Genomic DNA, 65,022 nt, shown 5'->3' with positions numbered 1-65,022 from the left:
TATTGAAGGCAAAAAGTCATTTTACGTCCTAAATTAACCTTAAGTTGACATAATTCTTTCTCGTGTTGCGGTGGAAACCAACAAGTTTTAACAGGGTAGGATATAAAAAAAGATATAAAAATCGTCGCTTTAGCACATTTCTTAACAGTTTTTATATCGTTTGAATTCAACTAAATCAACTCATGTCGCAACAATTTTAAAAAATGCATAAAAAGAAACTGTTTTACCTTGGAGAGGACAGAGATGGTCTCTCGCTGATGATACACATTAAAAAAAACTGTGGAATACAGCTGTTTTTGTTTAAAGAGCTAATACCAGCTTGCAGTAATAAAGTTCTAGAAAAAACTTTTAAGCGTCTTCGTAAAAATCTGCCCTATACCAGCTAAAGCGCTTGAATATTATCAAATAACGGCAAAATTGGACGCGTTTGACATTTCGTCTCTCAATACCAACGCAAAAATTAATTTAATGTGGAAAAAACATGATTTCAAGCTACGTTTGTCGTCACATTTCGTTACCATAGCTACCTACTTGGGCCTTTAATTAACGAAAACACTTCAAAATGCCCTTGAACTCTCTCCTCAGTTGCTCACTCAATGCACTAGAAATGAAGAGGGTTGATGTTGCTGCTTCGGTAAGCGAAGAACCCATATGTAAGGGACACTTCTCGCGGCAACGTGAGTTCCACGCGGGAGGCTTCATTCATGTCAATGACATGTGTCGGAGGGAGAGAGGGGGAAGGAATTGTTTGATGTTTGGGGAGTTACGTAGTTCTAAGGGAAAAGACAGGGGGATCAGTCGTTGACAACAGAATATAAAGGGTGGAGCCCAAGCCTACAGGAGATTCACCACCATTGACTTTGCAAAATAACTGGCGAAAAAGAACTGGCGACAGCTTCTAAATGAGGTAACAGGAGACTTGTAGTAACTTGAAATAAATCTTAGAGTTCCTGGACTTTTTATGATAATTTTGTCTCGGGTGTAAATCGTCTTACAAAGATAAGTTCACTCTATTATGTCATCGTGAAACCTGATTGTATCGTTCAAAGCAGAACGAAAAGAAAGTTGAACAAGAAAGTAGCATGTGTATGATTCGTTGCATTTACCTGATACAGTTTAAAGCGCCGCTGATAATATACTTGTGGCGCAGTTCCCCATGCCGTGAGCGTTGCTTCAGCATTACTTGCAGCTTTTTTTTTTGCCGTTTTTGCCGAGTTAGTTTCAGCGAAGGATTTTAGGCTATGTAAGAAGCAATAGCTTCGAATCGTCGCTGGATGGATCCTTATTGGTCATTCGCTGTGATTATCCTGTACAAGAATACAAGGAATCAGGACACATAGAAGTTTTTGTGTCGCATTTATTTTGCCAAGCGCAGCTGGCCCTTACAGCATGAAAGAAGAATGCAACAAATGCGGAAAAACTGTTAATCCTGTTAATTCAGGCTCATCTCTGAAAGATAAATGGGTCATGAACCTTTCCTCCAAGGAATTATCCGCGCTGGAACGGAGTGGTTTAGAGAAGGGTCTAAAGTTTGCTATTGCTCCTCGCAAAATACCGACCGCCGAAATTGTCGCCGCTGTTGAGGAGAGTATCTCTCAACTCGACGACGATCGTAGGCATTTGGTAAGAGCAGAAGTAAGTAGCGTACTCAGGCGTGCTAAACCTCCCCCCAAAAACATTCAAAAGGATGTTTTCAATGCGCTTATAACTCTCAAAAAGGATCCGGACAGGCTCGTATTATCTGCTGACAAGGGTAATTGTGTTGTGGTTATGGACAAACAGCAATATCACGACAAAGCTTTGTCTCTGCTCAATGACAAGAGTACGTATGCTGTCTTAAACTCTGATCCAACCAGTAAAACTCAAAGAAAGTTAAACAAAATGTTGCTTGATTTGAAAAAAGTTGGCAGAATTAGTGACTCTACGTACAAAATGTTATACAGTAGTGACGGCTTATGTCCACGTTTTTATGGCTTACCTAAAATTCATAAACCGGGAATTCCTTTGAGACCCATTGTCTCTTTTGTTAATTCTCCGACTTATGCAATTTCTGGTTATCTTGCGAGAATTTTGTCGCCTGTTGTTGGGAATACTGATTACACTGTCAAAAATTCCTGCGAATTTACGGATTTCATAAGAGATAAAACTCTTGACGCTTGTGAAGAATTAGTATCTTTCGACGTTGTTTCGCTCTTCACTAAAATCCCAGTTGATCTTGCCGTTAAGGTTGCGGAGGAAAGACTCAGAGAAGATGCTTCCCTAGGACAAAGAACTTCTTTGCCTGTGGAGGATATTATTCATCTGCTGTCTTTTTGCCTCAAAACCACGCAATTTACATATAACGGCACATACTATCAACAAGTTTTTGGTACAGCTATGGGTTCGCCTGTTTCTGCTGTCATTGCTAACATGGTAATGGAAGACGTGGAACAAAGGGCCTTAGCCACTTCACCGGTTAAACCCTTTTTCTGGAAACGATATGTCGATGATGTTATTTCTGCGGTATCCGGAAATGAAGCGGAGCGCCTCTTGTCGCATTTGAATTCAGTAGAGCCGTCGATCCAATTCACCCTTGAACGTGAAAAGGATAGACATTTGCCCTTTCTTGATTTAAATGTGTCTAGAGGGGTTCAGGGTAATTTAGAGACAAGTGTCTATCGTAAACCCACCCACACCGACAAATACCTCGCTTTCGATTCTCACCATCCTATTTGCCATAAAAAGTCTGTAGCCAAAACTTTACTTAGGAGGGCTGATTGTCTACCATCATCACTCGATTCGAAGGCTGAGGAGAGGAAATACGTTTCCAATGTCCTAAAGGCAAATGGCTATACAAAAACTTTTCTCCGTAACTGCCAAAAACCAGTTACAAATAGTAACGCTCTTGATGAAAGGGAACCAGCGACTGGTTTTGCTGTTATTCCTTACATACAGGGTGTTACTGAACCCATCAAGAGAATTTTGAATAGCCACAACGTTAAAGTTGCTCAAAAACCTTTTCAGACTTTGGGGCATATTTTCGCCAAACCTAAGGATCCTGTCACGAAAGAACAACGAACCGACGCCATTTATTCTATTCCTTGCAATGACTGTGATAACGAATACATCGGACAGACCAAACGCCAGTTTGGTACACGGTTAAAAGAGCACCAAAAAGCGGTTTTTCTTTGCAAAAAGGAAAATTCAGCTTTATCGGAGCATACTTGCCTAACCAACCATACAATTGGGTGGGATAATTCTAAAATTATCACTACTAATCGGCGTTACCACCAGCGCCTTTGTTTGGAGGCTTGGCACATTAACTCCGCCCACGCTCCTTTAAATCGTGACGATGGCGGTCTGCTTCCTGACGCCTATTTACACCTCGTCAGAAAAAAGGCCGCTAATTAGTGATCATATAAAAGGACCTCTTGTTGCAGCGTTTAGATCACCCCTGATGAAGGCACTAGACAGGAGTGTCGAAACGTTGGGTCTATGAATTGTAACTTCTTCGGTTACATTCATTAAATCTGCAAACCAGTGTAGCTTCAAACTATGTCTGATTGTCCACCTGGTTGCCGTGTGAACTTTAATATATTTTAAATGCGGAGGAATTGTAACTAGCAATTGAATCCGGAATGGGGAGTCGAAACTATGAAAGGTGCTCAGGTAATTCAAGCCAGTCTACCTTCAAAATGTTTCCAATTTTACAAGTGAAAACCTCAGTTAAAGTCTCAGAAAAAAACTACTACTACACCAGATCTTGCACCATTTCAGTTAGGCGTCGTTGTTTTCGTTGTTGGCTTGGCATTTGAAGCTAAAAATCTTCCAGAAAACAGCCTTATACTCTCTTCTGAACCTCTTATCTGTGGCACAATATATAAAGGGGTTTATGGGGCTACTCAAGTAAAGCAAAAAGCTATATGTTAAGTAAGCTGGTCGTGGTAGTGTGGGCTCTCTGTGCGCCATGTCGGTGTTGTCGATGATGAAAATAGGAAGCCAACAGCATGCAAAGCCGACTACAACTGCAACCAAACGCTTCGTCACTTTGGTTTCCTCCACTTTCATCCGAAGGAGTTCTGGATTATTTACTAATGAGAAAACACCAAAAGGGTATTAGTTACTACTTCGAAACGTCTCGGTAGATAAACGCATTTGACGGATGATGAGTGTCAAATAATGTCGTTAGTCCTTTGTTTCTGATTTTACCAGCAACAACCTCAGACAAAATCTTAGAAAAATCCATTTCCTACCACAACTTCTCTGGCTATTTCAGTTAAGCGTTACCGTTCTCGCTGTTGTCTCGGCATTTAAAGGTAAAAATCTTCCTCAAAACAACCTTGTACTCTCGTCTGAACCTCTTATCTGCGGCGCAATATATGAATGGGTTTATGGTGCTACTCAGATAAATTATGAGGCTGTTAGTTAAGTACACTTGTCGTGGTAGCGTGGGTTCTCCACGTGCCATGTCGATGTTATCAACGACAAAAACAGGAAGCCAACAGCATGCAAAGCCGACCACAACTGCTACCAAACGCTTCGTCACTTGGGCTTCTTCCACATTCACCCGAAGAAGTTCCGGGTTATTTTCCAATGAGAAAACACGATTTGATCTCGACACGGCGCGGAACACTTTGACATAGCAGATCGTGATGATAATCAAGGGTGTTGTGATAAAACAGCAAAGGATTGAGGCAGAGTAAACAATGTTACTTTCAAATTTGAACAGACACATTGCTTTTCCAGGGTGGAATTCAATGCTGTCATTTTTGAAGACTAATATGGGCACAGATCCAACCAGAGCTAAACACCAAACGATGAAAATATACATCAAGGCTCTTTGCTTCTTAAACAGCGAGGGATACTTTTCCCGATTAACAACACAGAAATATCGGCTGACTGCAATTGCTGCCATAGTTCCAAGACTACACTTCCCAAACGCAAAGATATCAAATGCTTGAAAGCGGCAGACCGTTTCATCAAAGATCCACCTGCCGTGGAAAAGACTTGCAACTGTAAAAGGCATACATATAGTAGACATCAGAATATCGCTCACAGCCAGTGCTATTACGAATATGTTGGGAATCGTGCGTAGTCTGTGGTTATGGTACACGGCGCAAAGAATGAGGAGATTTCTAAGGATGGCCACAACATTGGTAACAGCAAACAAAACTGTTTCAGTCCAAACTAACGCCTCCTCTCTTGTGGTAAGCTCAAGGGAAAGTTTACTTGTCATCACTGCTTTTGGTCAATAAGCTTAGCGAAAGGATAAAAAAAAAACTATACTGTTGTGAAGTCTTCGTTGACAACTTTTTGAATCATTAATCGCTAAAACCTTCTAAGGTGCGCGAGTGATTTTGTCTGCTGGGATGAAAACAGATGCCATTCTCTCATAAATCTCATCTTTATACCCATTGCAATAAATAAATATTGAGCAATATTTAACATTGAACTATGTAATTATGTCAACGTAGTTGTCATTTACCGTGGGAGGTTGTAAGGCGAAAAACATATCGATTTTATGTTACTGCGAGAACATCCGCGTATTGTTTGTCGTTAATGTTCAAAGAGGTTTGTTTTAATTGTTCCCACTTGTTTAACTTTACATAAGTGCTAGAGAGTCGCTTTTGATGTTTGGTTTATCCTTTCTGAGTGAAAGAAAGGCTGTTCATTCTATTTAGCCATTTCTTGTTTCTAAACATCAGCATTTACAGGTTCCTAGTTAGTAAACAAACGCTATCCGATGATTCCGTCGTCCACAAAAGTGAGAAATATAATAGAGAGCTTCAACAACTTTCATTTCCTTAAACAAAATTACTGAAAAAAAGAAGACGAATTACGAATATCAAAAGGAAACTTTGTAATCCACAATGCAACTTTTGGTTAAAATTCGTTTTTTGGCATAGTAGAGGGGAAGTATTTTCTTTTGACGGGCATACAAGATCGCGGAAGTAGAGTGTCAGTAAAAATTAAAGTTGTAATTAGAACTACCCCACGTTTCTGCTCGAAACCTTTAGAAGGTTAATTAAAAACCGTGGGGATGTTGTCTGAACATCTTCTTTCTAAATATTTAAGCCAAAATGTCATTTTACGTCCTAAATTAACCTTTAGTTGACATAATTCCTTCTCGTGTTGCGGTGGAAACCAACAAGTTTTAACAGGGTTGGCCGAAGATATAAAAATCGTCGCTTTAGCACCTTGCTTAACCGTATTGATATCGTTTGACTTCAACTAATTTAACTCAGTCACAACCACTTTAAAAAATTGCATTAAAAAAAAAAACTGTTTGACCTTGGAGAGGACAGAGATGTTCTCTCGCTGATGATACACATAAAAAACTGTGGAATACAGCTGTTTTTGTGTAAATAGCTAATACCAGCTTGCAGTCATAAAGTTCTGGAAAAAATCTTTTAAGCGTCTTCGTGAAAAATCTGCCCTATACCAGCTAAAGCTAAAGATGAGGGCGCATTTGCAGGAAATAACAGCCTAGATCCTAACTTTGGATCTGGTTGAAAATGTTGGAAACCAATTTTATATCTCGGCAAACTCTTCAATATCATTGAAATCACTACCTGAAACAAAGAATTGACACCATCTTGACTTTTAGTTTTGATAAAAGAAAAACATTTTAGGTTATTTTTTCAATGACAACCGTGTGAATATGATGATCAAATGGCCTGGTCATCAGCAAAGTCGAGGTCCTCGTATGCAGAGAATAATGTCTATCGGATGCCTCTGGTCTGATCTTCAGTTGTTCGCTGCAGCACCCAAACAATTGCAATCTTGAAGAAGAGTGCTGACACCACACACCCTTACCTCACTCCAATTGTCATCCTAAAGCTGAGTGTTCTAACCCCTGTTCGTGGAGTTGTCGTAAACGCTCTTATTGAGAAGAAATAGACAAGTACACAGTTACGATACAAGAAAACCAATTGCTATCGACCACATAACTCTCGTACTAGGATAATGGCAATAAAACGTGACAGATTGCCTAGTTGCATATTGAGTTAGGTTTTTCAATCTCCATCACATACAACATTTTTCTTCCAATAAATCACTAGGTCACATTTGAAGAAAAGACATCGTTTCTCAATATTTAACATGGAAATCAGTGTAACAGTACAGTTAAAAGGGAGAATCTAAGCAGTCTATCAAAAAAGGAAAAAATTACTTTTAAACTATATAAAATAATAAACATAAACACTTGAAATAAGCTGGAAATGTTTCTAGGTTTTTGATCAAATGCATCGTAAATACGGGAGCACATTAAATTAATACCTATGTTAGCCTGACACGAAAGCTTGTGCAAAACACGTTCATGATTGTGTGCATGACACGCAGACGAAACTGAAAGTGTTCCGATCATCAACGCCTGCACAAAATCAAATCCATGACTTAAATATTCCTTTTAATTCTCCCGAATTACTTATTTTATCCAAGGTAAATGCCGGGTATTGCCTGCGAATTTTTGCGAAGTCGACTGCTGTAACTTGTTCAAACAAGCTCAGCTTAATTAGCTCTTAAGTAACACGAAGCGGCAATACAATTTATACACCCAAGAAAAAGTAAAAGTTAGCGATCCTCGTTAGTAAACCGCAGGGACGTCTTTCATTGTCGGAAATCAGAGAAATTAGGACACATTAAGAGCATTTGAGGGAGAAAATATTGACTGAGAAATTCGAAATAAAAGTATTTACCTTATTACTTTTTTTATATTTTTTAGTATTTACTGCGTCGGTGATGGCCATGGTATCGATAAAACACAGCGTTAAAGATACACATCCCATTGAGTAAGCATTGAAAAACCTATTGTTGTATAAATTGTTCCACTAAACTAGAGCAGTAAATGCAACTATGTTCCCCAGCCGAAATGCGTGCACCTTTCAAACTCAATTTGTTTGTTTTCTATAACGTTCAACGACGTTCACCTAAAATGGATCTATATTTCAAGTGTGTTTTTTTCTTTTTCTTTTTCATGTCAATAGGTCACCATTGTATCTCTGGAGCCCAAACTTTTTTGCAGGAAAAATTCGTCCCCAGATATAACATTCAAACATTCATATATATCATTTGAAAAATGAGAAGAAAAAAATAGCACATCCGATCCTGAGGAACTGAGAACAATTATTTATAAGTTTACAAAATAGGATCAGTGGCTGTTTATATTTACTGACATTATTTTTACTGTGTAAATCACCTCTGAGCTAACCAGGTTCAGAATAATTTTCATATTTGTAAGAAAGAGGGCTAGTCATCGTAAAAATAAAAAATGAGTTTTCCTAATGCAAAACACTGAAATATGACGCGTAAACTTCGCAACTGCGACCGATGTTTATGAATTGTTGATGACTATTGTTGTCTAAAGAATTTGCAGACTTATCATAACGTGTTTAATGTCCTTTAAAGGTGCCACCTGTTGTTTGTCTATTTCCTATTGTATAAAGAGTTAAGTTACGTCTTAACTAGTGCAGTATTTGAACAAGTCGCTAAGAACCGAGTTCTGGTTTAAAAGAAGAACCCGAGGAATGAAAACAATCAATAATTTAATAGACAATGAAAACGTTTTCTCGGGCCTTTTAGAGAGCAAACGCCAGAACGCAAACGCAAAAGCACCAGCGCTGTTGCGTGTTTAGCCCGTATTCTTGCCAATCGTGTCATTATTTTGTGCAAAAGTGACTTTAAAATGCAAACACACGCGCACCATCTTCGTGATAACACAGTTCTGTTGAAGATGAGGATGGAGATTCACAACGCTGTTGCTGTGTCTTGTCACTGTCTTGATTTCTTTGTATAACTGGCAAAATAGGAGTAAAATTTATTTTCCAAAGTAAACGTGAATCGAATTTCAATTATTCAGAATTGATAACGATGATCATGAATGATTTTGTTTCAGACTTTTTAAGTCCAACCCAAGAGTTCAAGACATATTTCCCGCCTTTAAGAGTTTGAAACTTGAAGCCGTAATCAACTCTCGATCTCTGTATGTTCACGTCAGACGAGTCATGACTGCGCTGGAAAATGCTGTATTTTCTTTGAACGACGCAGAGGTTTTCATCGAATATTTAATGAACTTGGGAGAAAGACATAAACCATGGCTCGTGAGGCTGGAGCATTTCGATATATGTATTCTATTATGCCGATCAAGGCTACTTAGGGGTACATATAGCGCTGTATTGTGATGTAAATTACAGTAGCGGGAAGTGTGGTGCTATCTAGGGGTACATATTATTGCTTATGATCCATCAAATAATTTTGCTCGTGCGCGATTGGTCTGAACGCAGTAAGTGACTGAATATCCCCTGGCTAAAACTAAGTGATATCCGAGATTATCACCTAAACGATATTCCCCAATTTGCAGACCTTACGTCCACCACGATAAGTCTTCGTCTCAAAATTAATCCAATTCATTGTAATTAGGCATTATCAACTGAATCGATAACGTAAATTGCCCACCGCAAAGAGTTTAAAAGCTCATGTTTCGAGCGTTTGCCCTTTGCAACCGCTCTGACGAAGGGATAACGCTCGAAACGTCAGTTTTTAAACTCTTTGCAGTGGCCAATTTACGTTATCAACTCACTTGATAATACTAAATTACCATGTTATACTCTCCCACCGACGCAGCATCACAGTTTTTTTAGAAACTTAACCTTTTCTTAATTCAATTCAGTAAGCTGTTCATTAACATTTTTCATGAGCGTCGCAAAATATTTGAAGGATAAAAAACACAATAGCGTCTATTTTGCGCGAAAATATGTACGGATATTTGTCCTTGGATATTATCTGTTCCTCGAAGCTCACAGTTTCCGCATCTTGGAGCAGAAAATTCGAGAAAATGACTGCGGCAAATATTCGCACTTATTTTGGCGCCAAATTGGAGCAATTGTTTATATAGCGCTGTATGGTGATTTAAAATTCAGTAGAGGGAAGCATAGTGCTATCTAGGGGTACATATTGTTGTGAAGCGTTGTCTAGTTACTGCATTTTACGGATTTACAGTGCTACTCAGGGGTATAATGTTGTATTGTGCTGTATGATGATAAAACTTGCAGTAGAGGGATGTATAGGGACGGGGAAAAGGGGCATATAGGAGTGCGTATTCGAACAGACATGGAGTTTAATAATCGACAGAACGTGTTTGTTCATGATGAATCTCTCAAGTTGTCATCGGCTATCTCTCTAAGCATTATTGTAACTTATCCTTTCTCAATTATTGTTTTGTCAAAACTCTTCCTCATCCGTCTGCATCCGAGATGGCGGCTACCGACTCAGTTGAGTCTGCCTGCCGCCATCTTGGATTCGCATTGTAGGTGGACCCTGGGCGAGAGTTTGACCCATTCCCAATCACATGATAGAAGAAGCCTTAATTTGGACATTGAGGGACTCGTTTCCGACTAAATGCACTGATTATGTCGCCGAGTCTTGGAGGGAGCTGTTTCGCTTTATAACTGCTATTATGATGAGGGGACTGAGGAGAGCAAGCACTGGCACCCTGTGGACTAGGAATCAATCGAATGGAAAACTGAGATTTTACCAGAGATGACTTTAAGAGGACACCGTCCCAAAGTGGACATAATACGCACGATAACAACTACTATGGGGGAGTAACGAGGTATATGAGTTGTAAGAAGCCTGACGTTGCGCAAAGATTGAGACGAGTGAAAACTGAAACAGACATGAAAAAGATGGGAATAAAGGAAAATTGCGATGAAAAAAAAAAAAAAAAAAGGAAGGATGCGCAAATGTGAAAAGGTGTAAAAACTTGTGTGAAGAAAAAGATAAAAAAAGGCGCAGATATGTAACAGTATGAACACGTCCGTCGGCGTTCAAAACCGTGTGGCAATACGGAGAACGATAGACAGTGGAAGAGACACAATCGAAGAGATGACGCGCTTTTGTTAAGTGGGCGGGGGCTTGAAACATGGAATGTTAGTACACTGTTAGCTGTACACATTATCAACTTGGTGCACGGATCAAAACAAGTATTGAAGTCCCCATAGGATCTGCTTTCTCTACATCTTACGTGCATCCTAAGAATATGAAGACAGACAATGTAAATCAACGCAGTTTTTGTATTTTATACACTGTATATTTCTCTTACACAAAGAAGTAAAAAAATAAGCACAATAGAAACTGCATTAAATTGTTCAAGGCATTAAGTAAAATATGCGCTAAACGGAGACGCTAAAATGAACCCATTTACTCCCAAGACTGATCATAATTTAAATTCTCCTCACGGTATTAATAAACCGACAAACATGGAGTCAATAACAATTAGAGAAAATCCAAACTGGAGGATAATCTTTTACTAGAAACATAATGTTACATCGAATTCTCGGAACAAGCGGCAGCAAAGAGAAACACATTCTTATCAGTTGGGAGAATTTTTCTTCAGAACTTGGGAGTTCATGAGTTAATTAATGTAAACTAAGATAAATGAACAATTATCTTCAACTTAAAAAAAAAATGGCATCAAAACACTTCACACGAAATACACTGACATTATGCAAACCATGTTTAGTTGAAACTGTCCTAGCATGTCTTTAAAATCCTAGTTACATTATATTCAACCACGCATATTATCAGACATCCTCAAATCATGCTGAGGTAAATTTAAAGCGATGAAAAAATTTCAAGAGGTGATTTTCAACAATTAGAAGTTTTATCCTGAAGCCCTGAACGTTTTCAACTACGCACTAGGTTTGCAGTAATTAATGAGCCTTTTCACCAAAATAATTCCCATTGAGGACTACATGGCTTACGTTAACTGCTTCTCTCATTTATGAGCGTAAATATTGTCATACTAGAAACAACAAATTCCATGTCACATACAATAAAAGTCACACCTATGGAAACTTTAGTTATAGTGAACTCTGCGTCCCTCTTTCCTAGTTTAGATTACATGGACAATTTTTAGCCTCTCCGTCGTCGTTCTTTAAAACGAACGGAGAAGTGTTTGGTAAAACGGACAAAAATTGGCCAGACTCGTTTGATTGAAAACAGGGTTGTAGCCAGCTTTTTGACTAAATGTAAGCCTCTTCCCTCACAAATTTCAGTTTTTGTTTCAACATTTGCAAGAGTCATATTATCTTTTAGTAAAAGTCAAGCGGGCAGAAAACAATTGTAGGCCGGGCCTACGGGACTAGAGGCTGGCTACACCCCTAAAAGTAGGTCTAATGTCTCTAACATATGGTTAGTAAATTTAATAACATCATCTCTGATGTTTACTTCTTCAAATTAAGCTTAGAATGGCAATCTTGGCACTGACAGAACTAGATCGCATTAAAATGGATTGAGTTGAAAATGGTAATCAATTTTTTTGTAAAGATGAAGGTAAATTGTAACAAAGTAATTTATGATGTAGAAAACGGTCTAAGATCAATTCACATATTCAATTCACATACATATTTAATCAAAGTTTTGGAAATAAAAATTCGCCAACTTTTGCAAATGACGAATTGTTTCTTTGCTTATCAAAAGCTTAGAGCATAGGTAATTAAAATCCGGTGGAAAAGCCCTGGTTGGGTAAAAGAAATAACCTTTAAATTATTTTCCATACAAGTGATTGTAATACAGGAACAGAGCTGAGTGACATGTTGGTGGAAATGGAAACCTCGTTCATAACAGAGGCCTTGTTGCATTTCGTTCTCTTCGCAAGCATTTAAATTTGTTAAAGTAAGAAAAAATGACAATTCCACTGATCAAAATATAATGAAATAGACTGGTTTATTTCTTCACCATAGTAAAGTTGCACATCTCAAGTTCCATTTAACAAAAAAGTAAAAAGTAAAGAAAAATAGCCAAAAATTGTTTAAAATAGAGAAACATTTAAACCTTCCAAGTTCCTACTTCATTCTTTTGAGATGAAAAATAAAATTTTCTCATTTATTTGATTTTCTATTCAAATTTTCTCTTTCATATGCCATCAGGTCAAACGTGAGGTCATCTCCAATCAGCAAAAAGGGCGCCCAGTATTTGATGTCGTGGAACTCATCTGATTCTCTGAGGCTTTTCATGGCCAGGTTCAGTGACTTGCTTGTAGATTTACGTTCTGCAAGGTGTTGATAAAAGCATTTCATGAACTCGAGAGTAGCCTCGTCATCAATCGCCCACAGGGACACCACAACAGACCGAGCACCAGCCCCCATAAAAGCGCGCGCAATGCCAACCACACCTTCAGCCTTGATCTCGCCCCGACCACTGTGGCAGCAACTGAGCACAACAAGTTTAGCGCGAAGTTGAACATTCAACACATCTCGAATCGTTAAAATGTAATCCTCTTTCTTGGTAGGCACAGAAGATATTCGGTCTGGGTCAGGTGTAAGAGCAATTTCGCCAGTTTCCATACATCCGTGTGCCGCAAAGTGAACTAAGGAAACGGAACTGAGTCTTTTCAACACCTCACGTTTCGTGGCTTTTCTGCCAGTGATTGGCGTGATATTCAGAATTTCTCCGATCATTTCTACTTCTTCTTTAGCACACGGAAGCTGCTCGAGGACTTTCTCTCCCTCGCTGTTAGTAACCTCGGATACCCACGGATCTCCTACAAGTAACGCATCACTGCTTTTGTGATCATCATCTGGGCAATCGGCAATGAGTCTAAGACTTGCTAACGATGGAGCGACTCGGATTGTGAACGATTCACACAGGTATTTAGAATTACCATCCTTCAATGCAGCGTAAGGAGCGATCCACAGGGGTCCATCAGGAATAATGAGAAGCTCATCCCCTTGAATCAAGTCAGCCACCGGCTTCATAACGATATCATACAAACTGCTCAAGCATCCGTCTTGTTGGAAGTGAGGTTGAGGGTTGGCTTCTTTGGTTTTCTCATCCACTTTTGAACGGCCCTCCCTCAAAGCATCTAAAGATCGATCCTCGCATCTCACATTAGAACGAACACCAAGTTGTGTATAGACACCGAGTATGAACGACTCAAAGGACTGGCTAGATCCACTATTCTCTGAAACAAAACCTTTGAGTTTACTTTGTCTTAACTGAACTTGTTTTCCTTCGGACACAACCCAAAGATTGACGTTAGCTTCGTCCACTGCCTGAAAGACAGTGTTTGATGGAACGTTTTTTAAAACTGCGCAATCTTCATCTTCTCCCTTATGGTGACTTGTTCCACCACGAAAACTGGATTCCATGAGGTCGGTTAGAGCTTGAGCTCGTCCTTTCTCAGCAACAAATAAGGCTTCATCTACATTACCTTGTTCTACGAGAACTCTCCACAAACCCGTATACGCCATTTGATGCTGATTTCGAAAATTAACTTTCCACTCATCTTTAGATTTTAGAAGTACTCTCAAGGAATTGAATAAGCTTATGCTAGCTTGGTAATGTTCAACGGCTTTTGGCAGTCCACCTTGCAACTCAGAAACGCATCCTAATGAACAGTAGGCCATTGCCTCCAAGGATTTGTCTCCTACTTCTTTAGCTATTTTAAGATCTAGGTTGTGGTACTCTATGGCTTTTTTGAAATCACCCAGACGGTGATAATCATTGCCAAGATTGCCATAAGCACAACCCTCCCCATGCTTGTCTCCTACTTCTTTAGCTATTTTAAGATCTAGGTTGTGGTACTCTATGGCTTTTTTGAAATCACCCAGACTAGAATAAGCATTGCCAAGATTGCCATAAGCTTGACCCTCCCCATGCCTGTCTCCTACTTCTTTAGCTATTTTAAGATGTAGGTTGTGGTACTCTATGGCTTTTTTGAAATCACCCAGACGGTGATAATCATTGCCAAGATTGCCATAAGCACGACCCTCCCCATGCTTGTCTCCTACTTCTTTACCTATTTTAAGATCTAGGTTGTGGTACTCTATGGCTTTTTTGAAATCACCCAGACCAGAATAAGCATTGCCAAGATTGCCATAAGCAAGACCCTCCCCATGCTTGTCTCCTACCTCTTTAGCTATTTTAAGATGTAGGTTGTGGTACTCTATGCCTTTTTTGAAATCACCCAGACGGCGATAAGCATTGCCAAGATTGCCATAAGCTTGACCCTCCCCATGCTTGTCTCCTACTTCTTTAGCTATTTTAAGATGTAGGTTGTGGTACTCTATGGCTTTTTTGAAATCACCCAGACGTTGATAAGCATTGCCAAGATTGCCATAAGCACGACCCTCCCCATGCTTGTCTCCTACTTCTTTAGCTATTTTAAGATGTAGGTTGTGGTACTCTATGGCTTTTTTGAAATCACCCAGACGTTGATAATCATTGCCAAGATTGCCATAAGCACGACCCTCCCCATGCTTGTCTCCTACTTCTTTAGCTATTTTAAGATCTAGGTTGTGATACTCTATGGCTTTTTTGAAATCACCCAGACGGTGATAAGCATTGCCAAGATTGCCATAAGTAAGACCCTCCCCATGCTTGTCTCCTACCTCTTTAGCTATTTTAAGATGTAGGTTGTGGTACTCTATGCCTTTTTTGAAATCACCCAGACGGCAATAAGCATTGCCAAGATTGCCATAAGCACGACCCTCCCCATGCTTGTCTCCTACTTCTTTAGCTATTTTAAGATCTAGGTTGTGATACTCTATGGCTTTTTTGAAATCACCCAGACTTTGATAAGCATTGCCAAGATTGCCATAAGCACCACCTTCCCCACGCTTGTCTCCTACTTCTTTAGCTATTTTAAGATGTAGGATGTGGTACTCTATGGCTTTTTTGAAATCACCCAGACTAGAATAAGCATTGCCAAGATTGCCATAAGCACCACCCTCCCAATGCTTGTCTCCTACTTCTTTAGCTATTTTAAGAAGTAGGTTGTGGTACTCTATGGCTTTTTTGAAATCACCCAGACGGTAATAAGCATTGCCAAGATTGCCATAAGCACGACCCTCCCCATGCTTGTCTCCTACTTCTTTAGGTATTTTAAGATCTAGGTTGTGATACTCTATGGCTTTTTTGAAATCACCCAGACTTTGATAAGTATTGCCAAGATTGCCATAAGCACCACCTTCCCCATGCTTGTCTCCTACTTCTTTAGCTATTTTAAGATGTAGGATGTGGTACTCTATGGCTTTTTTGAAATCACCCAGACTAGAATAAGCATTGCCAAGATGGCCATAAGCACGACCCTCCCCATGCTTGTCTCCTACTTCTTTAGCTATTTTAAGATGTAGGTTGTGGTACTCTATGGCTTTTTTGAAATCACCCAGACTTTGATAAGCATTGCCAAGATTGCCATAAGCACCACCCTCCCCATGCTTGTCTCCTACTTCTTTAGCTATTTTAAGATGTAGGTTGTGGTACTCTATGGCTTTTTTGAAATCACCCAGAATGTCATAAGCATTGCCAAGATTGCCATAAGCACGACCCTCCCCATGCTTGTCTCCTACTTCTTTAGCTATTTTAAGATGTAGGTTGTGGTACTCTTTGGCTTTTTTGAAATCACCCAGACGGTGATAAGCATTGCCAAGACTGCCATAAGCGTTACCCTCCCCAAGCTTGTCTCCTACTTCTTTAGCTTTTTTAAGATATAGGTTTAGGTACTCTATGGCTTCTTCTCCCCAATTATAGAAGTCTATGACTTTCTTGATTTCACCTGAACTTGCACTAACGTGGTCATGACTAATAGGATCTTTTTCCTCCATGGACTTATCTCCCACTTCTCTGAAAGACTGAGGTCTTAATGACAACAAGATCCTATTGTTTTTGTCAATCTTGTTTTATGTTAAGGGTTAAATGTGGAAAAACAAAAAAGATTATGTTCCTGATCATATTGATATGTAATAGTCCATTTTAACATTTGCGTGTTTGGTTCCCAAGCCTCTGAACAAGAGGGATGATAAAGGCTGAACTTGTTATGATAAAAACATTGCTGCTTTTTAAATGCAAACTACTTTGTTATTATCGTTTCTAGATACTGGTCTCTATCATAACAAGGTCACCTTCAGCCTCACTCCAAATAAAAGGCTTGGCAACTAAGTACACGACTATAAAATGGCCCATTAGGAGGGCTTTGCATGAAAGGTAGATGATTTATCAACATTCAGTCTTAAAGTCAGTTATGAAGTAAATCTACACTTCAAAAAATATTTTTTCTGTCTACAGCCTCAAAATTTAAAGTGAAATATCTAGATTTAATCCTTAGTTTCCAAAAACTGAGCAGCACTTGCTCAATTTTTAAATTAATATAGCTTTAACATCAGACAAATGTTTTACAGCAGTGGAAGAAATGAGTCTGCAACACAAACACATATCTTTAAAATTTTTATTTGTCCATAGGAAAGCAGAACGAAAGTTTCCGAGTCTCTAAGTAGTGGAAAAAAGGTCGAAGGCAAGAAAATCTGCATAAAATATGTAAACATTACCGAGCTTTTTGTTCTGGCTTGCTTTAGAGAGATCATCTACCCAAGTACTATGTATAAATTAGATGAATATTAGTCTTCTAACCCTTTAACCCCCGTGAGTGACCAAAAGAGAATTTCTCCTTACAATAGCAATACAATATCAATCAGATAAGTGTTGAGAGTAAAAAAAAATATATCAATTTGAAAATAGTCAGTTGATGCAATACTGAATTCTCTGTACTAACATTACAAGAATTGTATGGTTGACAGTAAGGATAATTACTAATTTGGTCTGGGAAATTAAAGGGTTATTTAAACTAATGTACCAGTTATTGGCATGGATAGAAGAACTAAATCAAATTGACTAAAAGGAGTAATTTCATTAATAAGTCATGAGGTCATAACTTCTCCTATGTTTTTAATCACACACACTTAAAGTATATGAACTGATAAGTTCCCATCATAATTAATACCCTTCTTTGTATTTTCTCCCTTAAAACATCAAATTATAGAAACTTTTTTTTAATACCCACGGTTAAAAATGAAAGATTCCTTCAAAGGATACAGCTAGTCCCTTATCACACCAAGTGATTGCTCCTTCAAATCTCTTCAATTCAACACAAGCAGTGGCTCCTGTAGGCAACAACACAAAGAAGCATACTATTACTGTAGCTCAATTCTGAGAAAAGAACCTGAAACCATTGAAATCATTACAGACCAGAAGAAAAAAAAAGACAAAACAAAACAAAACAAAAAAAACTAAATGGAAAAGAATAAACAGGCCCTATTAGGTTTCAGTTAGATTTATTTAGCTTTACAGACAACTGAAACTTCTAAGAACACTTAAATTGGGATCAACAACTCCCACAAAAACACTAAGAGTTAGGTGCTGATCCTTCTTTCTAAAACAACTAGATAGTGACTTAAGAGCGTGTCCACGAGAGCACCGGACAGTCGTGCTACATGCCATCTCACCGATTTCAATGAAACTTTGTCAGTTTAAAGGCTCTACCCCAAAACTAAAAAAAACAGACTGGTTTCTGTTTTGGTTTTTTCCGTGGGGAGATAGACCACCTCCCGGTTTTTCTTGGTTTTCACCAATGAAATCGCTTCAAATAGGTAAAATGTATGAAGCTCTCATTGCGATGGTATTTAACCAATTACTTTGAGGATTTGCACACATATTTTTACATCCTTAGTTAATGACCGCCGCGAGTATCAGTCAGTTCGATTGACGGCTTGTCAATCAACAGAGGCAAATATACGACAGTGTTTTTATACTTTTCGATTCATCTAAATATTTGACAACTTTGAGGTCAAATATCTCCCGTTGCCAGAAAGCTACAACACTAATCTTAATTACCCTTTATAACCCATCATTTCATCTCTGAAAATCATCAAAAACATTTTTGGGCACTACCGTATTTTTGTCTTGGATACCTTTTAAAATCTGCGACTTTGACAAGTTTCTCTTAACTACACCTGTCACGCACTTCTTGCTCCAGGTGGTCACTTGACAAAATAAACCTATATTTTTTAGCTCTTTATACAAGATGATTGATCAAGAAAGGTGACAAATGTGAAAAACGTTCGAGATTTTTGGTAGGAATGGAAAATTTCACGTTTAGAGAGATGCATGTTGACGAAAAATCAATGGGAAAATCGTTGCGTTTCTTTCTTCAGTCGTTTATTACTTTGAAGATTTGCTAAAATCAGGACATAGGGCTCTTGTACAGAAAAAAACATTCTTAGCCTATACTTTGATCGTCTATTATCATTATCGCACAGTTTAAAATAAGGAAACTGTAACAGTAGAGGAGATTTTAAAGTCACATGCCGCCTGCTTGATGACGTACAAGTTCCCGAGTGTAACAACTTCGGCTTTTCCATACCGCGAATGACGGGAAACTCTGCCCCCCTTATTTGATAGGAAATATCAATAGCCCCATAAATTCATTAACTACGCCATGTTTCCAGAAAATAAGACTGGAAAATGTTTTTTCCACTTTCCGCCATCAAGAAATTCCACGTATAGAAATAGTATTTTCATGAGAAGTAAAAATTGTTCATCTTTTCTTTTCAAGAAGACACTTCTAGAAAGTTCTTAATCCTTCTGTTATCTTATTTTCCTGTTTTTTGACTGCAAATATCATTTGCATTTGCTATTATTTTCGCTGATTGTCATGGCCTTTTCTGCGAGCACGTGCGAGCTAGTTCATATACAGGACTCTTTCGAGTTTCTCTGGGTGGTGTCGGGCTTAGGTGTGTGAAGGTCTGTCTCGAAAGATATCTGCACGCTGCAACACGGGTTCCCATGTTTTCTCTTTTTTCTTCATTTGGATTTTCTTTCTCTTGCTTGCATTATCACACATTTATGTTTTTTTATTCCCTCAGCGCGTTCCCTCAGATTTGGAAGTAGGCCATGAAAAGTCAATATTGACCAGAACTGAAATCCTTTTCTATCACTATTTGTTTCAGACAACCCCCGTCATTTGTGACTTTATTTCTCAAGAAAATGTGTTTTTATTTGCTATTTATTTCCATTAGAACATGAAACTAGGTCCTGATAAGTTTTTTTTGTCTCGTGACTCCCAAAAACTGTGTTTGCGACAACATCAATTGAGAAATCAAAGGCAATTACGCCTGAGAAATTCGCTTGTAGCCTTCTACCCGCAGAAGGCAACTCTATATAATGAAACGTTCTAAGACCTCTATAAACTAGAGACATTGCGTGATGTTGAGGGGTGAAATATTTACCCTAAATCTGTGACCCTCAAACGGATCAGGTACTCGTACATGTAACGTCCGGAAAATGTCACGCATGTATAACACCTTAGGCGCACCTGGCGAATTCTATCCATTGGCTTCAATAGCAAAGAGACAACTTATTTACTATTTGTATATGAGAAAGCTTATTTACCCTACTTGAAAAATCCTTGATGAAGTCTACTATTGTCAGACGAAACGCGTGGGAGATAAATACAAGTTTTTACTTTCTCAGTTCGTGCAGCGATGCTCACTAGTTTGTTCCGTCAAAAACGCTTTTAATGTGAAATCACGTCAACCTCGACAGAAAAATTAAGCTCATCCTGTCATAATCAATGGTTTGATACCGTAAGTACCAGTTTAGGTACATCATTGGGCTTTGATCACAATGATAAAAAAATGTGCGTTTCCTCACGCGTGCCACGTTTATTCTTTGGAAAATTATTTTACTGGAGGGCGATGTCGCTTACCTTGGCGCGTCTTGACTCTGGCCGACGAAAATTATCGAGGTGAACTCCATGAAATTCTAGTCAAATGTTTTAAAAACTTTGTTTACCCTTGATTTGCACGCAGAAAAAAAAGGCAAATTCCGAAAGGTATTTCAAAACATTTTAATCATTAGTCAATTTATGAACTGTTTTATAGCAGCCCGAGGAAAAAGCCCGCGTATCGGTCAGATGAATTCCAATTTTTTCAACAAGGAGTTGGTAAGTTCATTTTTCCAAGTAAATTTAAGTGGGGGTCATTTTTTTGTGACAGCCGATTAAAGATAGACATCTCTGAAACGTCTCTGAAACTCTTTTTAAAAAGAGTTCAACTAACTGTAGGACCAAATGTTATTTTTCTCGCGCTGGACAGGGACGGCAACAGCTCATACCTCTAAATTCGTGGGTATACAGCTTAAAAAAAACATTTGAGAGACGTCGGTGTACCCCAAACATGCGTTTCGTCCGAGATGGAGCTTATTCTAGCGCGTATTAGCTTATTTGGAGATTACGAAGGCCGCGATTTCACGATGTACCTCAAATATCGTGCACAACTTGGTGTGAGATTCAGACCTTCGGGTTCGTAAATGCCAGTATCCTCCTCATAAAAATCGGAGACATAAAGTGGGAGAGAGATGAATCTGCAGATGGCAGAAGAAATCAAAGCTGGTGGCGAGTCTTCCTGGTGGCGGCAAGGTGACTGTACACCTAAATAGAACGCCTACTGTAGCTGCTATCTTAGAGTCGGCAATGAATAAGGAAGAAGGGCAAGAAGAGCGCTTATCTGAACATCAGTTTTCCTAGCTGGTGATTTGTGGCTGAGATGAACTTTATATCATATGATTGCTAGGGATACGCAGGTACTGTAGAGGAGCTTTCATAGATAGAGGTGGGCGATCCTCCCTCTGACTTAAGAACTGCGACAAGTTTATAGCGCAGACCAACTGGCACGGTTTGAAGCACCTCAGGGTCTCACTAGGCTCATCACATTAGAAACCTTCCGCAAACTAATCGTAGAACCGGGTGGTTATCAGCAACGTGCACAGATTTCTGAACGCGGGTCATCGCGAGAACTATACCCAATCCGTCATAGACAGAACAAGAAAGCGAGATATTCTTGCTAAAAGAAAGATGTATCAAGACGTTTCAGTCATTGGCTGCCATCCAAATGTATCCTGACAAAGACAAACACCGTGAAGCCGACAAAAAATTCCGCCTAGGATAAGATCAAGAGGAAATGGACTAAGACCGGCTTGCCATTCTATAGGGGATGGCTACGTTCAAGGTCGGACCTCAGGTAAAAATTCTGACGAACAATCCTTAACTAGCCAAGTGGACTTTGGATGGGCTCTTTGGAAAATACAAAAAACAGCCACCTTTTCTCAGAAAGCAGAGAATCATCTCCTAGACGTGTGCTGGGCAAGGGAGGAAACTAGTAAGGCAACCGCCTCTAATGTGATTTGCCAAATATCGAGAGAGTTTTTAGAGACGACACCAGCCAGAAATGTTGTCTAAGACTGACCGGTTGATACAGCAGCAAATCACTCGATACTTCAGCCGGTTATCTGCCGTAACAAAAATTGGTTTATTGATGAGGTCCCCCTCTGTAAATATGAATGAGGACGGAGAGGCCGATGCCAATGATCTAGCTGACCGAACAAGGCAGAAGATAAGGAGGGACCTTGCAAAATTTAGACGAAGACTGCAGGAGAGGGTACAGCTGCTATTAAGCTAAAAAAAAAAAGACATTTGCATCTCACTTTTCTTTCATATTTATTGTCTTTGCTCACCAAAACAACTGTCTTAGGATTTCATCAAGGGAGATTTGCATGAAGCCTACTCGTCAAATTACTGCTGGCTCATTCTTTTTTTAAAATTTTACAAGTCACGCAATTAAACCTGGCAACACTCGATCTAGAGAGATGTGGATTTATATGTAGCAATAGAATGCTTGAAAAAAATGTGCAGATATTTTACAATCGAAGCAGGCAAATAATCATAGAGAGCTGCAGATTATTCTGAAATTGTTATTTAGCAGACAGCATGAACAACGCGCTTGAATAATTCCTACGGAGAGTCTTCGGGTCACATAACAGATGTTAGCTTAGCGGAGTTTTGCATGGAAATGTTCGATGGCGGTAAGTGACAACGACAACTCTATTGAATTTTATTTTTGGAATAGAAGCACAGTTTTTAGTCATACACAGTTTTGTGCCATACAAAAGCCGTATCTGCTGATTTTTAGCAAATCTTCAAAGTAATAAACGACTGAAGAAAGAAACGCTTCGATTTTCCAATTGATTTTTCGTCTACATGCATCTCTCTAAACGTGAAATTTTCCATTCCTACAAAATTCTCGAAAGTTTTTCACATTTTTCACCTTTCTTGATCAATCATCTTGTATAAAGAGCTAAAAAATGTAGGTTTATTTTGTCAAGTGACCGCCTAGAGCAAGAAGTGCGTGACAGGTGTAGTTGAGAGAAAATTGTCAAAGTCGCAGATTTTAAAAGGTATCCAAGACAAAAATACGGTAGTGCTCAAAGATTTTTTTGATGATTTTCAGAGATGAAATGATGGGTTATAAAGGGTAATTAAGATTAGTGTTATAGCTTTCTGGCAACGGGAGATATTTGACCTCAAAGTTGTCAAATATTTAGATGAATCGAAAAGTCTAAAAACACAGTCGTATATTTGCCTCTGTTGATTGACAAGCCGTCGATCAAACTGACTGATGCTCGCAGCAGGCATTAACTAAGGATGTAAAAATATGTGTGCAAATCCTCAAAGTAATTGGTTAAATACCATCGCAATGAGAGCTTCATACATTTTACCTATTTGAAGCGATTTTCTTGGTGAAAACTAAGGAAAAACCGAGGGGGTGGTCTATCCCCCCAGAAAAAAACCAAAACAGAAACCACTTTGTCTTTTTGAGTTTTGGGGTAGACCCTTTAAACTGGCAAAGTTTCATTGAAATCGGTGAGATGGCATGTAGCACGACTGTCCGGTGCTCTCGTGGACACGCTCTTAACATATTTGACACCTGTGACTCATTGAACTTAAGGAACTAAAATATTCATGCTGAAATTTTGCTTTGCATTCCGCATTGAGTTCTTCATCCCGTTCAAAATAATATTCTCATCATGATTAATGGAAGTAATGGCGTAGCAGTCAAGAGCTGGATTCAAATGTACATCAGGGTGGTCTTGACCTCTTAATTAAAGTCAATTGAGACAAGATTGAACTCCATTTAACCTCATTTAACCTTAGAGTGTTGAGTTCTTTTTTTTATTACTATTATTATAGTACAGCTAACATATCTAACCTCTCACAATTGCCTTAAGGAAAGTTGGATTTAACTCAATGGCTGCTTCTGCATCCCTTAGTGAATCCTGGTGATTTCCTGTTATTGAAATAAATATCTCTGATTAACCATACATGTTGCAAACCAACTACCATTACTATAATTTTGGGAATAACTTGTGATGCTCGTTGATATCTGGGGTAAGAGGTTACTTCTTTGAATATTTGAGAGGCCAAGATAAGATGTAAATTTTTTCCGGGCATGCATTCAAAATCATCACCTTTTTCAGAAAACTACTACTGACAACTCAATAGCTTCAACATAGAAAAAAAAATGCATATTAAAGCTCTCATCATCTTACCAAGTTTAGAATGTGCAATTGCCCTGTTGTTGTGCAGTTTGGCCTTCAGTTCTTTGTCATTGCAGTTCATTTTAATTCCTTTGGTGTAAAAATGAATAGCATTGATGCAATCTCCTTTCTTGAAGGCTTCATTACCCTCATTCCTATAAACATCAGCTGTGGCTGCAAAGAAAAAATAAAATAATTCGAAAAAAAATTAAAAAATGATTGTCAAAGTCTGTGGTCGTAGTTAATAATTATTCGTGTATAGTCAGAGCTGCCAAGATCTGGAGATTTAAAATCTGCAGATTTTCAATAGTTATGATGATACTAACAATGTAGGTGACAACATGGGTAAGAATAATGATGAGAATTATAAGCGTCACTCAATTCGAGGCAAACCCCTGGAGATTCCTAAAATTCCTATTCCCTGGGCAAAATTAATAAAATGTTCAAATGCCCCACACAATCTTATGTAAAAGGCGAAATAATTAGCAATTTCACTTTCAACTAATTGATCAAGCTTTAAAAACTAATTGACCAAACCTTAAAACCTAGACCTTAAAGCCTTATTTCTTCTGAGCCATTTGTTAGTGAAAGTACACTATCTAACTTAAACACCTCCATATTCAATCATAATTAACACTTGTACTCTACTGGAAATTAGATGTGAACAGTTTTTATTCAAATTCCCTAACGCCAGTCAGGCAGGGTTAAAACCCCCTCCCCCCCCCCACCCTCTTTGGCTTGGATGAAGATCAAATGCCTGTGGGTTGCTCGAGGAGAACGGAGGGAATGTTGAAGGTTTCAAAGTGATTATGTTTCATTAAAATAGAAAGATGATGGTGATGATGATGGTGATGATGATGATGGTACCTATGATGCAAACTTACACAATGGATGTTATATGATGATCAAATAGTCTTAACTTATTATAACTTTGTGTTATTGCTTTGAACTGTTAGAAAAGAAAATAACAAAAGTTTCTGTGTTATAGATCTTCTCAATGAACAGCATATTGTAATCATAGAAGAGAGTCATGACTGGCCAAATATCCTTTAAAGTGGTCATACACTGTAAATGTCCTTTTCCACATCTGCTTGCATTCTTGAAACTGATCGAAGAGAAATTGTTCTAACAATAACTGAAGCCGAAGTTGAACCTAGCTCACCTCGTAAAGTGTCCTCGTCAAAATCTGGTGCATTTTCTTTGTCAGGTAAGTCTTCATTTTCACATGGAACTTTAATTGAACTTCTTCCTGTAGCCATAGCAACTGTAAGAAGACTGATGCTTCTTAAAAAGTTGTTCTTTTAAGTCATCCTGGCCTGAAAGAAAGGTGATTGAAAATGGTTTAAACATCAGCTCAACACATTACCCAGTTGCAAAATAAATATTTTTTCCCTTCTGAGAATGGGAGGGATACATAGACACAAAATCAGAAGCCAATTAAGAGCTAATGTCAACATGCATCAGACAAACAGCGGCAAGTCGCCCAAATTCGTTTTCTATCCTACTTTCATATTTTGTAGCCCAATATGTCCTAATAATTGTGGTGCAGTTTTTTTTGAAAATATATTTTAGTTTTTGAGAAATGATTTTTTTCGTTCGACCGCTCAAATATGCAAATTTTCACTCTGATATATTACCCGAGTTGTGTGACCTCATGTAACGAATTTACTTGACTTCCGGTATTTCTATCGGCATAATCCTTTGTTTTAACATCTAAACTTAATACCCTGACATTATTGAGGCTGGCAAAAAAATATTTATTTTTTGGTGAATATTTTTGTCCGACATACTTTTTCTATGTCGAAAAGTAGCATCAAAACAAAGACAGTTTTAACAATGACCAATATGAGAGAATCTACTGAGCTTCTAGCTTTTAAAAGACAAAAGGATGGTTATAAAGTTACTGTAAAAATGTTCTTGTGTAATTGTGTTGTTCTATCGTGAGACGAACTCAAAGTCCGGCAAAATTTATTTGCTAGCGACTATGAAATATACATGGTGTGCCGACTTGTCGCCACCTTTTATTAGCATATCGAGGCATAAATCACTACAATTTGTAAAAAAATCTAACATAACACTCTTACCTAGTTTATTTATGATTTTAAAAGACCAATAAGCTGTTTCGGTCATTATATTACGCTTGGGTATTACTTTTTGCCGAGAGCCCAGGTTTTACGTTGTGTTTTCCCCTATTCCAGTTATATCAGAAGCTAGTCACGCAATAATTGATACCAACACAAATGAATATTTACCCTGTGTGAAGATTTTTGTTTATGTTAAATTGACAATATTACAATATGTTACTTTTGTGGTCAGTAATCGTTGTTTCAGTGGCAGCGTAGCAGTTCAAAGCGGGTTGTTGCTTCAACGCTATTGAAATTTATAGTGTTCTGGCAGGAAAGCAAAGCATGATGCTCTGGGAATAAAAACTCTTTGGGGCCTTTTACATGATATCGGAATGAGTTTTGTTCATAAACGAGTTCATCCCGGTTGCCACATGATACCAGAGTAAAATTATTCGAAACGAGTCATTTCTGAATGAGTTTATTGAGGTTTTCATTCCAGAACGAAACACTTATTCTGGACGACCTGTTGTACCTGTGTAAAGTAAACGCGGTACGACGCTCATATCTGTATGAATCCTCTATAGGAGCGAGGAAAGCATAGAACAGGGACGTAAATACTTGTTTTTATAATCTAAATTATCTTGCATGTAAACGCGGCATGAAATTAATTTCATTCGGAAATGAAACCCATTTTGGAAAACGTAAAAGGTACCTTATTGACGGACCATTAGATTTTTGATGCGGGGGGGGGGGGGGGGGGGGGGGTCTTTTGCCAATTGCACTATTTGTTTTCTTCCATTGAGCCCGTGCTCGATTTTTTCAGGGGTTACTGCCCAACACCCCAATACCCCCCATAAAAAATCTAATGGTACGTCCCTAAGATGCTATCAGGTCCTACAACTTTTCATGTGATAAAAGAATTTGGATATATATGTATTACTCGCGTTGTTGTTGTTGGTTTTTTTTACATTACCGAGCGAATTTCAAGTGATAATTTCAGGAAGTAAGAAGCAACAACAAAAGGATTCCTATCAAAGTGAGGTGCCATTTTCAGTCATACCTGGTCGGACACCTTGAAAACAAAGGATGACACGCAAGCAGTTTACTGCAAATTTGACATGAAAATAATTCTGATGCCTCTTTGAAAAGAGAAAAAGGCTTGAACAGTAGACATCGTAAGATCTTTGGCTATGTTACAAAAAAATACTTAATGCACTAGAAGTGCACACATCGAGTTCTTTATGCACTTGAATATTCTGTTTAACAAATGCAGACGTAGAGTTATTTTAATCCCTACCAAATTATGCACAAAAAAGTACAGCCGTCCTACCTCGAAGCAGGACAGATTTTTTCCGCATAAAAATCTGACAGATCAGCGCCTAAAGTTTTCATAAGTAAATAACCAGTTTACGTGAATTTTACGAGGTGAGACTGACAGCTCGTAGTTGGCAAATCACATCTTTTGTTTTTAGGTGCTGACAGGGTTGGTGGGGCAGGTGGGGGAGGAGGCGATCGGAAATAGGCGAGGATGCTTGTCGTACCTTTCAGGGGTCAAAATCAGTGATCTGGTACCTTTTACGGTGTCTCAAACTTAAGTGGACTGCCAGAGACTTAGCTGGTACCTTTAAGGGTGTTTTTTGCTCAATAAAATACCTGAAATAAGCATTTAATAAGCACTAGGACGATTTTAATGATCTGACTTGAGCCTCTTGAGCACATCGATAAAGAAGTTCTTATTTTTGAGATTTTTCAATTTTTTTGTGTTTAAATTGGTACTTTATAGGGGTAGATATCAGTTGTTGCCACTCCCACACGGACTCAGGTACCTTTTATAATGTTATAAGGGTCGTTTTCGAAATTCCCAGCGCGCATCCTCGCCCTCTTATATATAGGGGTTCCCCGGGGGGTGCTGATACGCGCATCACACTTGAAATTTAGCAAGGACAAATTTTGATGTGATTTTCGGTGGAGAGAAAAAGTTTTGTCAGCGTCTTGTAGGTACTACGGAAAGGCCCTTTACCACTGTGTGCTTAATTACGCGTCCCGCCAGATGGCAGGAAGCCTACAAAGTGCTCAGACATTAGTATAGAAAACTCCGCCTCTGTCTGGATTTTTTAAAATTATTTTGAAACTCCGCCTCTGTCTGGATGTTTGAAAATTTCAAGATTTACAAAAGACAGTCCTAATTGACTGAGGTAAATTGGGCAAAAATCATCATCTGTATGTTGCAAGTTCATATAATTTGTAACAGCAGCAATTGAAGTTATTTAAACCAGATGCTGTAGGTAGTTAGGTAAAGTCTGTATTTAAGAGTAGCCCATCCAGGCCCTAAGCTTATAATCCTGGATTCCTCACATGAAGCGACTAGGTATTAATCAAGAACATCTTGGTTAACAAAAAATTGTGTTTTTACTCCGATCTTGTTGAGGCTGGATTGCATAAAATTTGTGACATGGTGAAGTCAAATAGGTATTTTTATACGTTGTCTGACTTAGAGTCTAAGAATATCCAACCCAGGAACTTCCTCTCCTGGCATGGGTTAATAGACGCTATTCCTGTCAATTGGAAGAAAGAGCTAAAATCTAAGGCGATACCACACACTCCCCCTTTCGACCCTCAGGATTATAACTTGGTTTTAAATTCTGCTAAAGTGTCTTTATCAGAAATGGACACCAAAACGTTTTACGAAGCGCATATGTCTGATTTGCGTGAAACCCCCACAGCACAGTTGAGATATAACGAAATGCTTCATGATTCTGAGCTCGTGTGGAATAAGATTTACAGTTTGCCTTTCCAGGTCGCGTTAGATACATATACGAGAGATTTTCAGTACAAAATCTTAAAAAGAATATTATTTACTAACTCTAAACTATTTAAGCTTAAACTGGTTGAGTCACCTTCATGCTCATTCTGTAATAAGAACAAGGAAACCCTTGAACATCTTTTTGTTTTTTGTGAACACTCTAGAGCCCTCTGGAAAGAAATCTCTAGTTGGTTACATGAATGCGGTATTGAAACGCTTCCTGATCTAACAGATCAAATTTATATTATGTTTGGCTTATTTGATGTCGATAACCACTTCATGCTTTTAAATCACATCATGTTAATAGCGAAGCAGACCATCTTTCTCTGCAGACAGAAATCTATTACACCAAGCTTTATTATCTTCCTCGCGCACCTTAAAAAAATTTTCAGAATAGAAGAATACCTAGCTAAAGAAAAGAAAAAACTAAACCTAGACTTAATGAAATGAGAAAAACTTTTACAATCACTCAGTTGAAATAACTTTACCTTGGGTAGCCTTGTATTAATATTTTTGTTAATTTATTTATTTACTGACCTTATACAATTTTATTTACTTTATACTGCTGTAATTTTTTTTTTTTTTTTTTTTAATGTAAAATGGAAAAACACAATAAAATATATAAAAAAAAAACTAGGTATTATTACTCCTCCCTAGACATGATGACAGTCCACCCCATGGTTACCCCCCCTCCCTCTTCCCTCCTGTCATTTCATCAGGTTCCCCTGACTAAGTTCTGGTACCCATTTATACTCCTGGGTGGAGTATAAATGGAGTGCACAAGAACACAACACATTGACTGGAACCCAGACCTCTTGACCCTGAGTCCAGCACAGGCCAGGTTACAAATGCAGACCTCTCGACCCTGACTCCACCTCACTAATCATAAGGCCACCATGTCTCCACAAGAGGAGAGAGTTTATGGTGAATCCCTTCTAATAAGAAACAACTTTTACAAAACCAAAGTAAGATTTTCTTATCTGATATTTAAATGGGGATTACTGGTCAAAACTTACAAAATATGTAAGTTTTTTATTCAATTTCCTTCAATTGAACCGACATCCATATTTGTGAAGCTGGCAGTTAGTTCAACTGGACACTTATGACAAGAAAAACAATGAAATATATACACCAATGCTTGCTGATGTATGTTGATATGGATTTCAATTTGGTACAGGTGCTGATGTTTGTGGTTTACCAGAATATGTATATTAAACTAATTGTTTTTGCAATTATTTCATGTTTACATTGTTTTGTGCACAGAATTGATTTGTCTTTGATGCTAACTTTAATTATCCTGATAATCTAGACTGGCTGTTTTTCAAATATCATAAAATCCTCGCTAGCTGTCTTCACGTAGAAAAAATTCAAGAAATGTAGAGGAACAAGGAAATAAATTGTTCTGGAATTAAAAATTGCCTGAGATGCATGTACCGTGTAGATCATTTTTTCCAAAGCCAGTACTAACTTCTTACTGACCATTCGAGCACGAGTCTCTACTAGGGAATATTGGAAAATTAAAATTATTCGTCTACAGTTAGATGCCTCAAAAATATAATTCCATGTAATTTTACCACGAAAAGCAAACTGAAACTCTGTTGTATCTCTAATAGACTCTAACCAAAGGTATATTGCGATCTCGACCAAACGAAGATACATTTCCCAAGAGAAAAGGATAATATTTGAGAGAGGGCTCCTTGTTGCCTATCTGGTCTTTGCCCACTGTTTGTGAAATACCTTATAAAATGCAGGTTGTTTACAACGAATAAACACGCGATTGGATTAAGTCCAAGGTAGTTAAGAGCGCTTGTTGGTAAAAATCAAACATAACGCGGCAAGGGTGGAAAATTCGATTTCTTTCTTATTTTAATGTTAGATAGGCTAGACTATAACTAAAATCACTGGATACTTTTTTTGGCAAAATATCTTTTTATTTCAGAGAAAAATACAGATAACGAAATTCCGTTAAAATCGTCATTTTTAGCAGCAAATTATAGCACGAGTTTGAGGGTTTCGCGTGCAAAAACGAATCACTATCTCGTCTTTTAAACACTCAAATCTTCTTTTTCGATCTCATAAGACCTCACAAAATGATTTTTGCAAACATTGCGCTCTTCGTTGCGCTTAAAATAATTTAATTTCGAAAGCAAACATTTCTCTTCAGTAAAAAATACTTCGTGAATAAAATTAATTCACCATGTGCTAAACCTTCAAATGGATTAAGCTTTTGGTGGTTGAATTTCGAAAAGATGTTCTCAATATAACTGTAAAAATTTGTTTGGGCAAATGATTGAGAGCGATACAAAAGCTTTTCAAAGTCCGTTAAAATGCAGTTATTTGACCTTTTGCGGTCAACATTCCAGTCGCGAGTCACACATATTTTTATATGTTTCAACCCATATGAGGCCGGAAAATGTACATAGAAAGATATTTCCAAATGCTCTAACCTCGTTTGCCGCAGAAGACCGATCCAGAGACCATTTTAGTGTGATTCTCTTGTCGTTCGTCGTATTTAGGTCTGTATAAATGATAACGTCCGATGAGACCACCAACCCTGTCGAACACCATCTTGTTGTCAAACGTTCGATATCTTTCTTCACTGTGGCATCTTATTCAACGGTTCAGTTGACTACGAGTATTGCTCAGTTTACAATGCACTAAAAGATTACATCTGACAGTCTAATTACTGGGATACCTGTGGTAGCCCACTCATAAAATGCCACTCCCTTATGCAAGCCCAATGGTGGGGCTTGCATAAGGGAGTGGTACTATTAACCACTGTTAACATTAACAGACCCAACTACCGTTTAAAACCTTAAACTACAGAGGGGCCGACATATGTGCGTTCGGCACAAAATAAGGTCGATCTCGTCTTCAGGACCGGTAACCTTGAAAGCCGACTCATGACCTGCAATATTCTTGGTGCATGAAAGTAAAGGAACAATTTCCGGTTCACGCATTCGATCTCTACTGTTGTAACCACAAACTCCGCCAATAAGCGACTTGACAGTGACACTGACCGTGTCAGTTAGTGTATTTGTGAAAAACAAAATCCGAAGCCCCACCTCTAAGCAAACAATAGGCATCGAGTAATTAGCATAAACCAGGTTTTGTTTACTTAGGCTTACTATTTTTAGCAGGTATTAAATTTTGCTTTTCAACGAGTATTAGCCAAAGGCCCGATCTCCGCGACTTACATGTAAGAGATTTCGATGTTCACAACAACAAAAAAGCTTAGCAGCAGAGTGACGTCTTTTTACTTTCCCCCTCCCCTACCCCCTAAAAAATAACTTTCCATTGTATGATTTGCATTGCGTGACGACTTTCCGTATACAAAACTACGTTGACTGCAACACTCACTGTCAACTGAACCGCTGGATAAGATGCCACAGTGCAGAAAGATGTCAAACGTTTCATAGCGAAGGTTGGTGACAGTTCGCAGATTGACAGGCAGTTTCATCGGACGTTAAAAATACGACGAGCGACAAGGTAACCACAGTAAAATGGTCTTTGGATCTTTCTTCAACGGTAAATGAGGTTAGGGCATTTGGAAATGTGTACCCATGGTATGGGCGGCCGTCACCACCAAAATACAAGGATATCGAATAGATCAGCAAATACAAAGATGGTGTAAGGATCAGCTGCAGGATAGCATAGCTAATAAAGGAATCAATGGCATGGCCAAATTAAAGACAGTCTAGTTTTCCTTCGTGAAACAGAACACCCTAAACATGAATAGTTTAGCCAAATGAGAAACGGTCTAGTAGCCCATGTTGAGTTGAAACATGGGATTGTGAAATGGACTAGCTCAATTACGAATAGCTTAGCACTCATTTGCAATATAGTACTCAAACGGTGTAGCGTTGCGTCAAATGGCTCAGCGTAATGTAGAATGGTACAGCCTAGACACATATGGTGTAGCGCTGCAGGAAATGGCTCAGCGTAATGTCGAATGGTACAACGTACATAAAAACAGTGTAGCGTTATGTGAAATGGCTCAGCGTAATTTCGAATGGTACAGCGTACATAAAAACAGTGTAGCGTTGCGTGAAATGGCTTAGCGTAATGTCGAATGGTACAGCGTACACACAAATGGTGTAGCGTTGCGTGAAATGGCTCAGCGTAATGTAGAGTGGCACAGCGTAGACACAAATAGTGTAGCGTTAGGTCGAATAGCTTTGCAAAACATCAGACGCTCTATCTGAACATTAAATTGCTTCGTATTACTTGAAATATTTCGATGTTGTGGCGAATCGTCGTAGACGAAACCGTGGTAGAATTCAGTCTCGTTGCTATTATATTGACGCTTTCATGAACGACAACGAATAAGTGCAATATCAGCAGTGAAAAAAGAGGAGAAACTTACCGAATTGGCTCTGCTTTACGGGAAAGCGAAGTGAAGACTATTCGCCTTTGTCACGGTATCGCCATCTTGAAAATGACGTAATGCTTTTTGGCATGAAAACGAGGTCACGCGTGGTTCTTGACACACTGAACACTCGAGCGATCATGCGGAACAAAGATCACTGTTGTGTTCCTAAGTGCAATAACAATAGATCAAAAGTGCAGTCTAATATAACCTTTCATCAATTCCCGAAAGACAAAGACTTAAGAAGACAGTGGATTATAAAAATTAAGCGTGATGTCGGCCGGTCCTTCAAGGTAAATGGCCTTTTATATATCATAGTTCAGTTTAGCGTCGTTTCAGCGTTGTTTATATAGCAAACCTTATATTTTTTCCGATATCTTTCAGATAACCAACAGTACAAGAGTTTGCTCTGATCATTTTAAACCCACAGATATAAAAAAAACGCTAACAGGAAAAAGTGTACTCGTTAATGGTGCTGTACCATCCGTTTTTGAATGGACAACTTTATCAAAGAAACGAAAGTCACCAACGAAACGCGAATGCACAACACGTACTAACACAACCGAGATTGATGTCGTGGATAATATACAGCCAATCTCCTCTACAGGTATTTATTTTTTATGAAATCGTACTTTAGGCCCGCCCTAAATATTTCTAAACATGTTATTTTCTACATTCCCACAGTCGAAATTGGGCCCATCGAAGATTCAAGCGTAGACGAAAATGTCATCGATACTAGCAGCCACATGGAGGACTCCACCGTAACTACTGACACCACAATCATAACACCTACTGTCAACCTACATGATTATTTATTTACTGAACCCGAAAAGCCTGTAGAAGAGCTACTTGAGGCAGCGCAAGCTCGTATCGAACAATTAGAACAGCTGCTTTCAAAACAATCTTTTTACAGACAACTGAAAGGGATGTCAGACAAACGCGTTAGATTCCATACTGGCTTTTCGTCATTTGCTATTTTTGTGAGTACCTTCAATGCCCTTAGACCCACAGCTGAAAGTATGTTTTCATGGTCCCAAGTACAGAGAGCACGAGCAAAAAGTGGGAAAGATATAAGTAACATGAGAGACACTCTCAAGACATGCAAACTTAGCTTATTTGATCAGTTTTATATATGCATTACTAAGCTGAGGCTGGGTACTTTTAATGAGAAACTAGCCAGTGAATTTGATATTTCTATTTCAACTGTGAGTAGAGTTTTTATTTCTTGGGTTAACTTTCTCTATTTTGTTTTGGGAACCATTCCTATATGGCCCTCTCGGGCAAAAATTGACAAACATATGCCTAAGTGTTTTAAATTGTTATATCCTAAATGCCGTGGTATTATTGATGCCTCAGAGATCAAGGTACAAGCACCATCTAGTATGGTTTTGAATAGCAATTGCTATTCATCATATAAGAGCCACACAACTTACAAAGGCAATGTTGTAATATCTCCATCTGGGGAAATTATTCATGTAAGTTCTCTTTTTGAAGGAAGTATTTCTGACAAGGAGCTTGTTAAGCAATCAGGTTTGTTGAATTTACTTGAGCCAGTAAAAATTATATTGTTAGTACTATTTTTGTTTTACAGATTCAATGCAAGCTTTCAAACTAGCTTTTTGGAAAAAAAAATTATGAATTTAATAACTTTACATTTATTCACAAATTTCATTATTGCCAAATATTATAAAAATGCCCTTTTGGGGTTTAAATACAAAACCTGTTGAAGTCATTCATGTATTTTTATTTATCATGTTTGTACAGAATGTTCTGTTTAATAACAGTAAAAAACTATTAAATGGCTTGAAATACACCCAACTTAGTCACAGTATTTGAATGCATGATAAACAATGAAATATGTACAGCTGTTTGTAAAAATTATGGCGCTTACAATATATTACAGACATATAGGCTTAAATGAAACTGAATTATCATAAGTATTGTATTTTTGGAAAAAATACAAAAACTATTAAATTACCAATCATGAACCCAATGTTTTTAAAGTTGTGGCAATAATTTCTGCAAACAGCTGTGTAATGATAATTACTAGAACAAGTTCTGAGTCTAATTAGGTTTGACTTGTTACATTTTAACATTTTAAGAATGCTGATTCAAATGTCTTTACTCCACTTCCCACCAAACTTTGTCACACACAATTAGCTTGTTACTTAGGCACGAAGTTATTTTGTATAAGAGACATACAATAAATTATTGAACACATGTATTCAGGTGATAATCAAAAAAAATAAATTCAGTTTGTCCAGCATTTCAGAAAAGAGAAGTTCATCAAAATATACTCGTTCACAGTGAAATTCGTCCTTGCAGTAAACAAAGAAATCGCACCACTGACTTCCTGTTAAACCAAGGCATCCCATAACTTGATAATAATACTTGTGTGTCTTCTTCAATGAATATGACCCATTTCGTTCATTAAACTTTAAATACTGAAGGTTATCCAGATGACTTGCTGGAGAGCACTTTATTTCTATCAGGCCCCATGGATGTTGTTCAGTGTCGTCAAACACTCTTCTGTCTGGGCTACAGCCTAGGTGTGGGAGACATGGGTTTATAAGAAAACCTACTAGGTGAGTGTCTCTGCCAAACTGTGTTTTGTACATATCAGCAGCTACCCCCTCATTTTGTATCCCATATTTCATGGCTGCAGTTTGGATTACTTTTCCCTTTAGTAAACGCGTAGAAAGGATTTCATGGTCTTTTCTTCTTGAGCATATATCTTTGAAATTTGAAGCTGTAAGCCTAAACTTCCTTAGTTCATGCCATGCTGTTGTAGTTGACTGTTCCCTTGTCTCCATTTCAAAGTCAATAGACTGTTGACCTGATATTGCAAGGGAGCTGAAGAAAAGGTCTTGTTTTTCATTGAGCACTGTATCTGGATAGCTTAAAGATGGAAAGTTGAATGCAGGTAGCTGTATGTTAATATTGCTCTTAACTTTCAATGGCTGTTGATAGCTTATGACACAGCCTTTTGGCACCTTTCCAAAGGCCGAGTCTACTAAAATTGGAGGCTCACTTTGTTCATCTTCCCATATTCTCATAAATCCAGGTTGATTGTTGAGATTTTCAAACTGTGGCGACAGCACACTAGTCAAGTCAAGGCTACTTAATGATTGCTGGAAGGGTTTGTAGATCGTGCTTGCCACACCACACACCTTTCTCTTCTTTTTAGGTTCATGCAATTTATCTTTTGGCTTTGACTTTTGTATAATCAAATCTGTCACTGGCCTTGCTTTAATGCCCTCTTTACGACTGGGGATATGCCATCTCTGCAAAAAAATAATATACAAATATACTATATGAATTCAAAATTGCTTATTGTGTTATGTTTAAAAACAGCAGTGTGATTAAAAGGAGTTTTTAAGGAAAAATATTGGTAAGATACAGTCAAATCTCTATACATTAATGACTGTTTTTTCTTATTGTTTATCATCAAATCTATTATTATTATTATTAAATTTTACCTGTGCCTTTGATGTTTTAGAAACCATTGGCGGGACACTTTTTAAGCCTAATAGCTGGAAATGGGCAAGAGTATAGAGCAATCCAAGAACATGATGGCAAAGACCTTGTCCAGCAGCACAACTACACATATACTTGTTGATGCTAGCCTCAATAGAGGAGCTCTCGAACACAACAGACAACTTGTGAGGATCTTCGTTCTTTTTCATACTTCTGAAGCATTTAGCCCGAGCCACTACTCCTGAATCCTCTTCCTTGCAAAGTTTTACTGTTAAAAACCGAGAAAAAAGAGTTAAAACTCAAAACACTGAGCACAGAAACAAAATATTGGAAAGACAGTCAAACAAAGAAAGCTACCACGAGGTCAACGAGGCTCACCTTCAATATCGTGAATATATTCTTCGTGAAAGAATTTATATCCTCTTGTTACAGTGGCTTTGATCGGTAGGTTCTTCTCAGCAAAATCCTCAACAAAAGAGTTTGTAACTTTGGGTATTTTTGTTATATTTTTGTGCCAAAATTCGAGTTCAACGCTATCGCTACTAGTCGCCATTTTGTTTGTGAACTTACCACGCGTGGCCTCGACGTCATGTACAATATTCAATGACGTAATCCAAGATGGCGGGCCGTGACAAAGGCGAATTCCATACAGCGACTACGCCATGTAATGGTTTCGTGTCAGTCCTCACATTCGATGACGTCATGCCCCCAGCAGATCGCTGTTCCATTTGTGGTTTGTATTTTTGGTGGTTTCGGCGAGATGCCTTAGCGGCCGTCACCACCAAAAATACAATGTCGTATAGATCAGCAAATACAAAGATGGCTTAAGGATCAGCTGTAAGATAGCATAGCTAATGAAGGAATGGCATGGCCTTCACGTCACGCCACGACGATTCGCCACAACATCGAAATATTTCAAGTAATACTAAGCAATTTAATGTTCAGATAGAGCATCTGATGTTTTGCAAAGCTATTCGACCTAACGCTACACTATTTGTACTACTACTACTACTAACTATGCGCTACACTATTTGTGTCTACGCTGTACCATTCTACATTACGCTGAGCCATTTCACGCAACGCTACACCATTTGTGTGTGAGCTGTACCATTCGACATTATGCTAAGCCACCAACCCAATCTCCTGCTAAAGAATGTATAAGGTCTACAATGGGAAGTATTGTATGCGTAGTAAATGTGTACAGTCTACATTTAATGGGTAAGTACGCGCCAAAAGGACTGGTAGAAAATCCTTCGAGAAGGAATCCACTGTGAAAATGGCGGATTCCCGTCGTGAGAGAAAGTTGAAGGAAATCGCGGAAGAAGCAGATAGAGCTATTTCTAGTCTTCAAAATAAGTTGAAAGTGGACAAAGAGGTGAGGAAACGCCATGTTACTGACATCACGTATAATTCCTCCGGTGAGAGAATTGTTAAAGCTCCTAGAAGACCTTCCAGATCAAGCTCCTCAGTGCAGAGTACATCAACTGGAGGTGAGTAGATTTTGATGATTTACGAATTCAAAGCCCTGAATTGTTGTTATTACAAATGGTTAAGTATTTTAAGCATTTTTTGCCGCATAAAGTTACTGTCTTCAGATTTTTAAAGCTCGTTTGTTCCCTTATTAATTGTGTAGTGTCTATACAAAACCCGGCAAGTGATAACGTGGACGAAAGCTTATAAGTAGATCATGATGATTCAAATATCTGTGATGTTCCTTCTAAATACATTGAAGATAATGGTAAGTTCAAGAATTTGTATTTCCACTGATTTCGTCTATTTCCCCTTTGAAAGCAGTAATGATTAAATTTAACTTGCAAATTAAGCTTAAATTAAAATCAGAAGTGCATAAACTTTTGCACAACCCACTTCCTCGATGTTATTGATTTGTGGAATTCCCCGACCAAAAAGAAGTCATAAAAACACCAGATCATATCAGAAGGTTATAATCTCTTGCTCTGTGGGTTTACAAGGCTACTTAATGTCATATAGAGCTTGCTCAATTAGTATTATTACGTTATATTGCTTTTGACCTTTTCATCTCGAGAAGCTCAGGTGCATACATTTAATTACGAGATCATTTCAATTTTTCAGTTGTTTTCTATAATTGTACTTTGGACACATCCATAGTGTCAGCCAATCAAGTAACATGTAGTAAACTATGATTCCTTCCATCATGCCCATATTTAAGGTAAATGATAGCAGACCTGCAAGATTCAACAGTGTGTTACTTTTTGTTTCTGAGTTTAATTTGTTGCAGTTGTATTTGCTCTGTGATATCATGATGAAAACAGGCTACAAGCCTAAGTAATAATGACTTAAAAAGAAAGTTATAGTTTTCGTAAAATTATGTGCTTTACAGTACCAAATATTAAGTGTTGTAAAAATTGACATTTTTATTTATTAGCCAAAGTTTCTTGATTGGCTGTATCATGTGCTGTCATCATATTCTCCAGGAGGATATTTAAGCAGTGAAAATAGCACTGTTGTCATTATTATCATCTTTATTAGGTCGTTACGAGCTGGTTTTAGGCAGTGCACTAACCACTCTCAAAATATAAAGTAAAGTTGCGTACATGTCCACCGATAAAACAGTCAATAGTGTCATATTACGTCATACCACGCGCTCCCATCGGACCTGTGGGAAAAAACGTGGTATCGGACCCGCCATTTTGATTTCGCCCATGTTGTCATGTAGTAGCTGTTGCGTTATTGAATAAAGAGTTTAAATGGAAAAATTGTGACATGGATGTCGGAAGTGGGATAGATTTACACCAATAGAGGAATTCTCACCGCTAGAACAACCAAGAAAACCGGTACGTACGATTTTACAGTGTTTACTACAAAGTCCTGTCTTATCGTGCAATTTAGCCAAAAATGAGCGACTTGGTTGGGTTTGAAGTACCAAAAATGGACTGGACCCCTGGCCCAGATTTATTAACTAGATTCAAGAGATTCCGCCAAAAGTGTGAACTGCTACTTGATGGACCGTTAAAAGCTCGAGACGGCACTCAAAAATGCAAATATGTGCTGCTATGGTCAGGCGATTACGGAATAGACTTATTTAACACTTGGTCGCTAACCGAAGACCAACAAAAAGACCTGAAAGAATACTGGAAAAGATTCGAAGACCATGTTAAACCACAAGCAAACCATATCTTGAACAGATGTTATCTACGAGGTCTGAAACAGAATAATCGTCCCCTAGCCACCTTCCTGACTGAAGCAAGGCTACTCATACAGAGCTCAGGTTACCCACCTGACTTACATGACGAACTCATGCGTGACACATTAGTTTTCGGCACCGATTCGGAAGAGGTCAGACGAAAATGCATTGCCCGCGGTAATGAATTAACCTTTGCAAGGGCAAAAGAAATTGCACGAACTGATGAGGCTACCCAGATGCAATTAAAAGCAATGAGTGACACTACAAACCCAAAGCAAGAAGAAGGGGAAGTCAATGCAATCAGCAGAGGAAACAAGCCCAGAAACCAGCCCCACCAAAGGTACACCAGTGGTAGAGGAAACAGACGACGTGACAACAACCTAAGACAGTGCTACAGATGTGGAGACACACCACACACCAAAGACCAGCAGTGCCCAGCCACTGGAGTAGAATGCTTCAACTGCAACAAACGCGGTCATTTTAGCAAAGTTTGCAAGTCCAAAACAAGGTCAGATGTGATGACCCTACAAAAAGAACAACCTGATGGCGTAACAAGTGAATGCACAAGCTACGACAAAGTCTTCCTGGGAACACTAGAAGCCCGAGACAGCCCCAGTACCTCAATGATCGCAAGCATTGAACAAAAAGAAAAACAACGCACCAAAGTCATGACTGAAATACAAGTCACGGTAGACCCCCATGATACACACCTGATACCTATTATCTGCAAGGTCGACACTGGTGCAGAAGTTAATGTCATCTCCAAAGACGACTATGACAGACTCAACCGCAGTTCCCAGCAGATACCTCTTGGCCCAACACACCACAGGATTACTGCGTATGGAGGCCACGCCATCAAGACCCTTGGAACCTGTCCACTATACGTCCATCAAAATGGCAGCATTAAAGAAGTCGTTTTCAATGTTACTGACGTACCAGGACCTACAATGCTTGGCTGTAAAACCTGCGAGGAACTTGAGCTGGTAAAATTTAATTGCAGCCTAGAAACCTCCAAAGAAGACAAAGAGACCCGCCTTAAAGAACACAGACCATGCAAACCGCACCAAAGGACCAGCAGATACCCTAGCCGTCTAGACACTGAAACATACCCCCCACTGGACAGGATAACCTTCTTCAACAACTTCGGAGACTGCTTTGAAGGCCTGGGAACCTTCAATATGAAACCTTATCACATCACCCTAGACTCCAATGCTGAACCTGTCATCCACGCACCACGTACCGTACCAGTACACCTTCGAGACATGTTTAGAAAGGAAATCAACACCATGGTAGAACTTGGAGTACTCATACCCGTAAGCGAACCCACAGACTGGGTTAATAGCATCGTCCTCTCTGAAACAACCAACGGCAAAGGAGAAGTCACCAAAATCAGAGTCTGCCTCGATCCACGTGACCTAAATAAGGCAATAAAACGCGAACACTACTACACCAAAACAATTGATGAGGTAGTCACACAGCTTAGTGGTGCCAAATTCTTTAGTGTAGTTGATGCCAAAAAGGGCTACTGGCATGTACCATTAGACGAAGCCAGCTCCTACCTGACTACTTTCAACACCCCGTTCGGGAGATACCGTTTCACCCGGCTCCCCTTTGGCCTTATTGTATCACAAGATGTGTTCCAGAAACACTTAGATTCAGCACTGGAGGGCCTGAAAGGAGTCACCGGCATTGCAGACGATACATTCATATACGGAGCTACAGAGGAAGAGCACGATGCGAACATGGTAAACCTCATGATCAGATCCAGGGAAAGGGGAATCAAATTCAACAAAGACAAAGTACAGCTCAAATGTCAGGAAGTCAGCTTTTTCGGCCACAAATGGACTCAGGATGGAATCAAACCAGATGACAGTAAGATATCTGCAATCCAGAAGATGACCCCACCTGAGAACCGCAAAGACCTCCAAAGCTTCTTAGGCCTCGTAAACTACCTTACAAGATACTCAGGGCGATTGGCTAGCCTCACAGCACCACTGCGAGAACTTACCAAGAAGGACACCGCATATGTATGGGGACCTGAACACGACGACTCATTCAACCAAGTCAAACAGGAAATCACATCAATGGGAGTCCTCAGATACTTTGACCCAAACATCGAGTCTGTCATTCAAACTGACGCTTCCCAGAAAGGAGTAGGCGCCGTCCTTTTGCAGCAGGGGCAACCTGTATGCTATGCCTCCAAAGCACTTACAGACACAGAAAAAAACTACAGCAACATTGAGAGAGAAACACTTGGTGTAGTATGGGGCCTAGAGAGATTTAACTACTACATTCTTGGGAAGCACTGTACAGTAAACACTGACCATAAACCTCTTGAGGCGATTTTCAAGAAGCGACTGTCCAGTTGCCCACCTAGATTACAGAGGTTCTTGATGAGAGCCCTGAAATACGACGTTACGGTCAACTACGTAAAAGGTCCTGATGTACCAATAGCCGACGCTCTCTCAAGAGTCAGCCCCCAGCCTACCTCTAGCAGCAGTCAACTTTCAGAGATATATGTCCACCACGTCACACAACATCTCCCTGCAACTCCAACAAAGCTACAACAGATCCGTGACGAAACAGGGAGGGATCCTGTGTTGTCTCTGTTAAAAGAAATGGTCTTTGAAGGATGGCCACAGAAAAGAGAAGAGTGCCCCCAACTGCTACATGGCTATTGGAATTTCAGAGAAGAGCTGACCATCGAGGACGGCTTAGTACTAAAAGGAGACCGCATCGTGATACCTCCTACTCTCAGACCTGAAATCCTGAACATCATACACCAAGGCCACCTAGGGCAAGAGAAATGCCTTTTACGAGCACGTACATCCGTTTTCTGGCCTGGAATTACAAAGGAAATCATCAACCAAGTTAACCAGTGCGAACCCTGCCAGAAATACCAAAATAAAGCAAGGAAAGAGCCAATACTACAGCCAGAACCGCCACACCGACCATGGGAAAGACTCAGTTCGGACTTGTTCGAATTTAGAGGGCAGCAATACCTCCTGTTGACAGATCAATACAGCAGATTTCCTGTCATCAGGAGACTAACAAGCACCACGTCATCTGCAGTTATCAACCATCTGAAGAGCATCTTTGCAGAACACGGCATCCCTACGCAGTTGACGACCGACAACGGACCGCAGTACAGTTCGGCAGAATTCAAGCATTTTATGAACGTCTACGGGGTAGAACACATTACTAGCTCCCCCCTATACCCCCAATCCAACGGGTTTGCTGAGCGAATGGTCCAGACCGTGGAAAACATTCTCCAAAAGTGCGATGAAAATAAAGAGGACCCGTACCTTGCTCTCCTATCATACCGGGCCACTCCCTTGGATCACCAGCTGAAATCCCCAGCAGAACTGCTCACCAACAGAAAATTTAAAACTAGATTACCAGCATGCCATAGAGTCCTCCTCAACCACTCTCACCATGAGGTCATGAAAAGTAAGCTCATAGCCCGTCAGGAGAAACAAGCCCACTATTACAACCAGCATTCAGGACCACCCAAAAAGCCATTCGAAGCTGACCAACCCATCCGCACGTACAACCACCACTCACAAACCTGGGAACCTGGCATTATTGTAAAACCCGCCAAACAGCTAAGATCTTACATCATCAGATCCAGCAGTACAGGTACCACCTATCGAAGAACACGGGCCCAACTGAAACCAGACACAACTGCAGTGAGGGGAACACAATGCCAGCGGGTGGAAACCCCAGTATACCAAGGTTCTGAGATACCTCAGCAGACAACTAGTCTTGCCCCAGTCAGTCACACACAGACATCGCACAAAAACGGTGCAGCCCCCAGACCAGGATCTGGCGAAACAGTGCCACTGAACAACATCCCCCAGGGACCCTCAGACATAGCTGGAGGATATGTGACCAGATCTGGGAGGACTGTGACACCTGCACAAAGGCTGGATCTATAACAGTAGAGACACTAAAGAATAGACTTATAAGTATAAGCACAGGAGGGATATCCTTTCAACCAGTATTGTAATGTTCTGGAGATATGATAAGTTCCATTTTTTTTTGTCGTTATTATTATTATTACATCGGTAGAAAGGGGGATGTCATATTACGTCATACCACGCGCTCCCATCGGACCTGTGGGAAAAAACGTGGTATCGGACCCGCCATTTTGATTTCGCCCATGTTGTCATGTAGTAGCTGTTGCGTTATTGAATAAAGAGTTTAAATGGAAAAATTGTGACAAATAGGATCAAGATTAGCTATACATGTACTTATTTACATGTTCTTATTAAACTATGTTGTTAGAAAAATGTAAAAAGTATACAATATTTGAGAACAGAAGAAGGAAACCAAATGAAACATTTACAAGGATAATAATTGTTTCTCTTTCATGATAGAAAATCTTTTATCAGAGGCCTTTAGAATGGCTGAAGGTATTGTCAGACAAGATGCCAAACTGAAAAGGATAACCTGGCAAACTAGGCAGACACGCCTAGAGACAAACTGGGAAGGCTTCAGAGAAACTTTGTTTAATGATGCTTTGTCCAAAGAAGCTTTACCACCATCAGTAAAGTGCTCTATGTGCAGTTCTGACCTTCAGCAGTGTGTTCGATGTATGGATTGTGGACCTTGCTTTTTTGTCTGTTCAAAGTGTGACATGAATATTCACAACAGCCATCCCATGCATGATCAGGAGTTTTGAAATGGAGAATTCTTTCAGTCACTACTACCTACTGAAGCAATTGACTCTCAGGGTAAACTGTTTCCATTAAGTAAGTACAGTGAACCATAATGTATACTTGAATTGATTAAAATGACTAAATTTTTTATAAGGAATATTGAAATCACTGTTAGTAGTTAAGAATTTGTTCATGCTCAGTGTGCATATATTGAGTTATCGATGCATGCAAAAAGTTTGGAGAGCATGAAAAATGTGTAAGAGCAACTCTAGCTTTTTTGAGGTCATGTCATCTTATTTAGTTTGAAATGTATTTTCATTGTTTATGAAATTAATCATACTAGTTCTGGTTCAAAAAGAAAAAAAAAAAAACAATTCAAACTAGTTTAAAATCATTTTGACCCGAGTTTCATTTTAACCTTCAAAATAAATATACAATTCTTGACTTATATTTTTAAAGGCCGTTTTGTGCCTTGCAAGGTTGTCCCTCCATGCTTCCCACATTGCAAAAATGACTCCATATTCCATCAGAATCGATGTGTATTATGGTCAGTCTTAAAGGTGAGAAGTTAACATGTTCATCAGTGTAGTTTCATCAGCCAACATTTGAGATGAGAGATTTACTGCATCTTAACACTGTGCATTGTTGCTCATCAATCAGATTGTAACTTGCCCTAAGACTTATGTAAAGATAAGGTAAAGGGCTGTGCTTTAAGTTGTGGACCGACTTTTTCTCCATCAATTTATAGCCCAAGCGCAAAGCGTGTGAGAGATGTAACATCACCTCTACTAATTTTTTTATGATGTTCTCATCAACTGATTGGAATCATTTTAGATAACAACATATTATTTTTTCCCCATTTTAGGGCGATTTGACTTGCACCTGCCAAAATGGATGCGTGGCTCCTGCAACAGTACAAGTGATGTGTCCCCAGCACATTTGGGATATTGGCCTGGCAGTCCCACCAATTCCTCTTACTTTTTTGATTATGATGTCTTTCATTTCTGGGATACCGTGCAAAAAAATATGCCAGGATCATCCTGTAGTGCATTTGTGAAAACACTGGCTCAGATATCAGAAAAGAAAGGCAGGGTACAGGTTTCCATTCTCTGCATTCACTGTACCATAATTATGGATTTAATAAATTCTGCAGCAATCTTATGGATTTACATGTTTTTTTTTTTGTTTGTTTTTTTGTTGTTTTTTTTTTGACCACTACATTGTCTACTTCTTTGCAGGCAGGCATAATTACACTTTCTACATTTTCAAAAGCCTTTCAAAAATGGAGATACTGCCAGTTTGAGCTTTATCAAGCATCTGGCATGAATTTTATGAATTGCCCATGTTGTTTCAATGCTCAACTTGCTTGTCACAAAGACAGAAACGGGAAAACATATTGCTGGAAAAAAAGTGAATGCGTAAGTTCATTTATCCCATTGTTTACAGTACGAACAGTACTTAAGGTATTTATTAATTTAAAGACCTATAATTTTTGCTACACGGTTTTCTAGGTATAGTGGCACTAATAATGTATTTATGATGAACAAAGATACATTGAATGTTCTCTGTTTGATTTCTGACTCTTGTTGTTTCAGTGGCACTACAGCAGTTTACTATGGTGAGACTTTTTTTTGTGATGACAGTCAAGTGAAAAAGTGTTTGGAGGAGACATACAAGTGCAAGACAGGCAAGGTTAGTAAATATATATATATATATTTTTTTTAATCCTAAAGCTGTAAGACTTGGTTGATCCTAACCCTTACTGAGTGAGAAAACTACAAAAGCACATGCATGTGCAAATTGAAAATTTTTGATAAATTGGTCTGCCCTCAGCCAACCACAATGAAGTAATTTTCTTTGTCGTATAATGAGTCAGCTTATATAATATATACTACTTGAAAAGAGGGTAAGATAGTTGAAAATTTAAATAGGTAATTCAGTATAACTGTAAGTTTTTATTTTATAATCTTCTTTCTCTTTCTGCTGCGGACTTGTTCTAGACAACTGGTCAGGACTCATGTGGTCAAGTTCACTGGCAGGCTGCTAAATCGCAAGCAAAATCCTTGCAGAAACTGGATGAGACAGGTGTAATGGTGGCAGGTTGTAGACATGCATTAATGCAAAAAGCTGTGAACATGTGGACAGGAGAAATGTATGGCTATGGTTTATACCTTCAGGTCAGTCTATGAACAGGATTAAGCCTTACAGGAGAAGATGTGAGATGGTCATTGATAAATATATAATAGTATTAAATGTGTTTCATTTATAAGGAGGACAGATCTGATCTGATGTGTTTTTCATCCCACTGAACCACAGTCAGTCTTTGTATGTGTGGAATCATCTCATTTTACCCTTGCGAAATGGCTTTTGGAATTCCTAGGAATTCCTAGGAATAAAGGTGTGAATTTTCACGGTAAATTCGGACTGGGAATTCCTGGGAATTCCTAGGAATTCCCAACCATAACAACTCTGGTTCTAAAAACCTAGAAATTCCTAGAAATTCCCAGAAATTCCCAGAAATTCCAAGTTTATAGCCAACAAAAGCTGTAAATCTAAAAAATTCCTAGGAATTTCTGGGAATTTCTGGGAATTTCTGGGAATTTTTGGGAATTTTTAGGAATGCTTAAGAATTACTGGGAATTTTAAGCAAAAATTTGAGGCTAATGATATAAAATAAATACTTAAAATTAAAAAAACCCAGCTAAAATTCAAGTATTCAATGAAATTTATTTAGAAGCTTAATTAAGGCTTACATGTAAAATATTTTTGATTAATTATTAACATCAATGTGTGGTAATATTAGGATGGAATTTGATTTATTTTTCTTTTCTTGAAAACTTCATACGGATCAACCCTCAATTACAGCTATTCATATAAAATAGTTCTAATCAATCATTAAATTTGGTTTGACACAAATTGTGAATAAAATCTGTTGATTCTTTTCCATAAAATACAATATCTTAAGTTATATTTATATAGTTATATTCTTGGGAGTGAAGGGGCTAATTACAGACAAATAAAATTGATTTTTTGATTAAAATCTTGTTGTAACTGTAACAATAAATTAGAATGAAGTTATCCTAAACTGCAAACTTAGCTGCTGTTTGCACTGTTTGTATTTTTTTTCCTGGGCTCACAATGAGTCGGCCTTGAATGAGGTTGTCAACAAGAACCTTGACCATTTTGTATCTGGATTCCTTGACATCTGAATTTGAAAAAAAATAATATATTAAAATATGTATGTTTAAAGCTCAGACCAGGCTTTTAAGATGGCTATGAGGAAAAGGGCATTCATTGGATTCTCAAATTGAGAAATCTCTGTTATGGAGTTAGTACATCTCTCTCATGGATTTTACTAAAAAAGGGCTGAATACATTATTTTGTTTTTACCAAGGAGGGCTTCTTTATGTACTAAGGTTTGTTATGAATCTTGAATGTTCCAAAACGTGACTAGAGGAATCTTGAAACCTTACTGATAGGTTTATTTCATTGTAAAGCATAAGCTTAAGAAACTGCGGCATGCAAGTGACCGATTCGATTCTCAGAATTATTCTAGTTTCAGTTGCGCCAAGCGTTATGTAAGCTTAATTCAACCCGCTACATCTATTCTTTTATAAGATTTTGATCACAACGAATATCGCAATTTTTACTCACCACAAACTTTCAAAATCGTAGCTTTACAGATGGCCACTCGACCCTTGTTTGTACCGGTCCATATGTCAACTGTTGTCCCTTCTTTTAACTCCACGGCGCCAACGACTTTCTTCTCTTTTACAACACTCACGCTATTCTCGTTTTCCCATTGAACCACAATAAAAGCTATCTCTAGAAATGTTATATTAAGCAAAACAGTTGAGAAAAGCGATCAACCGATGAAAAGTACATTCAAAGATGAGCGCCAAATGGAGTCTTCTTTGTTTCCGATCACGGGCATGATCACGTGGATCTTTTAGGACTTGTCATTGGCTAGCAAAGTGAATCCGCTGGCTTGCCGATTGCAGTGTTAAGAGAAGCGCCCAACTTTATTCTGACTTCTCCGACCGGTTCTCTGCTTCTAGAAGATGGATAGCTTGGAGATATAAATAAAGATGTGAGCTCACTCTATGTAGAAATAATCGACAAGAATCGATCGTATTACAAATGCACGATTTGTGGCCGAAAGTTGTCGAGGAAACAAAGACTCGAAACTCACTTGAGTTGTGTTAATGGCAAAGGTGAGAAATAACACAAGCCAATCACAGTTTTGAATGCGACTACAAATCGTCTATTACCCTCATATTTATAAAAGAAGGATACCACATTCGGAAGTGTAAGAGATACATAGATGATCGCAGTGTACCAGTACCTAAATCTACAAAGCTTGACCGTAGCAAGCATTCAGCAACACGTTCCAACACCGCCATCTCGATTCCTCAGTCAGTCGTTTCCACTGAACTTAAAGCAGTATTGACAACAGAGTAGAGTGCGTCTTACAAAGGAGAAACATTTGTACAAGAGACAGGAGTAGCTATATGCGATTACAGAGGTGCGTTGGAACTCTGGTCCACAAATAGTTATGCACTGCCCGAAGTATAAAACAATTTTGTTGATAGCTGACAGACAGAGAAGAACAACAAGTAAACTTAAGAGCTGTTATTATTGAAGTATGACTAGCACTTTTCATTTTTATATAAAGAAGGACTTGTAATTTGCACCAAAAATAAAAAGATGTTTTTGGGAGATCCAGTGATTGGGACATTTAAGAAATTAAGTTATGAAAGGAAACTTGGTTGGTACTTCTCACTACTAACAAGTCTTGTTGACAAATGTGACCCTCCACGGGAAAACGGACACTAACGCTTTTCCGTTTAAGCTGCAAAACCGTTTACTATCCGTTTATATCCGTTTAAACGGTTCATGAAAGCGTTTAAGCGGTTTGCTCATCCGTTTAAAAAAATTTGCATCCGTTTAACACTTTAGCTAAAACGTTTAAGCGGTTTGCTCATCCTTTTAAAAAAATTTGCATCCGTTTAATGCTTTTGCCAAAACGTTTAAGCGGTTTGCTCATCCGTTTAAAAAAATTTGCATCCGTTTAAAAAAATTTGCATCCGTTCAACGCTCTAGCAGAAACATTTAAACGGTTTGCTTACCCGTTTAAAAAAAAAAAGCTATCCGTTTAAAGTTCCACGGAAAGCTTTGCACTGTTTGCCTATCATTCTGTTATAGGCAGTTCGAAGTATCAATGTTACGTTCGCTCGATACTCGCCGGTTCTTGAAATACAGAAACACCGTATCTTATTTTGGTTTTATCTTTTGCGTGATCATAGTAAGCGAGTTTCCGTCGCATCCTTTGACAAACAAGTTAAGTTGAAATATCCGTTTGTAAAAACCAAGAGCATCGAGCTAATTGCAATGAAGCCATTCATTTGACCATGACCCTGCCATCGACTTTGTTCGATCAGAACAGTGCGCCTCAGTGATCTTGACTACAGATTTATTGAAATCGAGATAATCCTCTCTTGGTTCCCGTCTCATAGTTTTAAATCGTTCCTCATTGACAATTAAATTTTATTTAGCTAAGAAATTTAGGCCATCGCGTGGTAGGATTGAGAAGGGCTAGAACCAGATCACTCAGTCGAAAGACAGGAAGATACGCAATTCAAAATCCGAAGTAAATAGAACAAAAATTTCGTTCATGTATATGTTGCTTCTTCTGTTTTCTTATTAAAGAAAATAGTCCCTGTTTTGCATCAGAGTTTCTATTTTGCCAACCGAGAATTCAGAAACCGAACATGCAAGTTTTTGTGAGTTCGGATCGATTACTGAAATAATCTGTTCTATTTCGCTCTGCTTCCTACCCGAATTATGTTCGTCAATTGAGCAGTTGGCCGAACTTGAGGACAAGAATGGAACTGTTGTAAGCAGGACCGCTAGGAAATTTTTCAGGCGAACTTCATTATTTTATTTCATCAGTAAACAATGGTGTATGCACAATAATTACCAAGGTATCATTACAGCATTAAGGGTTGAATTTCATAGAAAGAAAAATAAACATCCAATTTACTACGATAGCATTCATGTTCAAAACAGTGATTAGCTCATGGTACTCTCTTTCTGTTTATATCATCTTGATTCATCTTTCTTGGTTTTATTGACAATCATTTTAACGGCCCCGCTTGGTGCGTGACACCGATTCGACCTTTTATTTGCAATTGAACTTCATTGCGTTATTTGACCTTGAAACGTCTCGGCTTCAGACAAGGTGGCGGCATTGCATATGCAAATTTGTTTCGCGAAACTTCCGAACAGGAAAAAATGAAGTTCATTTTCAATAATAATAAGAATAAACAAAGGAGAAGATTATGAGTCTCTCGCGGTAGTCGCTCAGGATATTCGGCAGCGAAACTATTCTCAGTAAATTGCGCTTATTTCATGAATGTCACACGAAAGCGGCAGTAATTAACCCAGAAATAAAATGCGCAAGTATATGCTAGTTATTACTTTTCAAATTATCATGCTCAATATTTTCGCTTTAAAGGATAATTATCCGTTGTCACTCTGAAAGTTTTTCCGCAGAAGATCTCGCCGGCTCATCGTTTGTCGATTTTAGTCAACCGTTTCTCGGTTTAAGCTATCCGTTTTTGGACTTTGGTCAACTGTTTAACGTTTCGGGCTGACCGTTTTTATTTTTGGTCAACCGTTTGACAGTGTGAGTCATCCGTTTTTTAACTTTGGTCAACCGTTTAACGTTTCGTGCTATCCGTTTTTATTTTTGGTCAACCGTTTGGGTAAAATTTCCGCACAGCCCCATACTATTGTAAAACAAATCTGTTTTCCCAATGGCTATGTATTGTTTTATTCATTGTTTTCTCTATCCAAGAACTGAATGCATAATGTAGTATGGGGCTGTGCGGAAATTTTACCACCGTTTGAAGGCCTAAGCTATCCGTTTTTGGACTTTGGTCAACCGTTTAAATTTTTTGCCATCCGTTTAAGCGGTTATGGCATCCGTTTAAACGCTCGAGTTAGCCGTTTACTATCCGTTTACAACCGTTTTTCGAGACCGTTTAACAGAAAAGCGTTAGTGTCCGTTTTCCCGTGGAGGGTCACAAATATTTTCAGATCAGAGTTTCAAATAAAGTAAATTGAAGACGTCATATAAAAGGTGTTTTTCCTCAAAGGGTGCATTGACTACCTCTGTCTTGTCTGCATGCCAAATGTTTGCAAAGTGTGTGGATGATCCACAAGTATTGGAACTCTTACAAAAATGTGATGTAAGAATAAAAACAGCAAAACAAATTACAGCAATTAGTCATGAAAATAGAGCAAAAAACTGAAAAAAAAGTAGCAACAACAATCATGAAAAAAGAAAGATTAATTAGGTGTTGAATTTGTTTGTCTAAGGCATGAAATTTCTACTAAAAGTATTGTCAACAAAAAGTCTCTGACAGCGTTTGAGGCAACTGAGCTTGACTGTTCCAAGGTTTTCTTACAAAGGCAACCAGTAATGTAGGTTAGGGAAGTAAGATAACAATGTAATTATTGTTAATTATTGTGGAAGTTGGCAATTTCCATTTAACATAACTGACAGCTGGTTCATGAGAAAATCCATATTAATGTAAAGATTTACTAAAACTTAGTTTGAGTAATAAATTTCATGATCTTTAAGTTATAAACATGTACATGTATGTATATCTCTTGGTAAGTTTTGTAGAGCATACCCTTTATTGAGCCAAAGTTTTAAGCCTCTGAAATTACTCTTTTTCTTAAAACCTTCACATTCAAGGTATTGAGAATTTCTTAGAATTTATGTGGACCTCAGGGTATTAAAATTGCCTCAAATTCAATTCCCAAAAATTCCCAAGAGTTCCACACTTCTTAAATTATAGGTAGTTTGTAAAGCTGAGAATTCCTAGGAATTCCTAGGGATTCCAAGTCCTCACAAAACTGGAGTCTTCCTTTCCCAGAAATTCCCAGTAATTCCAAGCTTTTTAAATCAGAGTTAATTTGCATAGTTGGGAATTTTTGAGAATTCCTAGGAATTCCTAGGAATTCCTAGGAATTCCCAGAAATTCCCAGAAAACTGGGAATTCAGTTTGCAAGGGTCATTTGCATAATTGGGAATTTTTGAGAATTCCTAGGAATTCCTAGGAATTCCCAGAAAACTGGGAATTCAGTTCGCAAGGGTATTGCTGTTGTATTTCTTTCTATATAATGATTGCAGAAGAATGTGCTCAAACCCATTGGTGTGAAGTATCTGTTTTATGATGTCATATGCAAATATTGGCCTTGGATGAAGAATATTTGTACTGTATCCAATCAATCTGCCAAAGAAAGTACCTTAATTCCTGCTTTGGGCCAATTGCATGGAAAGTTGCATAAATGGACATGCAGGGTGAGTTTGTCACAGACTAACGATTGGTTCTTAGCTAAGTTGAATATATTATGTGTATCTGTACATTGCAATAAGGGCAGTTGTAAATATTGGTTGAAAAAGAACAAAAGGGCAGGATTTGAATCCATGACCTTTGCAAGGCAAGTGTGATTTCTGACTCAAGAAATATAAAGTCATTCAGGTCGTTCATTTATTACTTTACATACGTCCTATGTGGACCATCGCTATAGTTATGTGTACACTGTAACAATGTCAATAACTATGTGCTTTAATGTATATAATTGATGTGTTCATTGAGGTTGTGTTATTTTCAAAATTAATTGTTTTAGAATCGAACCGCCAAACATTATCACAAAATTTACAAGAAAGAAGAGCCATTCATGTTTGAGGCACGACTTGTCAAATGCAGTTATTTTTATTAGTTTGCTTTACTACTAGGTGTTGTATGGTAGTCAGTGGCAAGCCGGTGCTGGGCACACCACAGGGGAAAAGATGGAAACAGCATTCCAGTACCTTTCCAGATGTGGCTCTACCACAAAGAACATGACAAGGGCAGGTTTGTATAATACATGATATTTTGTTATTGGGACGACTCTTTGTTTCTAACTACTTGTAACAAATAGCAACTGTAATACAAGGCCCCATAGACAGACCATTTATTATGCATCGTTAGTCCCTTCTATATCATGATAATTATTTTTTATTCCCCTTCAGGTCGTATGGAGCACTTGACTGAACATGTCCTCTTCTGGAATCAAAAGAAGATCATATCATTGCCAAAGTACTTATCCTTACGTTACGTAAAGGTCAGTTATAGTTCTAGCATCATCCTGATTACTCAGTACTTAGATGAGATAGAAATTTGCATTTAGATATAATTCTTTAACGTTGTAACTGTATGTTTAAGGTTCTTGGTGAGTTGAAGTTTTGGCAGGACGAACATAGTAAAACTGGCGTATCAGAGAGTGTATTATGGCAGTGGAAGGGCGAGATCATCAGTGCTACCAAGGGTAACTGTCATCATACAACTGTTGCTCTTACTGTTACTTAACCGTCGATTACTTCATGTCATCACGTTTATTTGCATGTTTTATTGTTTCAGATGAAGAAGCATCCACTGCTCGAGTTAGTGACGACGAAAGAGCAGAATATTTCAGGTTGTCCCAAGAAATACGAGAGGCAGAAGCTCTTCAAGGTTTCAGTTCAGTGTCCAGTCAGTCACTGTCTGTATTGGTGGGCAATGAAACCTTTTTTCAGCCAAGCCACAATGTTAATGCAAGACTTGGAAACAAAGAAGGCTCGCCATGCTGTACTGAAGAACAAACTTATGCTGCAGGGTGTGGGAGAAGAAATGTCGGAGGATGTTGGCCTACAGTCCCTGGCAGACTCTGTAGCCAATACCCTCAGAGAGAAAATTATGTGCGCGATGTCTTTGATAAAAAGACGCCAAGAAATGATCAACAAGGAGACAGGTTTTCCAATCAATTTACTTTTTTCTCAAAAAAATTAGCTTTTCATAGCTTCTCTAAAATTCAAGTTTACTTTGTCATGTTTCTCAGTCCGTCTGGTAATGTGTCTGTCTGTGTGTGAGTGTCTGTTTACTCTCTGCCTGGCTGTCTGTCCGTCTTTAATTTCTGGCTGGCTGTCTGTCTGTTTGTTTTTCTGCTTGTATGCATGTAGATATGGATGTTTTGTTGTGTACGTGACTGTAACCAAGTCTTAAACAATCATTGGCTAATTATTCGCCAACTTGTTACAATTATTGAAAAACGAGGTTACTCTACCACTTATTACTTTTCATACAAAATTTACAATTGGTGTATTGGTGAGCCACATGTTCAGTTTTGTTTTCGTTTCAATGTCGATTCATCAATAAACCTTAGGGCAGTACAAAAAGAGACTTCTGTGGTTACAAGGAATTTGTTATATAATTATATTTGAATATTGTTATTTTGTTCCTTTCTGTAGCTTACGCAAAGCAAAGATCCAAACTGAGAAAAAAGAACGATGCGGAAAAAAAGACCTTGAAGGATACAATATCCCATTACAACAGGATTGTTGGTTACTGCAGTTCCACTAGTGGCCATACATAAGTTACGGAGAGTGATGTTTTAGCCAAAAACGTTTTGTGGGAAAGCTATGAAGGTGATAACGATTTCATTGCTTACAGCAGTGCGTGAGATTGGACTGTTTTTGATTTTTTTTTTCTAGGAGTCGCCCAAGATAAAATGGAAGCGGTTGAGGTGTATAACAAAGTTCAGAGATATCGTGAGAAGAAGCACCAGACTGAAAATGAAATGAGGTCATATCTCGATTTTTACAAGGTTAGATCAGAGGAATTGAAGAAAGAAGCCGATGATTTACAATCCTTTTTGTGTGCAGGTAAATACAGTAACTAGTGGCATGCACATAAAATTGTTGAAGCAACAAAGGGTTACATTTGATTGGCGGTATAATTTTATGGCCAAATTTCTCTTACAGGCGAAGAAGGAGCGCGTACATCTGAAAGAGTAACCAATGTATGTACACACAGTCAGGACTTTCTAGATGCCTAATTTTGTCTTAAACATATAATCATATATTATGGTATATTTATTTCACACAGACCCGATACTCAACCACTGCGCTGGAGAGCTTTATTCTAGCCGGTAAACGGGCTCTTAAGCTGAAAGGTGTTAACTTCTGCAGAACGCAGCTGTTGCAAGGTCTCCATTTCTTCAAAATGGCTCTTGCCGATGACCCCGGTTTATACCAGTAATGAGCAAGAGCTAATGACCCACTTGATGGAAGATATCGTCCCAGACAAGGACGGATTAATTTAGTGTAGTAGGTTTTTTTATGTTCTCTCCTTCTAGTGCGCTTACCATTACGACACTGCGTTTCTCACCTTCACAATTCTAGAATATGTATAGCTCATGTTAGTATCATAAGCTGACAAAGGATGTGAAGGCTATTTAAAAGAAGGACATGGGCATTATGAAGTATTTTTGTTTTGAGGAAAACGTGATGATGCAAAGGAGATTGTATTTAATTGTTATTTTTTTTAGAGAATGTTGAAGATAACTTACCATGCTTTACTGTTCAACTACCATTGCATGGTTACGTATATACTCCCACACAACCATAACGTTGACGTCTGCGTCAAGTAGCTTCCGATGATACCCTTATTGATGCTATTTAATCCTGAATGGTAGTATCCCTTGAGGCTTTCAAGGGAAGAGATCATTGGGCAGTCCTAGTAAAATCCTCAGTCCCCTGTCAGATGCAACGATAAAGCTGGCAACAATGAGTCAGGTGGCTCCTTATAACAACCTCATGGAGTATGTCCATCCCCTATGGTGGTATCTCTTGAAGATTTCAAGAGAGGGGACCAGTGGCCAATCGTAGTTTCATTTTCAATCCCTTGTCGGATTCAGCGATAAAGGTGAACAATGAACAGCTGGCTCCTAATCATACCTTTACCCTCTAGTATTGGTACTTTGACTCTGACCTGATATTCGACAAAAAAAGTAACTTTACCGTGCTGAAACTTGGAGAGGCTCAAAGATAAAATATTAAAATCTAAGTTTAAAAACGGACTTCTTATTTTCGTGTCGTAAAAGAATAAAAACCCTTCCCGTAAATTTAACTAGGCTACGGTGTCATATCAGGCTTGTTTGCTCTTGCCAAAGTACGACTGTGTCTTGCCAAAATACGAACCATAGCCCAACCTCGCCAGATTTGATGCCGATGCGTAGAAGAAAGGTATCCGTTCACTTCCCCTCTAACTTAATCCCACTATGCCGTAGTGGCACATGAGGCCTCGAAGAGCTTCTTCCAGATCACCCTGCCTTGAGTTAATCCTGGGCCCTCACCCAGAAAATACCAGCACTATTCATCTCTTAAAATATCGTTCTCCTCCATGTTGTTTGCGGACGACCCCTTTTCTTTTGACCTTCTGAAGTCCATGTAATTGCAGTTTTTGCATGTGCTGTGGGCTTCTTAGCACATTATCCAACCATTTCCACCTTCTTACGAAAGGTACGGTTACATATAAATAACGGATTAAGGTTTATGCATCCAAGTTCGGTTTGATGATCCTGACAACATATTAAAAACTCAGTGATAATGGCAAGTCCATCATGTTCAACTGAAAGGCCCGTTTTTGGCTTATGGTGGATCATGGCTTTGAAGCCGTTAGACGGTAAAACATCCACAACTGCGATGTACCCTATTCTTTAGCCTTCTATTCTTGATACTTTGCATCCAAGTTTGTTTTGATGATCTTAACATTATGTTAAAAACTCAGCGGATTAGGGCAATTCCATCATGTTCATCTCAAAGGCCCGTTTTTGGCCTTTGGTGGATGAAGGCTTTGAAGCGTCAGACGGTAAAAAATCCCCGCAATGTACCCTTTTCTTTAGCTTTCTGTTCTTGATACTTTGCATCCAAGTTTGGTCTGATAATCCTAACAACATATTGAAAACTCAACGGATAATGGCAAGCCCATCATATTCGACTGAAAGGCCCACTTTTGGCTCATGGTGGATCAAGGCTTTGAAGCCGTCAGACGGTAAAATATCCACTATTATAATGTTCATTATTCTTTTAACGTTCTATTCTCGATACTTCGCATCCAAGTTTGGTTTCATGATCCTAACATCATGTTAAAAACTCAGCGGATTAGGGCAAGTTCATCATGTTCAACTGAAATTCCCGTTTTGGCTTATGGTGGATCAAGGCTTTAATTTGAAGCCGTCAGACGATAAAAAAAAAATCACTATTGCGATATACGCTTTGCTTTAGTTTTCTATTCTTGATACTTTGCATCCAAGCTTTGTTTGATGATCCTAACAACATATTAAAAACTCAGCGGATAATGGCGAGACCATCATGTTCAACTGAAGGGTCCATTTTTGGCATATGGTGGATCAAGGCTTTGAAGCCGTCAGACGGTAAAACATCCACTATTGTGATGTATCTTACTCTTTAACGTTCTATTCTCGATATTTTGCATCCAAGTTTGGTTTGATGATCCTAACAGCATGTTAAAAACTCAGTGCTTTAGTTTTCTATTCTTGATAATTTGCATCCAAGTTTTGTTTGATGATCCTAACAACATATTAAAAACTCAGCGGGTAATGGCAAGTCCATCAAGTTCAACTGAAAGGACCATTATTGGCTTATGGTGTATGAAGGCTTTGAAGCCGTCAGACCGTAAAAAAAAAAATCCATTATTACGATGTTCCCTTTTCTCTGGCTTTATATTCTTGATACGTTGCATCCAAGTTTGGGTTGGTGATCCTAACAACATATTAAAAACTCAGCGGGTAATGACAAGTCCATCAAGTTCAACTGAAAGGACCATTTTGGGCTTATGGTGTATGAAGGCTTTGAAGCCGTCTGACGGTAAAACATCCACTATCATGAAGTACCCTATCCTTTAACGCTCTATTCTTGATACTTTGCCTCCAAGTTTGTTTTGATGATCTTAACAACATATTGAAAACTCAGCGGACTAGGGCAAGTTCATCATGTTTAACTGAAAGGCCCGTCTTTTGGCATATGGTAAATCAACGCTTTGGAGCCCTCAGAAAGTAAAACATCCGTTATTGTGATATTCTTTAACATTCTATTCTTGATACTTTGCACCCAAGTTTGGTTTGATGATCCTAACAACATATTAAAAACTCAGCGATAATGGCAAGTCCATCACGTTCAACTGAAAGGCCCGTTTTGGCTTATGGAGGATCAGGGCTTTGAAGCCGTAGACGGTAAAAAATCCACTATTGCGATGTACCCTTTTCTTTAGCTTTCTGTTCTTGATACTTTGCATCCAAGTTTGGTTTCATGATCCTAACAATTTGGTCTTTAAATTCCTTCATATCCGTAAAAAACAAACCACTGTGATCAACCCTATAGTTTCACTTTCTATCTGTGATACTTTGTATGTAAGTTTAGATTGATGATCCTAACAAGATATTTAAACTCCAGTGAATTAGGGCAAGGTTACCTTAGAAAACTAGGCCTGTCTAATTTCTGAGGCTTTCGAGCCTTTACTCCTGAAAAGTCAGCTGCTGGACTGAATCCGAAAGTTACGTTTTTTTTCTGTGATACCTTGAATTTGAGCTTGGTTTGTCTATCCCAACATTATTTCCAGTTCCAGTTCCCCTTTAGATGGTTAGGATGTCTATTTTCGAACTGTCGATGCGTGAAAATCCCACTTCTGCTATTAAATCTCTAGTTTCTCTTCCAATCCCTAACAGGGAACAAGCCCCAATCACCAAACAACATGCAAGGGGCAGGTGCTAAAGATAATGGGCGCTATATACTCTGCTTAGAAACAGGCCGCAATAATTTCCTCACACCTTCGGCTTTAATTATGTTCATGCCCTTTCCTAATTAACAAAATATTTTATTTTAAAAAAATCGATTTCTTTACCCTTTTATTCTGTACTCCCCCATAATTTCCAGCTAGGGATCTCCCAGGGAGGCCCCCTGTTATTATACTGGTTTATTTTTAAGTAATAACCACATAAAATCTTGAAACTGGACGGGAACTTAATTCCAGACCCCACATATTTTAAACAGGGGCATTTTTTTCTCCATCAGAGTAGGAATTTAATTAAGTTTGTTTCTTCAATCTAATACCTCAAGCACGTGGAAACTTAAGAAAACAGTATTGTAGATGCGGTAAATGTCGGAATTATGAAGGCGATTCTGTTAATTAAGACTACACTGCCTTCCGTGTTCGACAAACTGGGATTGGGAGACGGCAATGTTCTAAAAATTTCAATAGCTCTGTCACTCGCTTTCTGCGTCCATAGTCACACTTCAAGTTTTAAAAGTTTTTACTTGCTCTGGTAAACGTTATAATTTTTACGGACAGCAATAATCGTGGAAGCTGTTCTTCAGAAGAGGCACAAGACATAATCACAAAACGGTTAAGCAAACACCAGACTCACTTCATTACAATACAAATTCATAACCACTGTTTTAATCCTCTAAATATGAGCTATACTTAAGAGTAAACGAATGAATAAATGAGCTTTCATTGAACTGTCTTACGAACGAGCGCATATACGCTGGATACATCTGCGCCTTCTCTTGTTGGGGCCACCAAACTTTGATTTGTCAAGGCAGTTTACAAATTCCCCGCAGTCAGGCTTCAAACAGCCTAGACACTTTCCACATGCTGCCCTACGTTTGTTTCTGTCTATCCACGGTACTGTCTGCCCTGTGTTTGTAGGCTGTGTTGCTTTTTGTCCAGTAGTTGTAGTCTCTGATACTGTCTGTCCAGTAGTTGTAGTCTGGGATACTATCTGTCCACTTGTTGTAGTCTGTGGTGCTGTCTGTCCACTAGTTGTAGTCTCTGATACTGTCTGTCCAGTAGTTGTAGTCTGGGATACTATCTGTCCCCTAGTTGTAGTCTGTGGTGCTGTCTGTCCACTAGTTGTAGTCTGTGTTGCTGTCTGTCCAGACGTTATAGTCTGTGGTGCTGTCTGTCCAGTACTCGTAGTCTGTGTTACTGTCTGTCCAGTAGTTGTAGTCTGTGTTACTGTCTGTCCAGTAGTTGTAGTCTGTGTTACTGTCTGTCTAGTAGCTGTAGTCTGTGGTGCTGTCTGCCCACTAGTTGTAGTCTGTGGTGCTGTCTGTCCACTAGTTGTAGTCTGTGGTACTGTCTGTCCAGTATTTGTAGTCTGTGTTACTGTCTGTCCAGTAGTTGTAGACTGTGTTACTGTCTGTCCATTACTCGTAATCTGTGGTGCTGTCTGTCCAATAGTTGTAGTCTGTGGTGCTGTCTGTCCACTAGTTGTAGTCTGTGGTGCTTTCTGTCCAGCAGTTGTAGTCTGTGTTGATGACTGTTCAGTAGTTTCAGTCCGTTTGGCTTTTCTGTGGTAATTTGCTTTATAAAACGTTTTGAAAAGATTTTTGGCACTTTCGTTTTGGAATACCAAAAAGTTTTCCCCAGGCCCTTTGGTTCCGAAGGAATGCATTTCCACACCTCTTCCACAGTCTTCCAGTATCAAAATGGCGATGTGAATACTATTTATTCCAGTATGTACATTAGCAGCCTGCAATAATAAAAAAAACAAAAACAATGAAACTGATAGTTTTTAACCCTTCTTTATTCATCCTGTAACTACGATAACAAGCCTCATAAGGCCTATTGAAATGAAAAGCTAGCATTTACTAAAACAAACAAAGAGCAATGTTATTCAATGTTTATGAAATTTTTCGTAATACTTTTCATAATTATGCTAACTTTAACATTTTCAACTGTTTACAAAGCAAATAGGACAAACGTCCATGAAAGTTAATGCCATGTCAAATTTGTATTCCAAAAAATATCTATGTATGTGTGATTTTTTTGGTCGCTCAAGAGATTTCACTGATTGAAAAACAATAAAATAACAGTAAAACTATTTTATGTTGGTGGGTAACTTCATGTGTGTCACACCAAAAAAAATTTCTTAATTACCTTTCTAAACAGCTGCTGCTTGTGATATAAAAGCCAATCAGAAATGAGTAATTTTTCATGTATATTATTTCACTATCAAACACTATTCACAAAAACTATCTTTTATAAGCTTGATGCAATGCATTATATATTATGGACAAATAAAAATGCCACTTTGAAGGAATAATATGGTTATGAAATAAAAACCATTAGGTTAATCTTTGATCAGTAAAAAATAAAATAAGAGTGGTTTAGAGACCACAACAAACCACCAGCCTGTTCATCAACCCTTCCAGGAAAACTGTCCAATCTCTTTTAACATTGGAAATAATTCCACACTGGGAATAAATAGCTGTTATTAATGTACATGTACATGTAAAGGGATACCAAAACAATGTAGAAAGCCTTGTAAAGGTTATATTAAACTCACAGGCTGAACAGAACTTTCCATATATAATCCTACAAGAAATAAAAAGGAATAACATTTAATCATATACACTCCATAACTTTGAAGCAAATGCATAACATTATATTAGTAGTATCATATTAAATACATTAACATTACATCATAAGGGTGAACATACCGTTTTTTAATATTATACCAATAAATTCTGTAATCGCAACTACTATGATTTATTTCCCTTGTAGAACAAGACATACCTTAAAGCTATGTCAATGCTATTTTTTACTGTGTTGAGCTATATTATCACTCAAGACTGTCTATTATTCCCCACACTATATAGTCTACATAAAATGCTAAAAATTACATGTTGTCAGATTATATAATTTTCTAACTGTTTAATATCTTTCACATAGTTTTGAAACTACTTACTTTATATGAAATATTTAGCCTTGGCCAGGTTTGTTTCCAACATCCATAGTTAATACACCCTATTTATGTACTATGTAATAATTGAAAACCCAAGAAAAATGCTGCATAGGTTGTACATAATGCTATAAATTTGCTATGGTACATTTAGTCATTGATGATTTTGATTTTTCAACACAGTAAATACATCCTATCTATTTACTATAACAATCTTAAACACATCAAAAAGGTTACATACATACATACATACATACATACATATATACATATAGCTTTCACATACTGCTATTTATTTTCTATGTAATGCATAGTCTTACTTTTAGGTTCTGACATAAATAGAGTAAATACGTGCTATTTATTTACTAGGTAACAATCTTACACACATGAGGTTAGTTACATAGCTTTTATATACTGCTATTTAATTACTATTTAATGTATAGTGATGCTATTATCTGAATAGAATAATTTTAGTTTAAAATAGTACAGTGAATTGGAATATCATGACGACAAGGTTACTTTAGTTTGTAAACATATGTAGTTGCTATTAGATGTGTTCATACTGATATCATTGTGGTGAACACCAAGAAGAGTAGATTTATATAATTGAAGTGGGCAACTCAACAAATGAAAAAGTCAGGTAAATCAAGATATCTAAAAATACCTCCCCACCTGTGTGCATCAGATCCCAAATAACAAGATATATCACAGTACCAAACCAGAAGCCCTATTGAGACTTGTTAAAATGTACAGGTAGTCCTAAACAACAGTAACTTCTAAGTTACAGGAACGAAAAATGTTGAACAGCACATGTAGATCTCCTCTAAAAAATTTTATACTTCAAAAGTAAGTTGCATGCTTTTAATATAGTTCTGGTTAGTCCTTTTCATAGGGATTTGGTAGTGTGCATAGGAAACATTCTGACAAGGCATTGTTCTTCGCACAAAATGGTAACCAAAAAGGTAACATCCCAGACACAGCAACTGTAATATATACAGCAAAGCCCCTATACAGAAAATCAACATCTTTAATTGTGATATACTGGTAGCAACCCTTTCCAAACATGTCAAGCTATATAAAGCATAATTTAAATTACTATTAACACTCAAAGGGCCACCTGTTGAAAGTAAGTCACTCAGTAAGACACATGGGTGGAATGGAGTGTGTCACTCATCAATGCCCTGACTTTGATAATTTGTACCATAATAACATCCAGGTATTCACATATATAACTAACACAAACTGATACATAACAGCAAAGACTAACAATAATTGTATGTAAGTTCTATTGGTATGTAATGTGGAATAGGTTACGGTGTTCGGTCTTTATATAATTATTAATCCTGAAACTGTGATCCTTAGACTCCCTTTAGAGCTGTTTATTTACTGAAAGCTATAAATAGCAGCAACTAAAAGTCCTGCTAAACTGCAAAACAGAGATCTGTTTTAATCCAAATACACATAGTATAACAAAGTGATTCAAACAGTAGAACAAAATTTCAAATGCAAGTCTAAGTGATCACTTTCTTCTTGAAACAGCACGGATGGCCATTAATTTTTGGGTAAATTAATTCCAAGTAAGATCCTGTACCTAATGTTCCTAAATAATGTATTTTTATTTTTCTCGTCAGTTTTTTTTTATTCCTTCCTTAAGACAGAATCAATAGGGAACCATGGACACAACTTCCAGTAGATACCTTTGCAACAATGGATATTAAGACCATGCAGGGAGTTTACTTATGTGTTTGAATTTCAGTTTGATAAGGAAGGAAGGAGGGAATGAAGGAAGAAGGAAGGAAGGAAGGAAGACTTACTGTAGATACTCAATTTACTAGCCTAAATAACACTTACAGTGTAGCTTTGTTTTAAAAGGTGACTTGCCTAAATTGCACTTTCAAGGTTAGGCAGCTTAATATCGCCACAACTAGAATTTGAACTCAAACTCACTCATTTCTCAATCTAGTGAATTCCTTATGAATAATTAATGTAGATGTAACAATAACGACTGGTGTTAAGATTACAGTACCAATGAAAATGCCAATTCTCTTGTAACCTTACAAGTACATGTTCAGCAAAAAATTCCCTAAAGCATCATTACCTCTACTCAAAGAAAGCTTTCTTCAAGTTTTCAGCTCATGATTTGTGATTTGTATTTGGATCATGTGAACTAAAAAAAATCTGTGTTCGTGGTTCGTGTCAATCAATAACCTTGATTAACCTTTGATCAACATTCCATCAACATCTCCTTCAATACTTGGTCAACATTTGCTTAACATCTTGGTTGACAGTCGGCTGAGTCAAATAATTTTTGCGGACACACCATTGAGTGTCAATCAATACAAATGAGTTGGTAGACACTCGGCCAACTGCCAAGCAAGCATCAATTAAGTGTTGATCACCTGTCGATCATCAAAATGCCATTTGAGCGTCAATTTAGTGAGGACCAAGTATCATTCAAGGTGTTGATGAAGTGTTGTTTGAGATGTGATCAAGTGTCAGATGAGAGTTTATTGTGGGTATCCTCCACATAAAGGAGCAAGGAAATGTGAAAATTTATTGGACAGCTTAATAATGAGAGAATGTTGCTAACTTTCACTTAGTACTACGGTATTAATAAACAATTTCAGTATCTTTGATTAAGGGCCCTCAATTCTCAAAGT

The 65,022-nt window shown here is 38.2% G+C and overlaps 4 protein-coding genes across 4 annotated transcripts; 1 reads left to right on the top strand and 3 right to left on the bottom strand.

Annotated features, from left to right (window-relative positions):
* Positions 1–4,255: 4,255 nt before the first annotated feature.
* Positions 4,256–5,215, bottom strand: LOC136280849 (melatonin receptor type 1A-like). Its single transcript, XM_066166587.1, has one exon. It carries the CDS (start codon positions 5,213–5,215, stop codon positions 4,256–4,258), a length of 960 nt encoding a protein of 319 aa, XP_066022684.1.
* A 5,787-nt stretch (positions 5,216–11,002) lies between these two features.
* Positions 11,003–33,480, bottom strand: LOC136280995 (tetratricopeptide repeat protein 28-like). Its single transcript, XM_066167100.1, has 7 exons — positions 33,419–33,480; positions 25,346–25,499; positions 24,196–24,357; positions 23,856–23,933; positions 17,848–17,915; positions 14,465–16,652; positions 11,003–14,365 (listed from the first exon to the last, which is right to left on the bottom strand). Exons 2-7 carry the CDS (start codon positions 25,440–25,442, stop codon positions 12,858–12,860), a joined length of 4,101 nt encoding a protein of 1,366 aa, XP_066023197.1. The 5' UTR covers positions 25,443–25,499; positions 33,419–33,480; the 3' UTR covers positions 11,003–12,857.
* LOC136280848 (uncharacterized) lies at positions 33,464–35,036 on the top strand. Its single transcript, XM_066166586.1, has 4 exons — positions 33,464–33,714; positions 33,806–34,028; positions 34,106–34,626; positions 35,013–35,036. Exons 1-4 carry the CDS (start codon positions 33,499–33,501, stop codon positions 35,034–35,036), a joined length of 984 nt encoding a protein of 327 aa, XP_066022683.1. The 5' UTR covers positions 33,464–33,498.
* LOC131773401 (uncharacterized) lies at positions 35,013–37,478 on the bottom strand. Its single transcript, XM_059089383.2, has 3 exons — positions 37,277–37,478; positions 36,901–37,166; positions 35,013–36,705 (listed from the first exon to the last, which is right to left on the bottom strand). The coding sequence occupies exons 1-3, from the start codon at positions 37,449–37,451 to the stop codon at positions 35,647–35,649; spliced, it is 1,500 nt and encodes a 499-aa protein (XP_058945366.2). The 5' UTR covers positions 37,452–37,478; the 3' UTR covers positions 35,013–35,646.
* Positions 37,479–65,022: the final 27,544 nt, after the last annotated feature.

Source organism: Pocillopora verrucosa, chromosome 5 (assembly GCF_036669915.1).
Source record: "Pocillopora verrucosa isolate sample1 chromosome 5, ASM3666991v2, whole genome shotgun sequence".
NCBI lineage: Eukaryota > Metazoa > Cnidaria > Anthozoa > Scleractinia > Pocilloporidae > Pocillopora > Pocillopora verrucosa.
The sequence above is the reverse complement of the archived record's forward strand: the minus strand, read 5'-3'. Positions and strand labels throughout refer to the sequence as shown.

Coding starts and splice junctions, on each gene's coding strand:
- LOC136280849 (XM_066166587.1), bottom strand. CDS start 5,215: ATGACAAGTAAACTTTCCCTTGAGCTTACCACAAGAGAGGAGGCGTTA.
- LOC136280995 (XM_066167100.1), bottom strand. CDS start 25,442: ATGGCTACAGGAAGAAGTTCAATTAAAGTTCCATGTGAAAATGAAGAC. Junction 23,934..24,195: donor AATTGCACATTCTAAACTTG/GTAAGATGATGA, acceptor TTTCAATAACAG/GAAATCACCAGGATTCACTA. Junction 17,916..23,855: donor CCTTAAGGCAATTGTGAGAG/GTTAGATATGTT, acceptor TGTTGCCTACAG/GAGCCACTGCTTGTGTTGAA.
- LOC136280848 (XM_066166586.1), top strand. CDS start 33,499: ATGCTTTTTGGCATGAAAACGAGGTCACGCGTGGTTCTTGACACACTG. Junction 34,029..34,105: donor ACAGCCAATCTCCTCTACAG/GTATTTATTTTT, acceptor ACATTCCCACAG/TCGAAATTGGGCCCATCGAA. Junction 34,627..35,012: donor TTGATATTTCTATTTCAACT/GTGAGTAGAGTT, acceptor TTTGTTTTACAG/ATTCAATGCAAGCTTTCAAA.
- LOC131773401 (XM_059089383.2), bottom strand. CDS start 37,451: ATGGCGACTAGTAGCGATAGCGTTGAACTCGAATTTTGGCACAAAAAT. Junction 37,167..37,276: donor ATATATTCACGATATTGAAG/GTGAGCCTCGTT, acceptor GGTTTTTAACAG/TAAAACTTTGCAAGGAAGAG. Junction 36,706..36,900: donor CTAAAACATCAAAGGCACAG/GTAAAATTTAAT, acceptor ATTTTTTTGCAG/AGATGGCATATCCCCAGTCG.